Genomic DNA, 72,089 nt, shown 5'->3' on the forward strand with positions numbered 1-72,089 from the left:
CAGATTACTGCATTTCACATTCTCAGTGAACACAATGTCCTGAGCAAAAGTCAAATTGGATTCGTACCAAATTATCGAACATCAAACCATATTTATACCTTACACACCATAACTGACAAACATATAAATAAAAATAGAAAATGCCTCATGCTTTGTAGACTTCCAAAAAGCATTTGATTAAATTTGGCATGAAGGCCTTTTACTGAAATGTATTGAAAGTGGTGTGGGTGGAAAAACATATGATGTCATCAAATCGATGTACACAAATAACAACTATGCAGTCAACACATGAGAAAAACATACATATTTATTTTCCCAAGAGGGTGGAGGAAAACAGTGTGTTACAGGTTTAGATTTTTTTCCAATTATGTTTTGAGGATGGACTTTAGCACGTAGGGCACGATAGCACGTAGGGCCCACCGATTGGTGTCACCTCGTTAGTCAATATGTGATCCACCTGTACTGTTTGCCATCTCGTTAGTGGGAAGGTGTTTCACCTGTGCTGGCCCAGGTACTATTTAAGAGTGGTTGGCCCAGTGCTCCAGTTGTCTAGATAGATGCGGAGGGTCAACACCTTTAGTTGGCGTTCCCTAGTTTGATTTCTAGACAAACAATCCTTTATCTGATCTTCCCTGATTTCATTTTGCTCCACCTTTTTGGTTTGCTTCCTGTCTTTAAGTTTGGTGTGGCTTTTTATTTTGTTTGCGTCTTTTTGGGCAAATTTAGTGGGTCTCATGGTGGGTGTCTTTAGTGGGTCTCATGGTGGGTGTCTTTAGTGGGTCTCATGGTGGGTGTCTTTAGTGGGCTCTCATGGTGGGTGTCTTTTTTAGGTTCCAGTTGTTGTTGCTAGTAAACTTTCAGTGGACACCCCATGAGTGTCTTTCAGAACCCCTCCTAAAACCCCACCTGTTTCGTTTTGGTTGTTATCAGTGACTCTTTGTTAGTTCCCCCTTCTGTTTGAGTGATCTTGCTGGAGAAGGTAACAAAATGGGGACTCATCAGGGAGAATGTTTCCAATGAGTAGTCGCCATAATCACCTACTCTGAAGCTCTGCTGTGCCCAGATATTTGAGTGTTCAAAATACACTTTTTTGCGAGTCTGTCACTGACATCCACCCAAGGGGTTATAAGATTGGGGGAATCATTTTGAAAGTTGCATAAACACACAGCCAAATAAATAAAGCCATGTACTTTAAGTTGGAAGAATATGTGGAAGACCCTACATGGGAGATGTTAGATAAATGTACGAAGACGAATCTACTCGTCATTGAGAAGCATGACATCAAAGTGGCATCTGGCGATCCAAAGGCAGTAGTCAAAGAGTTGATCGGTACTGCTTTGGTGGAGGAGGAAATCCTTCCAGAGAGGGAGGTTGATGGGGGAAAAAAAGTCCTACGGGTGGTATAATGCAACTAAAGGAGTTGGAACTAATGGCAAAGTTGGATCAACAAAAATTTGAGATTAAACAACAGAAATGAATTTGAGCACAGGGAAAGAACGTGATGAGCGATTGGAGCAATATAAATGAGTTGGAGCACAGGGAAAGATGAGCATGCAACCAAACAACAAGAACGTAAATGTGCAGCCAGACTAGAACAAGAACAACATGTGCATCCCATTTGATTAAGAGATAGATCTGGAAACTCTCCAAATCCAGTCAGGCCGTCCTGCACCCTCAACAGAGTTTGATCTTGATCAAAACAGCCGACTTGTACTGCCTTAAAACGAAAGGGAGGTGGCTGTATCTTTTACTGTTTGAGCGGATTGCCACATCCCTAAAATGGCCACTAGATATTTGGTCACTGCTCCTTGAAAGTGTTTATGAGCACAAGGATCTCACTCTTGAGAAAGCTGCAGAGTTACATATGGGGTAAAAAAAAAACATAAAGTCAGAAAATACAACAGAAAATATATATACAGTGTTCAAATGTAGCAAGTTATGGAGGTAAGGCAATAAATAGGCCATAGTGCAAAATAATTACAATTAGTATTAATACTGGAATGATAGATGTGCAAGAGATGTGCAAATAGAAATACTGGGGTGCAAATGAGCAAAATAAATAACAAAATGGGGATGAGGTAGTTGGGTGGGCTGATTTCAGATGGGGCTGTGTACAGGTGCAGTGATTGGTAAGGTGCTCTGACAACTGACGCTTAAAGTTAGTGAGGGAGATAAGTCTCCAGCATCAGAGATTTTTGCAATTCGTTCCAGTCTTTGGCAGCAGAGAACTGGAAGGAATGGCGGCCAAAGGAGGTGTTGGCTTTGGGGATGACCAGTGAAAGATACCTGCTGGAGCGCAGACTACGGGTGGGTGTTGCTATGGAGACCAATGAGCTAAGATAAGGCGGGGATTTGCCTAGCAGTGATTTATAGATGGCCTGGAGCCAGTGGGTTTGGCGACGAATATGTAGTGAGGACCAGCCAACAAGAGCGTACAGGTCACAGTGGTGGGTAGTGTATGGGGCTTTGGAGACAAAACGGATGGCACTGTGATAGACTACATCCAATTTGCTGAGTAGAGTGTTGGAGGCTATTTTGAAAAATGACATCGCCGAAGTCAAGGATCGGTAGGATAGTCAGTTATATGAGGGCATGTTTGGCAGCATGAGTGAAGGAGGCTTTGTTGCGAAATAGGAAGCAGATTCTAGATTTAACTTTGGATTGGAGATGCTTAATGTGAGTCTGGAAGGAGAGTTTAGTCTAACCAGACATCTAGGTATTTGTAGTTGTCCATATAATCTAGGTCAGACCCGTCGAGTAGTGATTTTAGTCGGGTGGGCGGGTGCCAGCAGCGTTCGATTTGAAGAGCATGCATTTAGTTTTACTAGTGTTTAAGAGCAGTTGGAGGCTACTGAAGGCGTGTTGTATGGCATTGAAGCTTGTTTGGAGGTTTGTTAACAGTGTCCAATGAAGGGCCAGATGTATACAAAATGGTGTCATCTGTGTAGAGGTGGATCTGAGAGTCACCAGCAGCAAGAGCGACATCATAGATATACACGGAGAAAAGAGTCGGCCCAAGAATTGAACCCTGTGGCACCCCCATAGAGACTGCCATAGGTCCAGACAACAGGCCCTCCGATTTGACACATTGTACTCTATCTGAGAAGTAGTTGGTGAACCAGGCGAGGCAGTCGTTTGAGAAACTAAGGCTATTTAGTCTGCCAATAAGAATGCGGTGGTTGACAGTCGAAAGCCTTGGCCAGGTCGATGAAGACAGCTGCACAGTACTGTCTATCGATCGCGGTTATAATATCGTTTAGGATCTTGAGCGTGGCTGAGGTGCACCCATGACCAGCTCGGAAACCGGATTGCATAGCGGAGAAGGTATGGTGGGATTTGAAATGGTCGGTGATCTGTTTGTTAACTTGGCTTTCAAAAACGGTTGAAAAGGCAGGGCAGGATGGATATAGGTCTGTAACAGTTTGGATCTAGAGTGTCACCCCCTTTGAAGAGGGATGACCGCGGCAGCTTTCCAATCTCTCGGGGTGTCAGACATTACGAAAGAGGTTGAACAGGCTAGTAATAGGGGTTGCGACAATTTCGGCTGCTAATTTTTGAAAGAAAGGGTCCAGATTGTCCAGCCCAGATTTGTAGGAATTTTGCAGCTCTTTCAGAACATCAGCTGTCTGAATTTGTGTGATGGAGAAGCGGGGGGCGGCGGGGGGTGGGGCATAGGCATGTTGCAGCGGAGGGTGCAGAGCTGGTGGCCGGGGTTGTGGTAGCCAGGTGGAAAGCATGGCCAGCCGTAGCAAAATGCTTGTTGAAATTCTCGATTGCAGTATGCCACAGGATGTTTTTGTGCTGGTCAAGGGCAGTCAAGTCTGAGGAGAACCAGGGGCTATATCTGTTCTTAGTTGAATGGGGCATGTTTAAGATTGAGAGGAAATTACTTTTAAAGAACAACCAGGCATCCTCTACTGACGGAATGAGATCGATATCCATCCAGGATCCAGGTCAATTAGGAAGGCCTGCTCGCTAAAGTGTTTTAGGGAGCGTTTGACAGTGATGAGGGGTGGACGTTTGACCGCGGACCCGTTACGGACGCAGGCAATAAGGCAGTGATCGCTGAGATCCTGGTTGAAGACAGCGGAGGTGTATTTAGAGGGTAAGTTAGTCAGGATGATATCTAATGAGGGTGCCCATGTTTACGGATTTAGGGTTGTACCTGGTAGGTTTGTTGATAATTTGTGTGAGATTGAGGGCATCTAGTTTGGATTGTAGGATGGCCAGGGTGTTAAGCATATCCCAATTTAGGTCACCAAGCAGTATGAACTCTGAGGATAAATGGGGGGCAATCAATTCACATATGGCGTCCAGGGCACAGCTGGGGGCTGAGTGAAGTCTGTAGCAAGCGGCAACAGTGAGACCTATTTCTGGAAAGGTGGATTTTTAGAAGTAGAAGCTCAAACTGTTTGGGCACAGACCTGGATAGTATGATAGAGCTCTGCAGGCTCTCTCTACAGTAGTTTGCAACTCCACCCCCTTTGGCAGTTCTATCTAGATGGAAAATGTTGTAGTTGGGATGGACATTTCTGAATTTTTGGTGGCCTTCCTAAGCCAGGATTCAGATACTGCTAGAACATCAGGGTTGGCAGAGTGTGCTAACGCTGTGAATAACTCAAACTTGGGAAGGAGGCTTCTGACGTTAACGTGCAGAATACCAAGGCTTTTATGGTTACAGAAGTCAACAAATGATAGCTCCTGGGGAGTAGGAGTGATACTGGGGACTGCAGGGCCTGGGTTAACATTTACATCACCAGAGGAACAGAGGAGGACTAGAATAAAGATACGGCTAAAGGCCTTAAGAACTGGTCTTCTAGTGTGTTGAGTACAGAGAATAAAGGGGGCCGATTTCCGGGCATTGTAGAAAAGATTCAGGGCATTATGTACATACAAGGATATGGAAGGATATGAGTACAGTGGAGGTAAACCTAAGCGTTGGGTAACAATGAAAGAGCATCACTGGAGGCACCGATTTGAGCCGGTCTCGGCGTGTAGGGGGGGTGGAACAAAGGAACTATTTGAGGCAGTTTGAGAGGGACTTGGGGTTCTACAGTGAAATTGTATAATAAGAACTAACTGGAACAGCAATAGGCAAGGCATATTGACATGGGAGAGAGGCATAAAGCAATCACAGGTGTTATTCGAGAGAGCTAAGACAACAACTGGTAATGGCGATAAAGTTTGGGCTGAGGCTAAACAGATAAACAGGACAGGGTACTGTGTAAAGGAACAGTCCAGCAGGCATCAGCTGTGCAGCTGAGTGATCATAAGGTCCAGTGAACAGCAATATGTGAGTCCGAGAGCAGTTCGAATTGGTACTACATCACAGCGATCAGGAAGCACGGCTGTCGTTTGCGTGAGCTAGCGGGCCGGGGCTAGCAGATGGATCTTCGCGGTCGTCGCAACAGGAAGCCTGTTGAAACCACAGACGATTACGTCGGCAGACCAGTCGTGATGGATCGGTGGGGTTCCGTGTCGACTCTAGGAGGTCCCGTCAGGTTGACAGAGCGGTAGATAGCCGGAAGATGTGCCTGACTCAAGGATAGCTCAAGGCTGATTAGCCAACAACAACGTTAATTTGGTTGCAGCTAGCTACTTGCAATGGTCCAGTGGTTCTGGGTCGATAACGCGCTGTGCAGACAGTGCAGACTGGCCGATAATAGTCCAGGCTAGAGCTGGCTGGTAGGTAGTGCAGGCCACGGACAATGGTGAAAAACCACTAACTGTGGCTAATAGCAAGTAGCTAGTTAGCTGGTTAGCTGGCTACTCCCGTCCGGTAGACAGAGGTAGATAGCCAGGATATGGGCCTGCTCGAGGCTAGCTCAAGGCTAACTGATGCTTGCTTCGGGGGCAGTGGTGATTAGCCTACAGCAACATCCATTCGGTTGCGGCTAGCTAGTTGCGATCCAGTGTTAAGGTCCAGTGATTCAGTTATTCCGGCAGAAAATCAGATGTTCTGGGTGAAAACCACTAACGGTGGCTAATAGCAAGTAGCTAGTTAGCTGGCTGGCTAGTTTCAACTGGAGATTCTAGATAAAGGTGAGTAAATAATAGTATCCGTTCTACATTGAGTGAGGCGGGTTGCAGGAAAGTATATTTAGTAGAAGGATGAAAAGTGTGATAGCGAACTATATACGTAAAATACAAAAAAACAGGCTATTTACATGGACACGAGAACACGACCGCGCTGCTACACCATCTTGGAATAAGATCAATGTCAAAGAATTTAAGAAAACAATCAAAACAAACACAAAAGGGCTAGGATTTGGTACAGGAATACCACTTTAAACTCTAATGTTGAATTCCAACAACCTTGAAAAAAATGTTGTTTCTTCCTTAGTATTTGGTTTGTTGTAACCATGTGTGCACGCCCAATTTTTTGGGGGGAAGAGCAAGGTTGGGAGTACTCACCAAATAATATGCCATTTGGAGACACTTTTATCCAAAGCGACTTAGTCATGCGTGCATACATTTTTTGTGTATGGGTGGTCCCGGGGATCGAACCCACTACCTTGGCGTTACAAGTGCCGTACTCTACCAGCTGAGCTACAGAGGACTACAGTCCAACTAAAAACGTCTAAAAGTCAACCGGTTGTTGTTGGACTTCCTCTTGCAAAAAAGTTCCTTTGTTAGGAGGACTGTATTTCCAGAGAGAGGATGATTTAAAAAGAAGGATTCTGAGTCCCCAGGTTAAAAAACATTGTTCATTTAAAAGTAGCCCAAGAAGGGTAAGGGAGTTCCTGATGTTTTGCCTGGTTTAGGCTTCTTCAAAGGGTTAGGGTAGGGTTAAAAAGAGACTGGTTTATCTTGTGGTGCGCAGGCCTATTGTTGTGTGCCCCTCCAATATAATGCTATAGAAAAATCCACTGTTAAAATTATCTAGATTACCCCCTACGAACCTTACCAAAAGTAAGTAGGTTATTATTGTATCTAAAATGATAGTCTGAGTGGTTATCTAGGACCATGAAGGGACTGAGATATTAAAATATACAAGGGATCAGTGGATAGATGCTTTAATAATACATATACAAACACAATTATAGACACATATATAAGCGCTAGAAGACAAAGTGCTAAGAGATAAAGTGCTAAAATGTCAAAACAAATTCAAATACATAAAGGAAGGAATACAACTATTTCAGATAAGCATGCAAAATATTAGACAACCACTGAAACTTTATTTTTTGTTTGAATAGTGCATCCTCCTTCCACCTCCTTGAGATCCCTGTAAACAAGTGCTATCCCTTTCAATTGATCCTATCTAACTGGATAAAAACGCTCATTCAGACCGCTGGGTGTAATTTGTAAGTTGTAGATGTAAAATGTAGGATGTCGTGGGGAGCTGGGGTTTGTTTTGCTGTACTCCTGGGAGGCCGTAGATGTCAATCGATGTGCTTTGGAGGGGGCTAGGTGGATTTCAAAATTTGGTTAGGTACAGGGATAAATGCTCTACCTCTGTAGCTCAGCTGGTAGAGCACGGCGCCTGTAACGCCAAGGTAGTGGGTTCGATTCCCGGGACCACCCATACACAAAACATGTATGCACGCATGACTGTAAGTCGCTTTGGATAAAAGCGTCTGCTAAATGGCATATATATATATATATATATATACAGTTGGATGTAGGGGTGGAACGGTACATGTATTTGTATTGAACCGAAATGGTACGGGCGTCTCGGTACGGTACATGAATTTACACGGAGAATACACAGTATAAAAATAAATCAAACTTGAGCGCAAATTAAGGAATGTAATGCGGAATTACTGTTAGACAAGCGGTTCTTTAGGGACACCTAATCTGTAGCCCTGCCCTTAGCTCTGAAGCTCCCGAGCCCCGCCTACATGTCGAGTCAGTCAGTCCAGTCCAAATGAAGAGTCCACATGAAGCGAACTAGTCCCTTCCAAATACAACCAAACACGGACGTAGCTGTATCCCTTCTCGCCTCGACCACAAATGGCCTCCAGGCCCGTTTGATTCGCTGTTTGCTCCGGTATTAGCTGTTAGCTCCGCCGTTAGCTGTTAGCTTCGCCGTTAGCGTGTGAAGCTAACACCAAAACTCGTCAACTGCTCTGTGTAACCGAAGCTGCTCTTTTAACATCCCTGCTCTGTGCATTCACATAGGAGAGCAGCGCTTGTCTCCCATATCACACTACTAGCTGATTGTCATATTTTGTTTACAAGTTACAGATGGAGTCTGGAGATGATGCAGGGTACTTCTTGTTTACTGTTGACATCTTACTTTATACACTTCAAGCTGTTACAGCTAGCTCAGTGGACAGCCTGAGACATGCACAATAAAAAAATGTGCCTTCCTTCTTCTTTTTGTTTTGCTTTCCCCTCCATTGTACCGAACCGTGATGTCTGAACCGAGGTACAGGGGCGGTGTGTTCAATAGGGCGATATGGGCGACGCACTGCCAAACGGGAAAAGGAAGGGATTTTTTTTCTAATCAATTATATCACGGCAACAGTAGTTATCAGTGTTGTAATCTAGACGTCTGATCTGCCATAGTGCCACTAAATGTCCAATCAGGCTAAAGTCGTGCTTCAAATGCCCCCCTTTTGGGGCGATTTCAGTCAGGTTGAAAATCGCCCAGAAGTCTGTCATAGACTCCCATGTAAAATCTATTTTTTTCAAATATCAGAGCTTTCAATACAATCTCTATGGGTTTCTGAGGGCATGCACTTACGCGCTTTCGTCATACGTAACATAACCATGAACGTAACTAAGAAAAGAGCGGGTAGCAGCGTCAATCAATTCACTACTACTATCAAAATGGCTAGGCTTCAGTGCAACTCGATTGTGTCTTTGAAAGAAGTTCCTTTTTGTCGGCGAACAAATGAAGATAAATTGGCAACGAAACAATTAGGACCTCCCAGACCAAATTTAATAATTCAACAGGTTTCTACTAAAGGGGGGAAGTCCTACACCCGAGGATTTTCCAAAAATTGGTACGAACGAAAAACCTGGCTAGCAGGCTGCGATGTAGCTAATGCAGTCTTCTGCTACCCCCTGCTTACTATTTCACCCTGAAGGCGGCACGGCAGACAGCACCGCTTGGACAGCGACTGGTGTGTAACGGACATGCACCATCTTTCAGGAAAGATTAAGAAACATGAGCTGTCAAAGACCCACATGGATAGCTGTTTGAGATTGTCTGCTTTGGGGAGAGTGAACATTCCCACTCAACTGGATGAGGGATACAGGCTAGCTGTCCGCCGCCACAACGATGAGGTTAGTGTTGATAATCACAAGTTTACTGGAGAACTGAAACTGACAAGGCTGCTGACAAGATAGGACCCTTTTGTCCATTGTTATTGGATAGGAACAGAACTTATAACCAGCTCCTGACCTAAATAGATCTTAGCACAACATTTTACTCAACATATCATATTCCATATTCACTATAACAAATATATTTACTACGACATTAGCAAGAACCGCCACATCCTCAGCCGGCTAATCCAGTGTGTGAAGTTTTGCGAAGTGTTTGAGTTAGCTTTGCGAGGCAAAGATGAAACTGAGGGCTCCACCAACCCTGGTAAGCCAACACTTTTGAGATCAGTCAATAAATGCTTCTGGTATTGACTTATATGCTGCCCCTGTCTTCATGTTGTTGCTGGACATATCTTTTTTTAAATGTGTGTAGGTCACCTAAATCATCAGAAAAATTGCCCCCCCTGAGAATTTTTTCAGGAGCCGCCACTGCTCATGACCATCCATAGTACCAATATTGTCTATGCCATAACATGCACACTATGCCACAACATTTATATAGGAGAAACCGGTCACACAGTCCTGACACGCCTCAAACAGCACCTCTACACAATTAGGTATGAACCGAACCGTGACTTCTGTGTACTGTTCCACCCCTAGTTGGATGTCATTTAAATAACAATAAATAGACAAGTCTGAAAGACTCCTGTTCAGTCTGCTGCGTTGTGCTCTCGTTGCTGAGAAAGTGAGATTACTTTTATGTGTTCCACTGTGAGGCTAATGACGGCTACTTGATTTTCTTTGCAGTTGATTTTTTTGATGCTGTAATGGGCTCAAAATGACACTTCACACTTATAAACATCTTGCCAGAGGTTTGTAGTTGAAACACTGGTACATATACAGAAATTCTAGTGTGTTGGAAATGAAATTAAGATATGATTTTGTTAATTTACAGTACAATAGGCCTGATATCTCTTTACTGGGACTTACCACACATGTTCTGAAAAATCCAGAGACTTCCTCTAGTAGATAATCAGGAAGGGCATGGAGAACAGTGGTACGCCTTGTGTGGACATCATGTAATTCCTAAGAAGATTAAAATAGTGTTGTGACAAGTTTACTTATCAAACCCAATGACAAACAGTCCCAACTAATTATTAACTCATTACTAATTCATAATGACCGGTGTTATGCTGTAAAAGACTGCACTTATATTTGGCAGGAAAAAGTTTACATCCTGAGTACTAAATATTTTTTTATTAAATGTTATTGCATTTAACCCTAACCCTAACCCTACCGGGTGTCCAGGCTTCCCATTGCTAGCCTGGAACCAGGTCTGTTTATGCTGCACAAACTGATCTGGGACCAGGCCATCGCATCACTGCCTCTTGACTTCCAAACCAGTGCCTGCTAATGTGAACTCTTGAAAATGCACACATTTTCAGACGGGAGAGAGCAAACTTTTCATTACAGAGTGAAACTGGCGATGGATGTGGTAGTTTACCACCAATGTTTACATTTTGTATTTATATGCCAATTTTTGCCCAGCGTCTGGATTGTGCGAGGAGGGAGCAGCATCACGTCAGGTTATTTTTGTATTTTAGCTGTAAAAATGAGTTCAATTAAATATTATTTTACCCGTTTATAGTTTTTTGTCAATTATTTTGGGTGGGTGAATGAATGCGTGTCTGTGTTAGTATTCTAGAATGCTGGCAATAGAAGATGAACCAGCTGAACACAGGAGTACTGTATCTTAAGATTTATACAGAGCCAATACAGGATCTACACATCAATTTTGTCAGGGCAATCATGGATCATTTGTTGTATGGTTGGTGTTGCTGTGTCCACATAGTGCAACCTAATGGCCTGAACACCGCTATTTCGCCCAAGTAATATGCAAGCATAACTAGGTGGCAGACTGGCCATCATTTTGTGTTCAAGATGCCAAACGAACACAATTGAGCAGATGCATTGATCTAAAGGGCCAGGTACAGCTTTGCATTAACGTGAAATGTAGTGCAGTGTCCTACTTTATGCAGGCATAACTCCCTGAAGAAATGTTCACATTGACTTTGCAGAAATAGGTGTGTTCAGGCTGATGGGTATTGTTGTAGGGGAAGTCAATCTCAGCATGTAGTAAGCTGGTTGGTGTTTGGGTTGGTTCATAACGCCTCTTGCTTAAGACTTAATCATTACCTGTTTACCTCCCTAAGAAGCTTTCATTGGATTCCCATGTTTTGACCAATTCAATGAGATAACAGAGGAAGGCCTCTTAATTGTTATCTAATTTTCCTTTTAGTACACTGAGAAGCAAAGATCACATTTCCTTTAAATAAACGTTGATAATAAATTAGTGCTTTGTGGTAAATCTCATTAAAGCAATTAGGTAAGTTGTCCTTTTTAACATAATTTATTTAAGAACCACTTTTATCAATTGCCATTCCACCAGGGCCGCGTTCAGTTGGCCAACGTTGTTGAACGTGGCAGATATGCCACGAATAGAGGCAACATTATTACTTATTCTACATGTCAGAGATGCATGTTTGTTCTACATATCATATTTCTATCTGAACGTTCCAAAACGTTGTCCAGCTGAACACTCCCCAAGTGTTTTGTGGGTAAAGGCATAGGAGAAGGTAAAGTAAAACATTAATTGTACATTTGGAAAACAAGAAGTGACAAATGCAAAAAACAGGTTACAGAAATTAACTGAACACTATTTTATTGAACCTTTATTGAACTTCTGTCGTATCGAGTAAATGCTGGCAATTATTGCTGATAAACAAAGGAGTCTGCTCATACTGAACCTTTGATCATAAGTTTATTCATATCACAAGATTTCAGCATGAGTTACAGGTGTCATGCCCACCCGGAGAGCGACGCCCCAGATTGCAATGGTCGCTCTAACCTCTTCTTCGTTTCCCCCCCAGTATATATAATCTCCCCGAGATGTGGGTGACTCCCTCTACTGTCAATCCCCTGTCTACAACACACTTCCTGTCTGTTGTATGTGGCGTTACACTAAAACATTCCCTCTTGATACTAAAATAAACGTCCTCTCCGGTTCCACTTAAAAACATTAACAACGTCATAATCTTCATATACGACACTTCCAATTAAGTCCAATTAAGAACAAATTCTTATTTACAATAACGGCCTACCAAGAGGCAGAAGGCCTCCTGTGGGGATGGAGGATTAAAAATGTAGGACAAAACATATCACGACAAGAGACAACACTACATAAAGAGAGCCCTAAGATGACAACACATGGCAGCAACACAACACAACATGGTAGCAACACAACACAACATGGTAGCAACACATGGTACAAACACAAGGACTTTAAGGTAGAGGCAACACATCACGCAAAGCAGCTACAAGTGGCAATAAGTGTCCATGACAGTCAATGTAGATTTGAGTCTTTTTGCAGCTCGTTCCAGTCGCTAGCTGCATTGAACTGAGAAGAGGAGCAACCCAGGGATGTGTGTGCTTTGGGGACCTTTAACAGAATGTGACTGACAGAACGGGTGTTGTATGTGGAGGATGAGGGCTGCAGTAGGTATCTCAGAGGGGAGTGAGGCCTAAGAGGGTCTTATAAATAAGCGTTAACCAGTGGGTCTTGTGTTGGGTATACAGAGACGGACTGTTTACAGAGGCGTATAGAATGCAGTGATGTGTCCTATAAGAAGCATTGGTGGCAAATCGGATGGCCGAATGGTAAAGAACATCTAGCTGCTCGAGAGCACCCTTACCTGCCGATCTATAAATTACGTCTCCGTAATCTAGCATGGGTAGAATGGTCATCTGAATCAGGGTTAGTTTGGCAGTTGGGGTGAAAGAGGAGTGATTACGATAGAGGAAACCAAGTCTAGATTTACCCTTAGCCTGCAGCTTGGATATGTGCTGAGAGAAGGACAGTATCATCTAGCCATACTCCCAAGTACTTGTATGAGGTGACTACCTCAAGCTCTAAACTGAGGTAGTAATCACACTGGTGTGGGTGGGAGGGCATTCTTCTTACCGAACCACAACCTTTGTTTTGGAGGTGTTCAGAACAAGGTTAAGGGCAGAGAAAGCTTGCTGGCCTCTAAGAAAGCTTTGTTGACGAGCGTTCAACACAAAATCTAGGGAGGGGCCAGCTTAGTATAAGACTGTATAAAGACAACTGAAGGGCTTTAAGAAAAGCTTTTTAACATAGATCACACATTCACACAAGCACAAGGCACAGCTTGCTAAATTGCACCAGGTATTGTTTTATTTTGCCCTTTGATACAGATTAGTAAAGATAACATTGATGTACTTAGCCTACAGTAACAATGTCTAAGAAAGATATGTTTTGGTACACCAGAAGTACAATCATTTCCAATGAAACGCCTGCGTTTGCCTTGCATCATTGCAGAGGCAGTGCGTTCGGTGTGGTGCATACATTGGATTTATCGAACGTATGCAACATTGTATGCGTAGACGACTTTACAGAAATGGTAGGTGATGCTGTAGGTGTGATCAAAGTATTAGGCAACAACTCTGGTTCCACACGCATGTGCAACAACAATCATGTGTTCAATATCAAATAATATGTAACCCAAAATATGCACTATTCAGAAGTTACACATAACAGTATATTTCAGACCTAGTTTGCAGTAGCTACAAGCTTTCTACATTTTTCCTCACAATTTTCCCTTTATGAAAAAATATATTTGTCCTGCCATAAAGATGACAACTGGATACGGGCTGTTAAGCCTCATACAATGGTACAAACATTGAGATCAACTGAAGAAAAGGTGCTACATGAAGTTGTGATTATGTGATGTAAATGCTATGAAATGCAGCCAGGCAAGTTATTGAACAGTCCTCTATTGAAAGCATACTGTAAAAACTTGATACAGTTAATGGAATTCCCTTTCAATATCACACAAAGAGCAGCCAACTTGAGTATTAAGAGGAGGGAGTCAATACGAAACGCACTATTGACCAAAAGCCCTTTCTCTATATACAGTGGGGTATCGACATTGACACCCTTGATAAAGATGAGCAAAAATGACTGTATAAAATAATTCAAATACCGAGCTATATTAAATGCTAATACAATTGCTCAGAGAAATAGATTTTGTTTAACGAGTAAAACTTTTTCCCCCCTCAAAGGTAGGGGTAAAAATGGACACCCCTGTTTTCAAAACCTCACCTTGTGAGGATAATGGCACTGAGGCTTTTTCTAAAATGTTTTATGAGATTGGAGAACACATTGGAAGGGATCTTAGACCATTCCTCCATAAAGAATCTTTCCAGATCCTTGATATCCTTCGTCTGTGTGTCACGATCTACCAATGAGGAGGACCAAGGCGCAGCGTTGAATGCGTACATATTTATTAATAGAATGATTACACGATCAAAACAACGGACGATAAACGTGACGTCTATGGTTTCAACACAAACCAACACGAACAAGAAACCACAAACACAAAGTGAAAAGACAGACAGTTAAATATGGCTCCCAATCAGAGACAACCAGCTGACACTCGTTGCCTCTGATTGGGAGTCACTCAGGCCAACAAAGAAATACAAACAGAATTTCACACCCTGGCTCAACATAACAGTGTCCCCAGAGCCAGGGCGTGACAGTACCCCCCCCCCTAAAGGCGCGGACTCCGACCGCGCCAACTAAATACCACAGGGGAGGGACCGGGTGGGCACTCCGCCTTGGCGGCGGCTCCGGGCCTGATCCCCACTCCCTCTCCAACCCCCCAAAGTACCCCTGGTCCGGTCTGGCCCCGCTGGCCGGAGCTGGACTGCACACTGATGGAGCGGATTGCTCCAGCTCCGGCGTAACGCATCTGACCGGTGCCGGACCAGGCACCAGTGGAACAGGCACGGGCCGTGCCAGACCGACGACGTACACCACTGGCTTGGTGTGGGGAACAGGCACGGGCCGTGCTGGCTGACGCACACCACTGGCTTGGTGTGGGGAGCAGGAGCGGGCCGGACAGGGGCCTGACGAAACGCACCACAGACTTGGTGCGGGAGCAGGAATGGGCCGGACTGGGCTGGCGACGCGCATCACAGACTTGGTGCGGAGAGCAGGAACGGGGCCGGACAGGGTGGACGCAAACGCACCACAGACTTGGTGCGGGGAGCAGGAATGGGCTGGGCCGAGCTGGCGATGCGCACCGTAGACTTGGTGCGAGTGGCAGGAACAGGCCGGACCGTACTGGGAACACACACCACTGGCCCTACGTGGGGATCAGGAACAGGCCGGACCGGACTGGCAACACACGCCAGTACCTCTCGCCGTGCCTCTACATCTTCCACCCCCTCTTCGACCAGTGGCCCCCGTAACCTGGCGGCCTCCTCTGCTGGGCCGCTCTGCCGCGGTCTCCTGCTGGCCCGTCGTCCACGGCGTTAGCCCCCCCCTAAAAATGTTCGGGGCGTCTCTCCTACCCGTGGACCAGGGCCCGTATCTCTAAAGAATTTTTGTGCAAAAAGTGGCTCCTAGCGGCCAAATTCTAAGAAAATTCTCAGAGGCATGACGTTTTCTTAGAATTTCCCCTAAAAGTGACACGAAAATCCCAGTTAATATAAAAGCTATTCCTCAAGAGTCCTAGCGCTTAAAAGGGCTCCTAAGGCGAGATCTGCTAAGAGCAGGGAAGAGGACTTTTAGGGGCTTGAGGAGTTACCCTAGGCAGCTGGTGCACAAAATGGCCAACAGAGGAGGCAGGAGAGATGTCCTGCAAACACTGGATGACAGGGAATTATTGAGACGCTACAGATTGGCTCCAGGAATCATGTTTGTGGTGGATCTCCTTAGAGATGCAATTACTTCACCAACTCGACGCCACAACGCTATTACACCGGAGAAGAAAGTAATCACAACCCTGAGGTATTTGGCAACAGGGAAAATGCAACAATGCAGCAGTGATGACTTGGGTCTGTCCCAATCCTCCGTCAGCAGAGTCATCACCCAAACACTGACAGCTTTGTCACAACCTAATATTGTGACACAATTTGCATTTCATTCCCGCTGGATGCCCGCACTTTACACACACATAAAAGGGCATTTATGGACATTGCAGGATTCCCTGGCGTTGTGGGTGTAATTGATGGAACACATGTGAGAATAATTGCGCCATCAGAGGACGAGGCTGTCTTTGTTAACAGGAAGAATTTCCACAGCATCAATGTGCAAATAGTGTTCAATGCGGCCTGGAAGATTTTGGACATTGTGGCTAAATGGCCAGGCTCCACACATGATGCGAGAATGCTCTCCGAGAGTGGCATCAGACAGCTTTTTGAGAGACGCTATGTGCCAGCTAATTGCCACTTGTTAGGGGACAGTGGCTACCCATGCAAACCATGGCTCCTTACACCTTACCTCCAGCCACGCCAAGGGCCCCAACTAAACTATAACAGGTAAGCCAAACAATACAAAAATCATGGAAATGAAATGCAAGCAATATGTTAGAGCATCCAAGTAGTGCAATATTTCCATCAAATAATTAAAGGTCTGTATTCTATTGTAGGGCCCACAAGACAACAAGAGCGGTGGTGGAGCGTGGCATAGGCCAGCTTAAGAGGCGCTTTCATGTTCTCCACGGAGAGGTGCGGCTGAGGCCTGAAAAAAGCAAAGTCATCATAGCCTGTGCAATATTACACAATATTTGCAAGGTTAGACAGATTGCAGAACCTCTGGAGGATGGCGATGAGGATGAGGATGGAGACAACGATGAGGATGGTGGTGAAGAAGATATTCACATTCCACAGGGGAACCTAGCCCAGAGTGGACTGCCTTACAGGGCAAACTTCACAAATTTACATTTCAGGCAAGCTGTAGCCCCATGTCATTTGAGAACTTGTGATGGTATTAAGAACTACCACAGTTTTACTGCACATCACCTGCAACTGTTAAATGCAAGACACAGAACACAATCTCTAAATGGCTTATTTTTTAGGTGTTCAATTTTAAGGCGGTAGTACTCCTCCTGAAGGGAAAGGACTTTTTTTGTTGTTCAAACACATCAATTGTGAGTTGCAATCTTCTCTCCTGCAGGGATGCTGACGGAGCAGGTGCTGCGGATGGGAATGGTGTTTGATCCGCCGGGCTATCCTGAGTAGCAGCTGCAGATGGTTCAGGCGGCAAACTTGATGGGCCCGGTTCTTGTGATGGCTCCATGCTACAGAAATACATAGGCCTAGTTTAATTATTGTTTTGATTAAATTAATTTAATACAATGAGCATGGATAACACATGAAATGGCTTCTGCAATGAATAAACACTGTTGATATGAATAACCCTGTGTCCTACCTTTGCTGCATTTCAAGGGCCTGCATCATTGACGTGTCAATGCCTGTTGGCAGCCCGGTGACACTGACCTCAGAGTGTCCCAGGACTTGAAAGACAGTGTCGGCCACCTGGGACAGCCGCTTTGCAGGTGGTCCACCCCCTAGAAAGAAACAGTCAATGAACACAGTACTTAGGCATGTAAATTTACTTTGCCAGCAGGAGCAAATTGCCAGATTATGTGGTAGGCCATAGTATTTTGCTCACCTGTGAGTGAGGATTCCCGCTTGTGTGCTGCAATCTCATCTTTTGCCTTGGACTGCAGCACATACCACCTTTTCTCACAATCGTCGCCTGTCCGCACCACCAGTGGAAAAGAGGCATTGATTGTTTGGGATATTGTGTCCCAGGCGCGCCTCTTGCCTTGGCTAGTGACAGTTGGGCCAAATTTTCCTCGTAACATACCTTTATGTTCGTTCACCAACTGGGCCAGCAACAAACCTTGCTCCTCAGTCCAGTTCGGCTTGCGATTCCTTTTTTCTCCATTTTCTGTGTTTGTAGGATATTTGTTAACAAGCCTTCATAAATAGACCAGCCAGCAATCACAGACATTGTTAAAAGCTGAGCTGTGTTACCCTCGTTAAGTTCACACTGAGTTGTAACGTTGCAATTTCTACTTCATTAAGGACAGCCCCTTGAGATAGGCCATCTTGTTTTCAATGGGGTCCATATGGAAGTGAAAGTACAAAATATGCCAGCTAGGATATTAATATGAGCAAATGAGACACAAATCATTATTTTAACAGGGTGTAATGAGCTTAAGTTTTCACATATTTTAGATTCTGTTAGGCTATAACCCCTACAGCTTACTATTCATTTTCCAGATATTTTCTTGAATGTGAAATATTATTTACAATTATAGTCTGCATAAGATTAGAGTGTATAATTATGTTTATTGATTTGAGGGTACATCCTTTGCTCATTATCACCAAAAGTTCATTTTCATCAAACTTGTAGGATCAACCAATCACGGCTTTTGAAATGATGACTCATACCTAGCAACGGGGTCAACCACACCTCCTCACTAAGATAGGATTTTTCATCCATTCCTGGCTCAGAGTTCACTGAAAATGTTCTGGAATCACTTCTAAGCTAAAACTCCTGGCAAGGAATTTTTTGGTTAAGTTAGGAGCTCTCTGAGAGGATTCTCAGAATCTTTAAGGATACGGGCCCAGGTCTCCATGTCCCTCGCCAGCCTTTCGCCCTTCTGCCACAAGGTCAAGCCCTTCTCTTCCTCACTCGGCTTGACCCAGTCGAGGAGGCGAAGGAGATCTGTTAGGGATCTCCCTGGCGATGGCTCCTGGACACGCTGCTTGGTCACATCTTGGTGGTTTCTTCTGTCACGATCGTCTACCAATGAGGAGGACCAAGGCGCAGCATTGAATGCGTACATATTTATTAATAGAATGATTACACGATCAAAACAACGGATGATAAACGTGACGTCTATGGTTTCAACACAAACCAGAAACCACAAACACAAAGTGAAAAGACAGACAGTTAAATATGGCTCCCAATCAGAGACAACCAGCTGACACTCGTTGCCTCTGATTGGGAGTCACTCAGGCCAACAAAGAAATACAAACATAGAATTTCACACCCTGGCTCAACATAACAGTGTCCCCAGAGCCAGGGCGTGACATTGTGCTTATGAACTGCCCTTTTCAATTCAAACCACAGGTTTTCAATGGGTTTCAAGTCTGGAGACAGATTGCCATTGCAAAAAGTAGATTTTGTGGTCAATTACCAATTTCTTTGTGGATTTTGATGTGTGCTTGGGGTTATTGTCTCACTGGAAGATCCACTTGAGGCGAAGTTTCCTCCTCATGGCAGAGACAACCAGGTTCTTGGCTAAAATGTCCTGGTACTGGGTCAAGTTCATGATGCCTCGTTGACCTTAGTCAACCCCCAGTCTCCGGATTGGAAACCCATTCAAAACCTGTGGTTTGAATTGAAAAGGGCAGTTCATAAGCGCAGACAAAGGATATCAATGTTCTCCAATCTCATAAAACATTTTAGAAAAAGGCTCAGTGCAGTTATCCTCGCAAGGTATTGAAAACAGGGATGTCAATAATTTTACCCCTACCTTTCTTAGAAGAAAAATATTACTTGTTAGACAAATTCTTTCTCTGAGCAAATGTATTAGTATAAAATAATATTTGCCCTTTTTTTTTTTGCATACAATATAGCTCAGTATTTAAATGTATTTTATACAGTCATTTTTATCAAGGGTGTCAATATTTCCAGACCCTTCGCCCACTGTATGTTATATTAAGGCAGTCAAATAAAGTATATAAATTAGTCTTACATAGTTATCAAATAGGGAATATTTAACTATACACTATTAGTTTAAGCTCACGTCAAATGCAATTTCCTCAACTGCTGCAATCATGAGACACATTCTACCACATGATTTAACAGATAAACACTAAAAGCAACAGGTCTTTCTCTTAACTCTAGACAAGTTTTTCTCCTGAATAAAAATATCATAGCCACAACCTTCATAGAAGGTAAAACCTTGGTAAAAACATACAGAATCATGGTGGATACTGCTTTGTTTAGCCACCCTACTGTTAATAGTACTCTGTCTCTCAAGGCATGCATTGGAAATTGGCAGTTTGAGTAAAGAATGATCTGTAAGTAACCCAATTCTTACTAGACACATAGCATGTGCCACAAAACAGTCATACAGAATAAACTTGACATTTAAGAGTACACTGAACTGTAAAATGGTCCATAGCCATTTTCCAAAGTGGGGCACTTTCCAGAGGTCATTGGAATACCTCTCCAAAGCCCCTTGTCTTAAACACTCAAATGGTGTTCACCCGTTTGGTCAAGTGACACTATCATTATCACCAACCTCACACACTTCCTCCTCACACCCACCTTGGCTGACCCCCAGACCAAACACAGAACCTTGACCCTGCAACATGCTCTGAGAGGTTACCCCACCGTCGCTCCTGCCAGCGGCCCCGCTACGTCTCTCGCAGTGGGCGCGGTGCCGCATGAAGCTGTCACGCCACATGAACTTCTTGCCGCAGCAGTCATAGGGCTTGTGCCCCGTGTGGGTCTTCATGTGCTCTGTCAGTTGGTGCTTCATCTTGAACTTCTTGGCGCAGACCGGGCAGTTGAAGGGCCGCAGGTCCAGGTGCATGTTGATGTGGCGGTCGCGCATGCTCTTGTGGGTGAAGGTCTTTCCACAGTGGCACATGAACACCTTCCCTGAACTCCCGCCACCACCCCCGTCCAGTCCATCTATGCCACCGCCCAAACCCCCCTGTGCTGACAAATGGACCGCTCCATGCTCCAGGTTTGTCCCTTTAAATGGTGCCCCAGCCATACCACCTCCTATTCCTATGGGTTGAGAGGAGTCTAAAGAGGATTGGCTGTACATGAGGATCTGGTTGCCTTGCATGCCTATGGGAAAAGAGCTGAGCTCTAGCAGCAGACTGGACATGGCCTAGTAGGGCAGAGATGGCTCTGCCACCACTCTGACCAGCGCTGTCATGAAGGTGCTGTGGGGGAGTCTGGTCCATCAAACCACTGTCAAACTTGAGGTAGTCTTCAGAAGACTGGCAGTAATCCATCTATGAGAGAAAGTGATTCAGTTAGGTAACAATAAAAAAAAAATACAGAAACTGACAGTTGTTGTCCTGATAAGTTAGAATGGTAAGTAGCCACATACATTCTTTTACATTTTACATTTTAGTCGTTTAGCAGACGCTCTTATCCAGAGCGACTTACACTTAGTGAGTGCATACATTTTCATACTGGCCCCCCCCGTGGGAAACGAACCCACAACCCTGGCGTTGCAAGCGCCATGCTCTACCAACTGAGCTACACAGAGACACAGACGAACATTTCGCATCAAGGGTTTGACTAACCTGTGTCTCCATCTCATGGTCCGCTCTGCTACTCAGCTCTCCAGACAGAGTCCTGATGTTAGATATGTTGAATGTCCTCTCCCTCTCCAACTCCAAATATCTCTCCTCTTCCTCATCTGGCCCTTCCTCCCCTGACACCACGATCAGGTCATCGTCCTGGGGTCTCTGTCTTCACCACCACCAATTGCTTCCGGGGCATGATGCTGGGCTGGCTGTAGGTGGGTCGCTTCTGGAGAGGGGAGGCGTCCCCGACTTGGTAGGACGACACCCCGAAGCTGTCGCTGACGCCAACCTCTTGGTCCGAGACAGAGGTTGTCAGTTTCCTCCTGCTGCTCCCTCGCTTCCTATGGTACAGGAGGGTTAGGGTTAGGGTTTAGGGTTGGGGTTGGGTTAGGGTTAGGGTTAGGGTTAGGGGTTAGGGGTTAGGGTTAGGTTTAAGAGAAAATTGCCCTTCAAGAGGACCAAATACACGGGCACATGTTCTCTAATTCTATTTCTCCTATTGATACATCATAGTCCTACAGGAAATTGGGAGATATACCCCAAAGAAAGATGTTATGGTTTATCCCTGAAAAAGAACAGATAAGAGTAACCTTTTCCTCCAAGAGGATAAACACCCAGACACTACCCAAACAATACATACCCTCTAATTCCCAGGCTCCTCAGAATACATCTTTATGAAGCCAGGGTTATAATTTAAAGTACCGATTTAAGATTGTCAGTGTCAAGGTTAAAATTAGGCTCTCATACTTTTGTTTCAGACCTGTGGAATTCCTGATATCCACTTTTTAAGTCCCAAGGGGTTAGGGTTAAGGTTAGATTTGAGGCTTAAGTTCAAATTAAGGTTGGTATCGGGGTCAGGTTCAGGGATTGAGGTGGGGTTAAGATTAGGATTGTGATTGGGGTTAGGATTAGAACTGAGGTTATTATCCGGGTTGAGATTAGGTTTAGGATTAGGGTTAAGGTTAAAGCTAGGTTGGGATTGCTCCAGTTTCAGGTAAGGTTAAGGTTAGGGTTCGAGCAAGGATTAGAGTTACAATCAAGGTTAGGGCTATAGTTAGGGTAAACCAAGAGGTTGGACTTAGGGTTCAAGTTAAGTTTGAAGCTTGCGTTAGGGTTAAGGTTATGATCAAAGTTAAGGTTAGGATTAGGGTTAGGGTTAAGGTTAGAGTTAGGGTTGAAATTGCTCCAGTTAAAGGTGAGGTTAAGGTCAGGGTTGGGTTGGGTTTAGAATTAAGGATACAATCAAGGTTAGGGTTATAGTTAGGGTAAACCAAAGGATTAGGCTTGTGGTTAAGTTTGAGACTGGGGTTAGGGTTATGATCAGAGTTAAGGTTAGGTTTAGGATTGGGTTTAAAGTTAGAGCTAGAATTGAAATTGCTCCGGTTAAGGTTAGGATTAAGGTTATAATCAAGGTTAAGGTTAAGTTTTGGATTAGGGTTGGGGTTATAGTTAAAGTAAACTGGGGTTGGGATGGTTCAGGTTAGTGTTCAGGTCAGAGTTAGAAAAGTTTAGGTCTCTAATACTTTTCATTAAGGCCTTTAGGATTACAAGTACCCAATTTTTTTATCCAACACCGCTCCTGGATCTGTCTGTGTTTTAGCGACCACCCCTGGTTAGATTCCAACCCTGCTATTCTTAACTGAGCTACTGGATGAGATCTAAAGTGGATGTATAGTGTGCTTTTAACCGACTCCTTACTTATATGATAGAGATGTTGTTTGAGTCTGGCTTCCAAGGAGTTCCTAGTTTCTCCAATATACAGTTTTCCACATTGTAGACATTCAATTCCATATACAATGTTGGTGGTCTTCAATTGAAATACCTCCCATACTGGAGCCCCTAGACCCGACCATTTATTCTGAATGTATTTAACTTGTCTAAAATGTGATCCACTCCGCCCGGCTTCTCCCTGAAACCAGAGTGTACCAGCACATCTTTCAAATTTTTATTTCGCCGATATGCTGATATTACTCTGAACTGTTGGAGAATCTCCACCTCCTCCCTCGTCTGCTCAAATGATCCTTCACTATGGAGTTAAACCTCATAGAAGACTGTGAATATGTGGTGACAAATGGAATAATGCATCCATCATTACTAGTCCTCCCACATATAGGTTCCGTTACAGACATATTGTTCACCTCTGCTCTTATAGTGCGGAGGAAACGTTTTGAGTATCCTCTGGGTCTGAGAGCCTTAAAAAGAATTCCTATAGCCTCCTTGACATGTTTTTCCTGTGTACAAATCCTATTAAATCTAATAAGCTGCGACTTTATCAACCCCCTGTAGGTGTGTTTTGGATGAAAACTGGATTTATGTAAGAGGGAATGGGTGTCCGTAGGTTTAAAATAAACCTTTGTTGCTAATCGCTTCAGGTTATCATTCCCCTCTACAAAAAATACCTCGGTGTCCAAAAATTCTATTCGTTCCGGCTGAACATTGTGTTTAATCGTAATTGACGGATGATGTGTATTCAGAATCTTCACAAATTCCATAAAATCTGAAAGTGAATGTGTCCATAACCCAAATATATCATCTAGATACCGTAAATACAAAATTGGAAGCTTTATACATTTGGGGAAGGCTGATTGTTCCCATTCTGCCATATAAATATTGGCATAGGACGGGGCAAACTTCTTCCCCATAGCTGTACCATGGATTTGAAGAAACCAATTAGAATTAAATTCAAAGTCATTTCTTGTTAAACTGAGTTCCAATAGTTGTAGTAAAGCCCCATCTGGTCTATCTAGGTCTGGATATTTATGGAAGATGTTTTTGATCGCTCTAAGACCCAACTTGGTGTCAATGTTGGTATACAATGAGTCAATATCAATTGAAAAAAACACCGTTTCTTGAGGCACACTAATTTCTTTCAATTTTGTCACAAATTCATACGTGTCTTTAATGAAGCTTTGATGTTTCCGTGACAGAGGATTTATAAAATAATCTAAATACTCTGCTATTCTATACGATTCCGAGCCACAGTCCGATACAATCGGCCTACCACATGGAACCTCAGAAGGAATGGTCCAAGTCTCAGGAGGTTTGTGGATTTTAGGCAACAAATAAAATTGTCTGGGACGTGGGGTATCTGGTCCAAATAGGTAAAACATTTGTTTGTCTGTAATGTAATTATTCTCATAAAGTTCTCCTAAAATCTGCCTAATTTGTCTCTGGGTCTCCTGCTGCAATGAATGAGTCAGTGGTCTATAATGTTTAGAATTACTCAATTGCCTTTTTCGCCTCGATCAGATACTGTGTTTTATCCAAAATAACAATCTTTGATCCTTTATCCGCTGGTTTTATAACTATGTTGGAATTCTTACTTAAGGATTTTAAGGATTTACGTTCTTGTTTTGTAAGATTATCTTTCCCTGCCATATAAAACCTAAATGTACTAAAAGAGGTAGAGTCTCTTTGAATTAAAGTCTGCATCGTATTGGACACTCCCTCTAACTTAGGCTCCCAATGTGATGGACCAATAAATGGTATTCTTTGGTTATCAGTATTATAATTAAAATGATCAAGTAATTTTAATTTTCTATGATAGGTATGCAGATCCCTCCTGAGCTCCATGCGATCTATCTTAGTGGGTGTCGGGATAAACATAAGACCCTTCTCCAGAAGTTGCTGTTCTGCCGCTGTAAGTCTAAAAGTAGTCGATAAGTTAAGTACATTAGAGTGCTGGGGAGTAATACCAATACACTCTTCCCCTCTTAATAGTTTAACTGGTCTAGCCAGTAATTTAAAATGTTTACAGCTGTATCTGGTCTCCAATGTATTGGGTCGTCCTGCACTGTGTGAAATCTAAGTTTATTCAGATCCAATAGTTCCCTACAATTCTTCTGAATATACTTGTTCAATTGATTCAGTACCTCCTGCTTTTCCCATGGAAGCTCATCTGAAAAATGTATGATAGGAACATAAACCTGTGCATGAGGAAAAACTTCACCTGCTTTATTCAGTAGCTGTTGCAACTGCTTGACTGCAGTGGTATACTGCTGGTTCAAGCCGTTAACAAGACCCACTGATAGAACAACCTTCTGTGTGTTTTGCTGTTTCTCCAACTTGCCTATCACTCCTGCAATATGTCTGAAGGTTGCTCCCGGAAAACTATCTATCTGTGTATTAGTGTCAGTGAAACTAGAAATGCGCGCAAGGTTGGAATCCCCAATAAAGACCACGGGCTTTTTAATCTCAATACTCCAATCATTTATTTTCCTTTCAGTTCTAGAATGACATGTGGGATAAAAGAGTTTCTCCTTTTTTATAGGTTCCAGTATTGGTTCTGTCCCAGGGCCCGTGTCTTTTCCATTTGCCATTGCTACCTTACCCTGATGGTCCTCTTGCTGTGAACCTGTCGTAGAATTGGATAAAACCATGTCATCCATCAAAACAGCCACATTGTTCAATGGTAGTTTTTGACCATTGCCGTTATTCACCGTAATCTCCAACGCCTCTACTGTTAAAAGTAAATTCGAGGGCTCTCTACCTGGAAGGGTCAAGGCTGGGACTTTAGGCTCGGCCAAATTGTTTCTTGGTCGCTGAGTTTGGGGATTCGGTATCCCCGTGCTCTTCCTGGTTATTGGGGTAAGTCTGAAGCTAGTCCCGCCACTCTTTGCAGGACCTAATTCCCGAGGGGTGAGACAGGACAAGAGGGGAGATAGTTGGTTAGTAGGTGAGCTCGTCGAAGGAACCACTCTACAAAGGGAAGTAGACCCAACATGAACTTCTACCTGCACCTCCCTTCTCTGCATACCCCCAGCAAGCCCTGTGGTATTGCTGTTGATAGTCTGACTATGGTTTATCGATTTATCTACAGGATTACTGAAGGCCTGTTTATTAACCATATTGTCCCTTACCGAAGTATCACTCTGGCCCCCTGGGATATTCCTGCATATTCCAAAGTCCCTGTGGGCCTGGGCTCCCATTGAGACCCTACCAGTTGGTGACTTGCTGGTCACCGCAGCCGCATAACTGGAATGGGCCTGATGAGAAGTTATCAGTTTAGTAGAGGCCGGCGGGTCAATTGGTTTTTGCAACATGTTTTTTAAGGTACTTACTGACGAAGATGTAAATTTGTGTTTATATCTTGCCTTTGCCCACATCACCGCTTTATCTAGAGCTTCTTGATTATAAGTTGAGCTATTCTGAATGCATAAGGCAATTACCCCATCATAATGCTCCCTCAGAATATCCATATTATTCTCCATCCACCTACTGGTATTAAGTTTTACCTTTGCCAGGGTCTGTTGGTTAGGCGAGGAGGGTTTAATAAAGGCCGCCAATTTGTTCACCTGTCTTACCATCCCTGCTGGAAAAGAATGATTAACTGCAGAATGATCTAATATTTCTGAGTGATGAATTGCTTGTAGAGCCTTGAAATATCCCTTTGTGCAAGTTATATCCTGCAAAGAAGAAACATTCCTAATCTCTCCAGTAGACTCACCCTCATCATTTAAACTAACTAGAGCCTGGAAACGGTTATGTAGTGGCACTGCCATGGTAAAGGTTCAAAACCAGGAACCCTTGCTGGAAATCCCAACTGAAAGAAGGGATCATATAAAGGTTAAAATCCCCCCCACAATATATAATTGGAACCAATCAACCCCAAAAAAATTATATATATACACACATACAAAAGACAAAAAGAAAAAAATATATACACCAAAGACAAAAAGAAAAAATTAGAAAGAATTAGCCCTATTTTAGATAAAAAACTCAAATGAAACAAAACCCAATATAAAGAAAGGATAAGAGGTCAGCACTCACAACTCATTTACTCCAACAACAAATAATTGTCCGTTGCCAACTGGTGGTTACCCCAGATCCGTAGGAAATTACCACTTTAGGTTAGGTGTCACTCCATAAAAACACACAAAGGTGAGAAAAAAAAACCCCACTCAGGTGGGAGAAAAACACTCCATTCAAAAGTGATCACTCCTTTATGGTTCAATTCTGATAGTGGTTCCACTTCAAGTCACTCCAAATGTTCAAATCTTCATGTGTACACACAGTGATTTTGGGAGTACTCACCAACCCAGAGAAATGGATATCTCACACGGAAAAGAGCTCTTCCATACCATCCCCACCAAGTCTCCAAAGGTCCATGTGCTTATCTTTGTTTGTAGGAAAAATGGTGTCCTTTTAGAATAGTGAGATACAGTAATCCTCTTCTGATTCACATTATCAAAACCTTTTTTGTTTCAAGGTAAAAAGATAAAAGGAGTATTGTTTAAAATTAGGAAGAAAAAGTTCCTGACGTTTCGCACAATTCGTGCTTCTTCAGAGGAAAATAGACAGAAAATGAGAAGAGGCCAGCCCATATAGTATGAGAACGGGTGAGGGGAGGGGCTAAGCTACTAAGCCTGACCTTCCATTGGTGGACTATTATGTCCATCCTATATCCTCCAACACACCAGGGGCCTGTTGCACAAAACTAGGATAAGGGATTAAGCCAGGATATCTTGGTGATCCTGGCTCAATTGATCCGTAATCCGGTTGCACTAAAGATGGATAGGGGGCAGGAGGATATGTTATGGTATAAATTACCATGGAGATTTATTCTGTGGAGCTAGCCTGCTCCAGACCAGGCTAAATTCCAGGATCTATTTAATCTCATCCCTAATGTCAGTCAGCAGTCACCACAAATGGAAACCAATAGTTATTTCACTGCTCACTATACATTGTTATCACATATAACTAGACCCACTGTCATTATTTAAACGTTTGTGATCATTAATTTCAATGATTTTGGATAAAAAATGATTTTTAGATGATGTTGCTATCATTAGATAATTTACAGTTTCCCATAGACTATAAGGCTATATATAAAATGATAGAATATTAGGGCCACAGAGGGGAAAAAACACAAGTCATAATATTGTAACCAGTTGTTTTAAAGGAGGACAGTTGTTAAAATGACAGATGTGGGGCATTTCGTGAAATTGTACTTCAGTATGGTTTCATAAACAAAGACATGCTGATGTGCCAGAATATTAAGTATCACATTGTCATAAGTATCAAAACTGTAAAAACAATATGTAGCTTTTCTGCAGAAAGAACCAGCCTCATAAATTTATGACTTTATCCTTTTTTCTTCAGTGTGGCCCTAGTACTCTGTCATATAAACAAATAACATTCCATATGAATATAAAAACACAATGTGTAACATTATGTTCCTTTTATTGAATAAGGACAAAACAAAGCAGGTAAACCATCAGCTCCTTTCGAAACTGAAGTCACAGTGACTCTACAAGATGGAAAGCACAGAATCCAAGCATATTATACAAAATGATACATACACATTCAAAGGTCTGTATATAACACACCCTGCATGTCTGCACACTAAAATAAATGCAGGACAAATCCATACACATCAACTGAACAGACAAATGAATGGATGCAGTAGCCTCCCTGCAGCCTTGTATTACACACAGTATACCGCACAAACATCATAAGAGGCCAAATTCGTAAAAAACGAACCCCAAAAAAACCCAAATTCCTCTGCCACCGCAGGACATATTTAACCAAAATTGAAAGCACACATACTAACTAAAATAATTCAACACATATTGGTCCCTCAGCAGCCGACCACTGTCGTCATCAGGGAAGATTGCCGGATTGTCCCAGTCCATGGCTGGTGGCACTCTGGGGGCCCTCTCCTTCCTCAGGCAGGCCACATTGTGGAGGACAGCACAAGCCACAGTAATATCACATGCCCTAACAGGGCTGACCCTTAATTTGTGAAGGCAGTGAAAGCGTGCCTTCAGGAGGCCAAAGGTCATTTCAACTCTGGCCCTGGTCCTGGCATGGGCATGGTTGTAGGCCTGCTGTGCTTCCTGGGGGTCTGTGAAAGGTGTCAGGAGAAAAGGCTGGCAGCCATACCCCCTGTCTCCCAGCAACACACCAGAGAATTCACCTGTCAACACAAAAATCTCATCATTACTACCTCATAAACACAGTGATATTCTTGACACAGCCATGATGGTTATAAATAGGGGTTGTGTGGCTTACCTTGTGATAGGCACTGATAGATTTCAGAGGCCCGAAAGATTCTGGAGTCATGGACTGAGCCAGGCCATTTTGCCACAACATTGCTGATCACACAGTCAGCATTGCAGACCATCTGAAATCATAAGATGAGGAATATTACACCAATCAATGCACATCACTGGCAATGCAGAGTGTTCGCAATGGACAATATCAAAAAGTTATGTTCACCTGAACATTAATGCTGTGAAAGGATTTCCTATTCACAAAGTCGGCCTCATGGGCACCTGAGGGGGCTTTTATCCTTATGCGTGTGCAGTCCACTGCACCAATGACATTGGGGAAACCTGTCACACAAAGTAATGAGTATCCTACTATGTGTTAACAGTTGTCCTGTAATTTGTAGATCCTCTTACCTGCAATCCTATAGAACTCCTCTTTGATGTCACAGAGTCTTCTGTGGCCAGGGAAGGAGATGAAGACATCTGCTAATGCTTTGATAGCCAGACACACACTCCTTATTGTGCGGCAAATTGTGGCCTTGTTCAGCTGTTCTGCATCCCCCACTGAGTACAGGAAGGCTCCACTAGCAAAAAAGCGCAAGGCCACACAAACCATTTGCTCCACACTCAGTGCATGGCTCCGTGCAGTGCGGTGCTTAATCCTGGGACCCAGTAGTCTGCATAGATACCTGATGCCATCTGCAGAAAACCTGTATCTTTCAATAGATGGTCATCAGGGAAGGCCAGTGGGTCCAACCGGTCCCTGAAGACCCTTTCTCGCCTGAAGGCTCTCCTCAGCACAAGTGCTTCTTCATCCACCACATCTCGCACGAATGGGCATGCCATTGTCAGAGCAGAAAGGAACACACAATTTTGGGCCTTCATATAGGCTAGTGGCCACACCTGGTGCTGGGGGGTGGGCAAAAGAGGGCGATGCCTTATAACGATGACTTGGTTGTACTGATTGCTGGGAAAATAAAAAAACCTTAGAAAGATGCCACCGTCCTGTGTGCTCACAATAAGAGCTCATATGTCATGGCTCACTTGACTTTACGAGAATATACCTAATTTTTATTTTGAGCTGTGTCATCTTCTTGGAGCTGGGGGAGGAAAGAAAAATAATGATTAATACATTTGTGTTACAGTTAGCATACAGTGTACATTGAAGGCATATCTCACCTCCCTCTCAAGTTTTTTTTATTTCAAGGTCCAGTTTCCTAATTGTCCTCTTTTTTATTTCGGACTCCAGTGCAAGATTTTCCATCTTTTTCTTCTTGTACTGAATGTCTATGTCTGCCAGTTCTATTTGGCGCCGGAGGTGGTTGCCATACAACTTTCTGATAGCTTGTGAGCTCTGTGAACACAATACAATTAGCGCAGCTGGAATTTGGCAGGATGTGGTGTCCCTTTTATTAATACGCACTATGTTGCCAGGCTGGTTTTCCCACTGTATAGCATCTGGGTCCTGTAAAAGAAATTAGATTTTTTGATTTTGATGAGGACTCCTCACCATTGTAGAGTAAATAGTACTTTCACAGTCTTAACATGATACCTCATGCCTTCTGGAATCCAGAGAGATGGTCTCCTCCTCATCATCGTCTCCATCATGTGCTGTTGCTGCTGCACTGGGGCCTTCACCCTATCACATTTAATCGGATTCATATTGAAGCTAGTAGACAAGACATGCCAGGCCTACAGTATGCCTTTGATGGAGTACTCACTGGATCAGCATCGTCTGGTGCTTGTGCTGGTGGCTCTAACAGGAACACAGTGCTGCCAGACACTGCAAGGCAATAGGTAAACCAAAGTCAGACAGTCCAAATTGATTCAATATGAATGTGGTTGTATCCCATGTAGAGATGGAAGGACATACCTTGAATGAAGCGGGTGGCATCTTGGGAGGAACCTATGCTCGTCTCTTTTCCCCCCAGGGATCCCCTCTAAGACGGGCCTGCCTTTATTTAGCTCCAAGGCCATGTCCTCTGCTGGGGTAAGGTCAGCCTTTGGTGACCCACCACCCGTGCCTTGTCTGTGGGTATTCTTTTCACTGCTAAAACAGTACAGACAATGTGTGAGCAGGCACCTTCTGGGTACAATATATGCTTGTGCTTTGTTAAATATTAGTCAGGGACCATACCATTCTGCAGAATGTTCTTGTATTTGATTTTGACCTGCTGCCATGTCCGTTTTGGCCCGTTCATGTTTAATCTACACACACACACACACACACACACATTTAATGGAGTCACACTGCAAAAAATTACTTGGTATTTTTGTCTTGTTTTCAGTAAAAATATCAAAAAATTTATCATAGCTTTATACAGTGTGATGGAGTTACTTTACATAATTTCACTCATATCTGCAGTGCATTTCAATTAAAAATTTAACCGTTTCATAATTACAGTACAACTGCATTTTTGGAGATGTGAATTAAATATTTGAATTGTAATTGTGATGTTTCAGCGGAGCGGTGAGTGTGTAATTGTGCACTACTTACGCATTCAGGCGGTCTGCAATACTTTGCCACGCTTTTTCTCTTGCTTTATCACTGTGGCGGTGTTGCCTTTCTTCTTAATTATATCTTTTACCTCCTCGTATGCCTCCATGAGGATTTGTGCTTCCGACGGGGAAAAGTACGCGGCTCCAGTTGCCATGGTAAATCAGTTAATCTGTGATCTGTGGCGGGGTCTATTTGAGTGAGCCGTGAGCGCGCACCTATCCAGGATTGGTTTCACCTGGCTTAATGAATCCGTGTCTGCTCATCCTGGCTTGGTCTTTGTGCAACCAATTAAGCCTGGACGCACATGTTTTGGCTTCATTGAGCTCAGCTGAGTCATTTATCCCGGATGTCTTAATTCTACTTTTGTGCAACAGGCCCCTGTCCTTAATTCTACAAATTTCCCATTGTTTTTTCACCTTCCTTGTATAAACCAATCTACATGAAGGGAAAATGTGGTTTTGTTATGACATCGTTCCCCACTACAAGAAGACCTCTAAAGAAATTCCAAATAAATGAATCAAAAGAAAACAGGGCCAAAACACACAAGACAAAAAAAGAAAAAAAGAAAAATATAAAGAGACAACTTTAATAAAACAAAAATAATTTACATATTAACAAGGTTCCAATTATAATATAAAAGTGCTCCTGATATATGAGATTCAAGTTTCTCTGGGTAAAAGTATCTAATTAGGAGGAGGAGAACAGGGCTCTGGCGGGTTAGGTTTAAGAGAAAATTGCCCCTTCAAGAGGACCAAATACACGGGCACATGTTCTCTAATTCTATTTCTCCTATTGATACATCATAGTCCTACAGGAAATTGGGAGATATACCCCAAAGAAAGATGTTATGGTTTATCCCTGAAAAAGAACAGATAAGAGTAACCTTTTCCTCCAAGAGGATAAACACCCAGACACTACCCAAACAATACATACCCTCTAATTCCCAGGCTCCTCAGAATACATCTTTATGAAGCCAGGTTATAATTTAAAGTACCGATTAAGATTGTCAGTGTCAAGGTTAAAATTAGGCTCTCATACTTTTGTTTCAGACCTGTGGAATTCCTGATATCCACTTTTAAGTCCCAAGGGGTTAGGGGTTAAGGTTAGATTTGAGGCTTAAGTTCAAATTAAGGTTGGTATCGGGGGTCAGGTTCAGGGATTGAGGTGGGGGTTAAGATTAGGATTGTGATTGGGGTTAGGATTAGAACTGAGGTTATTATCCGGGTTGAGATTAGGTTTAGGATTAGGGTTAAGGTTAAAGCTAGGGTTGGGATTGCTCCAGTTTCAGGTAAGGTTAAGGTTAGGGTTCGAGCAAGGATTAGAGTTACAATCAAGGTTAGGGCTATAGTTAGGGTAAACCAAGAGGTTGGACTTAGGGTTCAAGTTAAGTTTGAAGCTTGCGTTAGGGTTAAGGTTATGATCAAGGTTAAGGTTAGGTTTAGGATGGGGGTTAAGGTTAGAGCTAGGGTTGGGATTGCTCCAGTAAAAGGTGAGGTTAAGGTTAGGGTTCAGGTTAAGATCAGAGTTCGGGTTAGGATTGCTCCAATTAAAAGTGAGGTTAAGGTTAGGATTCAGGTTAGGATTAAGATTACAATCCAGGTTAAGGTTAGGTTTAAGATTAGGATTATAGTTAGGGTAAACCAAGGGGTTAGGTTTGGGGTTAGGTTTGAGGCTGGAGTTAGGGTTAAAGTTATGATCAAAGTTAAGGTTAGGATTAGGGTTAGGGTTAAGGTTAGAGTTAGGTTGAAATTGCTCCAGTTAAAGGTGAGGTTAAGGTCAGGGTTGGGTTGGGTTTAGAATTAAGGATACAATCAAGGTTAGGGTTATAGTTAGGGTAAACCAAAGGATTAGGCTTGTGGTTAAGTTTGAGACTGGGGTTAGGGTTATGATCAGAGTTAAGGTTAGGTTTAGGATTGGGTTTAAAGTTAGAGCTAGAATTGAAATTGCTCCGGTTAAGGTTAGGATTAAGGTTATAATCAAGGTTAAGGTTAAGTTTTGGATTAGGGTTGGGGTTATAGTTAAAGTAAACTGGGGTTGGGATGGTTCAGGTTAGTGTTCAGGTCAGAGTTAGAAAAGTTTAGGTCTCTAATACTTTTCATTAAGGCCTTTAGGATTACAAGTACCCAATTTTTTATCCAACACCGCTCCTTGATCTGTCTGTGTTTTAGCGACCACCCCTGGTTAGATTCCAACCCTGCTATTCTTAACTGAGCTACTGGATGGGATCTAAAGTGGATGTATAGTGTGCTTTTAACCGACTCTTACTTATATGATAGAGATGTTGTTTGAGTCTGGCTTCCAAGGAGTTCCTAGTTTCTCCAATATACAGTTTTCCACATTGTAGACATTCAATTCCATATACAATGTTGGTGGTCTTCAATTGAAATACCTCCCATACTGGAGCCCCCTAGACCCGACCATTTATTCTGAATGTATTTAACTTGTCTAAAATGTGATCCACTCCCCCCGGCTTCTCCCTGAAACCAGAGTGTACCAGCACATCTTTCAAATTTTTATTTCGCCGATATGCTGATATTACTCTGAACTGTTGGAGAATCTCCACCTCCTCCCTCGTCTGCTCAAAATGATCCTTCACTATGGAGTTAAACCTCATAGAAGACTGTGAATATGTGGTGACAAATGGAATAATGCATCCATCATTACTAGTCCTCCCACATATAGGTTCCGTTACAGACATATTGTTCACCTCTGCTCTTATAGTGCGGAGGAAACGTTTTGAGTATCCTCTGGGTCTGAGAGCCTTAAAAAGAATTCCTATAGCCTCCTTGACATGTTTTTCCTGTGTACAAATCCTATTAAATCTAATAAGCTGCGACTTTATCAACCCCCTGTAGGTGTGTTTTGGATGAAAACTGGATTTATGTAAGAGGGAATGGGTGTCCGTAGGTTTAAAATAAACCTTTGTTGCTAATCGCTTCAGGTTATCATTCCCCTCTACAAAAAATACCTCGGTGTCCAAAAATTCTATTCGCTCCGGCTGAACATTGTGTTTAATCGTAATTGACGGATGATGTGTATTCAGAATCTTCACAAATTCCATAAAATCTGAAAGTGAATGTGTCCATAACCCAAATATATCATCTAGATACCGTAAATACAAAATTGGAAGCTTTATACATTTGGGGAAGGCTGATTGTTCCCATTCTGCCATATAAATATTGGCATAGGACGGGGCAAACTTCTTCCCATAGCTGTACCATGGATTTGAAGAAACCAATTAGAATTAAATTCAAAGTCATTTCTTGTTAAACTGAGTTCCAATAGTTGTAGTAAAGCCCCATCTGGTCTATCTAGGTCTGGATATTTATGGAAGATGTTTTTGATCGCTCTAAGACCCAACTTGGTGTCAATGTTGGTATACAATGAGTCAATATCAATTGAAAAAAACACAGTTTCTTGAGGCACACTAATTTCTTTCAATTTTGTCACAAATTCATACGTGTCTTTAATGAAACTTTGATGTTTCCGTGACAGAGGATTTATAAAATAATCTAAATACTCTGCTATTCTATACGATTCCGAGCCACAGTCCGATACAATCGGCCTACCACATGGAACCTCAGAAGGAATGGTCCAAGTCTCAGGAGGTTTGTGGATTTTAGGCAACAAATAAAATTGTCTGGGACGTGGGGTATCTGGTCCAAATAGGTAAAACATTTGTTTGTCTGTAATGTAATTATTCTCATAAAGTTCTCCTAAAATCTGCCTAATTTGTCTCTGGGTCTCCTGCTGCAATAAATGAGTCAGTGGTCTATAATGTTTAGAATTACTCAATTGCCTTTTCGCCTCGATCAGATACTGTGTTTTATCCAAAATAACAATCTTTGATCCTTTATCCGCTGGTTTTATAACTATGTTGGAATTCTTACTTAAGGATTTTAAGGATTTACGTTCTTGTTTTGTAAGATTATCTTTCCCTGCCATATAAAACCTAAATGTACTAAAAGAGGTAGAGTCTCTTTGAATTAAAGTCTGCATCGTATTGGACACTCCCTCTAACTTAGGCTCCCAATGTGATGGACCAATAAATGGTATTCTTTGGTTATCAGTATTATAATTAAAATGATCAAGTAATTTTAATTTTCTATGATAGGTATGCAGATCCCTCCTGAGCTCCATGCGATCTATCTTAGTGGGTGTCGGGATAAACATAAGACCCTTCTCCAGAAGTTGCTGTTCTGCCGCTGTAAGTCTAAAAGTAGTCGATAAGTTAAGTACATTAGAGTGCTGGGGAGTAATACCAATACACTCTTCCCCTCTTAATAGTTTAACTGGTCTAGCCAGTGATTAAAAATGTTTACAGCTGTATCTGGTCTCCAATGTATTGGGTCGTCCTGCACTGTGTGAAATCTAAGTTTATTCAGATCCAATAGTTCCCTACAATTCTTTCTGAATATACTTGTTCAATTGATTCAGTACCTCCTGCTTTTCCCATGGAAGCTCATCTGAAAAAATGTATGATAGGAACATAAACCTGTGCATGAGGAAAAACTTCACCTGCTTTATTCAGTAGCTGTTGCAACTGCTTGACTGCAGTGGTATACTGCTGGTTCAAGCCGTTAACAAGACCCACTGATAGAACAACCTTCTGTGTGTTTTGCTGTTTCTCCAACTTGCCTATCACTCCTGCAATATGTCTGAAGGTTGCTCCCGGAAAACTATCTATCTGTGTATTAGTGTCAGTGAAACTAGAAATGCGCGCAAGGTTGGAATCCCCAATAAAGACCACGGGCTTTTTAATCTCAATACTCCAATCATTTATTTTCCTTTCAGTTCTAGAATGACATGTGGGATAAAAGAGTTTCTCCTTTTTTCCAGGTTCCAGTATTGGTTCTGTCCCAGGGCCCGTGTCTTTTCCATTTGCCATTGCTACCTTACCCTGATGGTCCTCTTGCTGTGAACCTGTCTGGAAGGGTTAGGGTTTAGGGTTAGGGTTAGGGTTAGGGTTAGGGTTAGAGTTAGAGTTAGAGTTAGAGTTAGAGTTAGAGTTAGGGTTAGGGTTAGGGTTAGGGGTTAGGTTAGGGTTAGGTTTTGAATTAGGGTAGGGTTAAAAAGAGACTGGTTTGTCTTGTGGTCGGCAGGCCTATTGTTGTGTGCCCTCCAATATAATGCTATAAACCATTCAACTGTTAAAATTATCTAGATTACCCCCTCCAAACTTACCAAAAGTAAGTAGGTTTATTATTTCTAAATGATAGTCTGAGTGGTTATCTAGGACCATGAAGGGACTGAGATATTAAAATATACAAGGGATCAGGGGATAGATGCTTTAATAATACATATACAAACACAATTATATCCACATATATAAGCGCTAGAAGACAAAGTGCTAAGAGATAAAGTGCTAAAATGTCAAAACAAAATCAAATACCTAAAAAAGGAAGGAATAAAACTATTTAAGATAAGCATGCAAATATTAAATATTAGACAAACCCACTTAAACTTTATTTTTGTTTGAATAGTGCATCCTTCTTTCACCTCCTTGAGATCCCTGTAAACAAGTGCTATCCCTTTCGATTGATCCCATCTAACTGGTTAAAAACGCTCATTCAGACCGGTGGGTGTAATTGTTTGAAGATCTCTTATCCACCCACGTTCCACTGCTGCCGCCCACTGGTCCACCCAGAACATGACTGTAGTCGGATATATTGAGGTAAGTGATGGGGTGATCCTGGAAATGAGTGACTAGTTCTGTGTGTAGATGGGCCCGTTTGATGTTGTATAGATGTTGTTTAAGTCTAGTTTCTATTGTATACTGAGTTTCCCCGATGTAGTGTTTTTTGCATAATGTACAGGTAATTATATAAATGACATTTGGAGTGTTGAGTGAGATAGAGTCTAGAACTGGAGTGGAGGTCTTGCTGTGTGGATTTGAAATGAATTTTCTTGGTTTGAAGTGGGCCGTGTGAGGTTTGGGTGGTTGTGGGGGGCTTAGTGCTGTATTTTGCTTTGATTAGGACGTCTTTGAGACTCTTATTCCTTCTGAATGCTGAGATAATTCTATATGGCTGGAAGGGTGTGTATGCCTGTTGAGTAATGAGAAAATTATGTTTGAATGCCTGATGTAGCGGTCTGATCCTATGGGAGAATGTAGTGACTAAGGGGATAAGGATTGTCTGCTGATTGGAAGAGGAATCAGAGGAGGAGAGAAGGTTGTGATTCTGAGAGGGGGGGGTTTTGGTGGGGTTAGGGTTAGGAGTAGGGTTAGGGGTGGGAACAGGATACGAACCCGGGTTAGGGTAAGGGTTAAGGTTAGGGTCAGGGTTAGGAGTAGGGTTGGGGGTAGGGTTAGGGTTAGGAGTAGGGTTAGGGTTAGGGTTAGGAGTAGGGTTGGGGGTAGGGTTAGGGTTAGGAGTAGGGTTGGGGGTAGGGTTAGGAGTTGGAACAGGATACGAACCCGGGTTAGGGTAAGGGTTAAGGTTAGGGTCAGGGGTGGGAGCAGGATACGAACCCAGGTTAGGGTAAGGGTTAAGGTTAGGGTTAGGAGTAGGGTTAGGTGTAGGGTTGGGGGTAGGGTTAGGGTTAGGGTTAGGGTTGGGGTTAGGGTTAGGAGTAGGGTTGGGGGTAGGGTTAGGGTTAGGAGTAGGGTTAGGGTTAGGGTTAGGAGTAGGGTTGGGGGTAGGGTTAGGGTTAGGAGTAGGGTTGGGGGTAGGGTTAGGAGTTGGAACAGGATACGAACCCGGGTTAGGGTAAGGGTTAAGGTTAGGGTCAGTGGCGGGAGCAGGATACGAACCCAGGTTAGGGTAAGGGTTAAGGTTAGGGTTAGGGTTAGGAGTAGGGTTAGGGTTAGGGTTAGGGTTGGGGTTAGGGTAAGGAGTTGGAACAGGATACGAACCCAGGTTAGGGTAAGGGTTAAGGTTAGGGTCAGGGGCGGGAGCAGGATATGAACCCGGGTTAGGGTAAGGGTTAAGGTTAGGGTCAGGGTTAAGGTCAGGGGAAGGGGGGGATTTGGAAGTGCCTCCAGAACCTGTGTAATGAAAGTTGTGGTCCGAAAGAGTGATTGACAGACTTGTGTTTTGTGGGTGTGTTAGCTGAATGGGAGAGAGGGCCGCCAAGGTACTGGTTTTTATGGTTCTGAGGTATCGTTTTGAGTAGCCTCTTTGTCTAAGTGCATGAAATAGTGTTTGAATTGCTGTGTCCAGATCCTGTTTACAGGAGGATATCCTATGGAACCGTATAATTTGGGATTTGACGATGCCTTTAAATGTATGTTTGGGATGATAACTCTGTTTATGGAGTAGAGCATGTGTATCTGTTGGTTTGAAATAGACTTTAGTGAGTAATGTTTTTTGGGATTGATTTATCTGATTAAAGAATACTGTGGTATCCAAGAAATGTACTTCACATGGATCTATTGTGTATTTAACCTTAATGGACGGGTGATGACTGTTGAGAATGCTGATGAATTCAGTGAATAGTTGGATGTCATGAGGCCAGGCTCCTATGATGTCGTCTAGAAATCTGTAATAAAAATGTAGGGTTGATGTGGGCACTTGGCCAATGCCTCTCTCTCCCATTCAGCCATGTAGATGTTTGCATATGCAGGGGCAAATTTCTTCCCCATAGCCGTTCCCTCCACCTGCAAGTAGTGCCTATCATTGAATATAAAATCGTTGTGTGTGAGACTAATTTCTAATAATTGTAGTAATTCATTGTCTGGTCTATTCCTATCTGGGTGTGCATGGAGTAGATTTCTAACCGTCTGTATTCCTGTTGCTGTATTTATGTTGGTGTATAAGCTATCAATGTCTATAGTGAATATGTATGTTTGGGAGGGAACAACTATGGGTTTAATCTTCTCAAGGAAGTGGTAAGTGTCTCTGAGGTAGCTGGGGTGTCTAGTGGAGAGAGGGTTGATATGATGGTCAATATATTGAGCTATGTTGTATGATTCACTATTGCAGTCTGATACGATGGGCCTGCCAGGAGGAACTTCATGGGGAATTGTCCAGGTGTCTGGTTCCTTGTGAATTTTACAAAGTAGGTAAAACAGTCTGGGTCGTGGGGTGTCTGGTCCAAATAGAAAGTCTCGTTGTTTCTTATTGATGTACCGTTTATCATAAAGTGTTTGTATGATTCGGCGTAGCTTAGTCTGAGTCTGTGGTTGTAGGCTGTCTTCTATAGGTACATAGTACTTGGTGTTGGATAACTGTCTGTTTGCCTCATATGTGTATTGGTGTTTTTCTAGGATCACTGTTTTTGATCCCTTATCTGCTGGTTTCAATATTAGTGAGGGTTGTTTATAAGTTCTTTTATGGCTTGTCTCTCTATACTAGTGAGGTTGTCCTGTCTATCTGCCTGGGTGTGGAGTTGTGAAGGGTGTCTTTGTCCGCTCTGATTAGATTCTGGACCCCTCCCGTCTACCTGGGACAGTTTAGGTTCCCAGGTCGAAGGAAGGGTGAATGGTACGTAGTTGTCATTTGTCCGATAGTCAAAATAGTCGAGAAGTTTGAGTCGTCTATGGTATTTGTGAGTGTCCCTATGAAGTTCCTCCCAGTCGAATTTGATTGGACGGGGAATGAATGACAACCCTCTCTCCAGGAGTTGGGCCTGCGGTGCTGTAAGTTGAAAAGACTTTGACAAGTTCATGATGTTGGATAAGGAGGGGGGAACTGCCACCTCTACTGGAGGATCCTAAGGAAGGAACTGGAGGAGGTAGGGAGGGGGGGGGGAAGGGGGTTGGGGAGAAATCAAAATTGTGCAGCTTGGTTGTTCCAAGTTGTGGTTAGACCCTATTATAAATTTAACTGATCACACCAATTTTCAAAAATGAGAGCTGCTGTGGTTGTTGTCCAGTGTATCCGGTCTGCTGTTGTGTGAAATGTGTCATGGGGTATCTCCAAGAGAAATGGGCAATGTGTAGCGATGTAACCATTAATAACTTTAAGGTTTCGTTTCTGGTCTGGTGAAAGGAGGTGTGAGTGGTTAATAATGGGGATGTAGATGATTGCGTTAGGGGAAAGTAACTCTGGCTTCCTTATGCATTGCTGAAATCTGCTTAATTGAGGTTTTATATGGGTCATTATCCATATTGTTTATGCCCACCGAGAGAACCACCATACTGGTGTCCACGTGAACCTCTGTTTTCTCCAGGACCTTTATGAAATGATAAAAAGTTGCCCCGGGGTAGCTGTCCACTTGTATGTCTGGGTTGTGGAATGGAGGGATTCTGTTTACATTGGAGTCTCCCAACACCAGTATGGGTTTGTTTCCTGAAAATTCCAATCCACCACCTTGTATTTTGGTCTGGCTTTGTGATATAATGGTTTCTGTAGGGTTGCTGGGAATGGGGGTTGATGCTGGGATTGTGGCTGAGGCTGGGGCTGTGATTGAGACTGGGGTGGGTGTATTGAGGCGCCAGTTATACAGGGGTCTTGGACTGGCAGTGGCATGCTGTCTTTTTGGGAGGGCTCAGATTGGATGTTTTTGGGGTGTTGCCCATTCTTTGACGAATCAATCGTCATTTGCCCCTGGAGCTGCCCAGTCCTAGTCTTACCCCCTGATCTGGCGCCTCCTGTTGGTGAGAAAGATAGAGGTGAAATCCTGTCCAAGACCTTGACAGAAACATTGCTATATTTATATAGCTTGGTAGTAGGAGTGCTAGCCAATGGATTGGGGAGTATTGCTGTGACCCCAAGGGGTCCTTGCTGGCTGCAAGCCCTATGGTGGAACTCAACTGGGGTCTGGATTAAATTAAGGGACCTCATGGTTGTGAGTTCAGGATTGGAGTCTATGGTGGGGGATGGGGGACCCATAATGCTAGGTATGCTGTGCTCCTGAGTGGTAAGTAGGTTGTTTAATCTCTGTGGGCTGTGAGGGGAAGTGGAGGTGGGGGTTCTCATAATCTCCTCTCCTTTTGATTTGGGAGAGGTAGGTGGAGTGGGTGCCGTGTTGTTCTTAGAATGTGATGGGGGGTTGGTTGGAGCGATGTTGCTAACATCTATCAGTGTCTGCGAAGGAGCAATGGGGGATGAGGGTGTTGAGGTACGGATCCCTCTCTCGGTAGAAGATTGTTTCTGAGGAAGAGGATGCTGAGGAATGGGGTTCTTAGTTGAAGAGCACTGTGCTAGGGCAGGGCGTGGCCCCAATGAGAGTGACCGTTTGTAAGAGGCCTGGGGCTTGGCTAGAAGAGGGAGCTTGGGTAGAGGAGGGAAATCCTCCATTGAGGATGAGTAGGCAGCTGGCGCTAGGGTGGTGGGCACAGAACTCATCTGTGGTAGGACCTCGGCTTGAGCTGAGGCTTTATGCCAGGGGTTCTGTCGTGGCGCCAGTTGACCGGTAGCCAATGTGGTTATTGGCTGGGGAGAGGCTGAGGATGAGGGGAAGAGGGGCTCTGTGGTGGGGTGAGACAGGGTAGCCCTAGGGGGTTGTCTAAAGTGAGTTTCTAGGGGAATGTTCAAAAATGTTTCAACTGTAGTGATGGTGGTGTATGTCAGTTTATGTGTGTATCTCTTCTGTGCCCAGCCCACAGCTATGTACAGTGCAAGAGGGTTGAATGTGTTGGGTGGTTGTGTGAGTGATTGGATAATTGACTGGTAGTGTATTTGTAATATGTTCATGTTATTGTTCATCCATTGCTGTGTGTTCTGTAGTACTTGGGCTGCAGTGTGATCTGTGGGTGAAGATGGCTTGATAAAATTGGTGAGTCTGTTCACCTGTCTCATCATGCCGCTTAGGGAACCTTTTGTCTGAAATGGCTTTATCAATGACTTCCTTATGATGGATGGCCTGTATCAACTTGAAGTACAGTTTGGAGGCTTGCCTGGTAGCTTCATCGGGGTTGGTTTAGGCGTGGCTGTCTGCTGGGAGGGGGGTGTGGGACTCTATTGTTAAGGGGTTGTGAGACTTCATTGGTGAGGGGTTGTTGTGTCTCTATTGCTACGTTGCTGCGTTACTATACTCATAAGGGGCTGCATGGCTGCCTATACTTGTTGGGGTGGGTGTCTCTCACTAGTAGGGGCAGGACAGCGTGCAACAACCGGGTGGGTGTATGTTTTAATGCAAGATGTGGATTTCCGAGCAGCACGAGACGCTGTACTGCTCAGTGTGGTTCTCACCGCCTTGTTGTTGTTGATGCTGGGGTTAGAGATGGAGGTTGAGTCTGGGGGTTGAAGATGGAGGTAGAGGCTGTAGTTGTTGTAGCCAGTTCCTTGATGTATTTTTGTCACTCCTGGGGTAGATGTTATCCAACTCGCCTTGTTGTTGTTGAGGCTGGGGTTAGAGATGGAGGTTGAGTCTGGGGGTTGAATATGGAGGTAGAGGCTGTAGATGTTGTAGCCAGTTCCTTGATGTCTTTTTGTCACTCCTGGGGTAGATGTTATCCAACTCTGTGGGCTCAGATGCGCAGATTGAAAAGTTCTAGTTTGCAGTTTGGACTGCAAATTCTCCAGTTGGATTGTTTTTCCCGTTACTCTAAAACCCTCCACATCTTTAATTAAAACGTAACTTTTATTATATTTATAGTTAAAAAAACAAATCAAACAGTATTATCAAAACCCTTTCTCCAATTTGATGCCCGCTGTGTTGTCCCGTTAAAAATCCCTAACGTTTCGCAGTATTCCTGCTTCTTCAGAGGGTATTTTTTTCTAGTGGGAAACACCCCAGTGCTTAAAAAGGGGGGTCAGTTGGAAAGGGGAAGACCTTCCCACTGCTCCAAGTGCTTGAATATCTATTCCTTGATTTTCATTGGTTGAATCTGTTGTCACTCACTCTACTCTGTTCTGAGTATCCTTCCTATAGGCTAATACCTGACTGTGTCTATTCTATTGGCCACTTTTGAATTTGAATCTAAATCTTAAAGACTGCTCATTGGTAGAAAATATGGAGGGAAAATCTGTGGGAGTTTCTAATGGAGAGAGAAGAGAGAGAGAGAGAGAGAGAGAGAGAGAGAGAGAGAGAGAAAAGGGGTGGGGAATATTTAAGGCCTTCTAAGTTGATTTAGATATAATATATAAGTATATATCTCCCTGTTATTTTCTGCTATGAAAATCACTGCCGTAAAGAGTGGGGAATAGTGAAACCATTGCCATTTCTGTTGATCATCAGGATCCTTTGTGGCTCAACTATCAGATCACAGCTCCCCCAACACCATGGTTGTGGGTTCGATCCCCGCTGGGTACCAGAATGCAAGTGCAAGTCCCACCTGACAACTGTGTACACCCAGTGACTGTGATGCTAATTGTTAACCCTAAAGTTTTCCCTATCTTTCCCTATTCTGGCCCTATTCTCTACTGTTCCTATCTTTCCCTATTATGACCCTGTTCTGTCCTTATTCTGACCCTACTCACTATAAATTCTACCACTTCTTTCAGATCATGTGTCTGTCACTCTATGTATTTTATTTGGTTAGCTGTTTGGCATCTGTGAGGTTCCCTGTGGCACAATGAGACAAAATCAAAGAAATAAACCAAATTAAATGACAGAGGAAATGGGCATTGTGATTGGGGTTCCATATTGTTCTGGTGTTGGACTCCTTTGGTGTGGTTCTGTTGTGGAAAGAGTTGTTAATCACAGTGGAAACATAATTGTTTTCTCGGTGGGCACAAACCTGGGTCCCCAGTAGGCAGCGAACATCCAATGTGAAAAGCATTTACAACGGTGGAGGGTCACCACAACAATGGCACGGGCTAGGGTTAGGTTTTGAATTAGGGTAGGGTTAAAAAGAGACTGGTTTGTCTTGTGGTGCGCAGGCCTATTGTTGTGTGCCCCTCCAATATAATGCTATAAACCGTTCAACTGTTAAAATTATCTAGATTACCCCCTCCAAACTTACCAAAAGTAAGTAGGTTATTATTATTTCTAAATGATAGTCTGAGTGGTTATCTAGGACCATGAAGGGACTGAGATATTAAAATATACAAGGGATCAGGGGATAGATGCTTTAATAATACATATACAAACACAATTATATCCACATAGTATAAGCGCTAGAAGACAAAGTGCTAAGAGATAAAGTGCTAAAATGTCAAAACAAAATCAAATACCTAAAAAAGAAGGAATAAAACTATTTAAGATAAGCATGCAAATATTAAATATTAGACAAACCCACTTAAACTTTATTTTTTGTTTGAATAGTGCATCCTTTCTTTTCACCTCCTTGAGATCCCTGTAAACAAGTGCTATCCCTTTCGATTGATCCCATCTAACTGGTTAAAAACGCTCATTCAGACCGTGGGTGTAATTGTTTGAAGATCTCTTTATCCACCCACGTTCCACTGCTTTAGCCCACTGGTCCACCCAGAACATGACTGTAAGCCGGATATATTGAGGTAAGTGATGGGGTGATCCTGGAAATGAGTGACTAGTTCTGTGTGTAGATGGGCCCGTTGATGTTGTATAGATGTTGTTTAAGTCTAGTTTCTATTGTATACTGAGTTTCCCCGATGTAGTGTTTTTTTGCATAATGTACAGGTAATTATATAAATGACATTTGGAGTGTTGAGTGAGATAGAGTCTAGAACTGGAGTGGAGGTCTTGCTGTGTGGATTTGAAATGAATTTTCTTGGTTTGAAGTGGGCGGTGAGGTTTGGGTGGTTGTGGGGGCTTAGTGCTGTATTTTGCTTTGATTAGGACGTCTTTGAGACTCTTATTCCTTCTGAATGCTGAGATAATTCTATATGGCTGGAAGGATGTATGCCTGTTGAGTAATGAGAAAATTATGTTTGAATGCCTGATGTAGGATCTGATCCTATGGGAGAATGTAGTAAGACTAAGGGGATAAGGATTGTCTGCTGATTGGAAGAGGAATCAGAGGAGGAGAGAAGGTTGTGGATTCTGAGAGGGGGGGGTTTTGGTGGGGTTAGGGTTAGGAGTAGGGGTTAGGGGTGGGAACAGGATACGAACCCGGGTTAGGGTAAGGGGTTAAGGTTAGGGTCAGGGTTGGAGTAGGGTTGGGGGGTAGGGTTAGGGTTAGGAGTAGGGTTAGGTTAGGGTTAGGAGTAGGGTTGGGGGTAGGGTTAGGGTTAGGAGTAGGGGTTGGGGGTAGGGGTTAGGAGTTGGAACAGGATACGAACCCGGGTTAGGGTAAGGGTTAAGGTTAGGGTCAGGGGTGGAGCAGGATACGAACCCCAGGTTAGGGAGTAAGGGTTAAGGTTAGGGAGGGTTAGGGTAGGGTTAGGGTTAGGGGAGGGTTGGGGCAGGGGTAGGGTAGGTAGGGTTAGGGTTAGGGTTGGGGGTAGGTAGGGTTGGGAGTAGGGTTGGGAGAAAATAGGGTTAGGGTTAGGAGTAGGGTTAGGGTTAGGGTTAGGAGTATGGTTGGGGTAGGGTTAGGGTTAGAGAAGGGTTGGGGGTAGGGTTAGGAGTTGGAACAGGATACGAACCCGGGTTAGGGGAAGGGTTAAGGTTAGGGTCAGTGGCGGGAGCAGGATACGAACCCAGGTTAGGGTAAGGGTTAAGGTTAGGGTTAGGTTAGGAGTAGGGTTAGGGTTAGGGTTAGGGTTGGGGTTAGGGGTAAGGAGTTGGAACAGGATACGAACCCAGGTTAGGGGTAAGGGTTAAGGTTAGGGTCAGGGGCGGGAGCAGGATATGAACCCGGTTAGGTAAGGGTTAAGGTTAGGGTCAGGGTTAAGGTCAGGGGAAGGGGGGATTTGGAAGTGCCTCCAGAACCTGTGTAATGAAAGTTGTGGTCCGAAAGAGTGATTGACAGACTTGTGTTTTGTGGGTGTGTTAGCTGAATGGGAGAGAGGGCCGCCAAGGTACTGGTTTTTATGGTTCTGAGGTATCGTTTTGCGTAGCCTCTTTGTCTAAGTGCATGAAATAGTGTTTGAATTGCTGTGTCCAGATCCTGTTTACAGGAGGATATCCTATGGAACCGTATAATTTGGGATTTGACGATGCCTTTAAATGTATGTTTGGGATGATAACTCTGTTTATGGAGTAGAGCATTGTATCTGTTGGTTTGAAATAGACTTTTAGTGAGTAATGTTTTTTGGGATTGATTTATCTGATTAAAGAATACTGTGGTATCCAAGAAATGTACTTCACATGGATCTATTGTGTATTTAACCTTAATGGACGGGTGATGACTGTTGAGAATGCTGATGAATTCAGTGAATAGTTGGATGTCATGAGGCCAGGCTCCTATGATGTCGTCTAGAAATCTGTAATAAAAATGTAGGTTGATGTGGGCACTTGGCCAATGCCTCTCTCCCATTCAGCCATGTAGATGTTTGCATATGCAGGGGCAAATTTCTTCCCCATAGCCGTTCCCTCCACCTGCAAGTAGTGCCTATCATTGAATATAAAATCGTTGTGTGTGAGACTAATTTCTAATAATTGTAGTAATTCATTGTCTGGTCTATTCCTATCTGGGTGTGCATGGAGTAGATTTCTAACCGTCTGTATTCCTGTTGCTGTATTTATGTTGGTGTATAAGCTATCAATGTCTATAGTGAATATGTATGTTTGGGAGGGAACAACTATGGGTTTAATCTTCTCAAGGAAGTGGTAAGTGTCTCTGAGGTAGCTGGGGTGTCTAGTGGAGAGAGGGTTGATATGATGGTCAATATATTGAGCTATGTTGTATGATTCACTATTGCAGTCTGATACGATGGGCCTTCCAGGAGGAACTTCATGGGGGAATTGTCCAGGTGTCTGGTTCCTTGTGAATTTTACAAAGTAGGTAAAACAGTCTGGGTCTGTGGGGTGTCTGGTCCAAATAGAAAGTCTCGTTGTTTCTTATTGATGTACCGTTTATCATAAAGTGTTGTATGATTCAGCGTAGCTTAGTCTGAGTCTGTGGTTGTAGGCTGTCTTCTATAGGTACATAGTACTTGGTGTTGGATAACTGTCTGTTTGCCTCATATGTGTATTGGTGTTTTTCTAGGATCACTGTTTTTGATCCCTTATCTGCTGGTTTCAATATTATGTGAGGGTTGTTTATAAGTTCTTTTATGGCTTGTTCTCTATACTAGTGAGGTTGTCCTGTCTATCTGCCTGGGTGTGGTAGTTGTGAAGGGTGTCTTTGTCCGTTCTGATTAGATTCTGGACCCTCCCGCCTACCTGGGACAGTTTAGGTTCCCAGGTCGAAGGAAGGGTGAATGGTACGTAGTTGTCATTTGTCCAGATAGTCAAAATAGTCGAGAAGTTTGAGTCGTCTATGGTATTTGTGAGTGTCCCATGAAGTTCCTCCCAGTCGAATTTGATTGGACGGGGAATGAATGACAACCCTCTCTCCAGGAGTTGGGCCTGCGGTGCTGTAAGTTGAAAAGACTTTGACAAGTTCATGATGTTGGATAAGGAGGGGGGAACTGCCACCTCTACTGGAGGATCTAAGGAAGGAACTGGAGGAGGTAGGGAGGGGGGGAGGGAAGGGGGTTGGGGAGAAATCAAAATTGTGCAGCTTGGTTGTTCCAAGTTGTGGTTAGACCCTATTATAAATTTAACTGATCACACCAATTTTCAAAAATGAGAGCTGCTGTGGTTGTTGTCCAGTGTATCCGGTCTGCTGTTGTGTGAAATGTGTCATGGGGTATCTCCAAGAGAAATGGGCAATGTGTAGCGATGTAACCATTAATAACTTTAAGGTTTCGTTTCTGGTCTGGTGAAAGGAGGTGTGAGTGGTTAATAATGGGGATGTAGATGATTGCGTTAGGGGAAAGTAACTCTGGCTTCCTTATGCATTGCTGAAATCTGCTTAATTGAGGTTTTATATGGGTCATTATCCATATTGTTTATGCCCACCGAGAGAACCACCATACTGGTGTCCACGTGAACCTCTGTTTTCTCCAGGACCTTTATGAAATGATAAAAAGTTGCCCCGGGGTAGCTGTCCACTTGTATGTCTGGGTTGTGGAATGGAGGGATTCTGTTTACATTGGAGTCTCCCAACACCAGTATGGGTTTGTTTCCCTGAAAATTCCAATCCACCACCTTGTATTTTGGTCTGGCTTTGTGATATAATGGTTTCTGTAGGGTTGCTGGGAATGGGGGTTGATGCTGGGATTGTGGCTGAGGCTGGGGCTGTGATTGAGACTGGGGTGGGTGTATTGAGGCGCCAGTTATACAGGGGTCTTGGACTGGCAGTGGCATGCTGTCTTTTTGGGAGGGCTCAGATTGGATGTTTTTGGGGTGTTGCCCATTCTTTGATGAATCAATCGTCATTTGCCCCTGGAGCTGCCCAGTCCTAGTCTTACCCCCTGATCTGGCGCCTCCTGTTGGTGAGAAAGATAGAGGTGAAATCCTGTCCAAGACTTTGACAGAAACATTGCTATATTTATATAGCTTGGTAGTAGGAGTGCTAGCCAAGGGATTGGGGAGTATTGCTGTGACCCCAAGGGGTCCTGGCTGGCTGCAAGCCCTATGGTGGAACTCAACTGGGGTCTGGATTAAATTAAGGGACCTCATGGTTGTGAGTTCAGGATTGGAGTCTATGGTGGGGGATGGGGGACCCATAATGCTAGGTATGCTGTGCTCCTGAGTGGTCAATAGGTTGTTTAATCTCTGTGGGCTGTGAGGGGAAGTGGAGGTGGGGGTTCTCATAATCTCCTCTCCTTTTGATTTGGGAGAGGTAGGTGGAGTGGGTGCCGTGTTGTTCTTAGAATGTGATGGGGGGTTGGTTGGAGCGATGTTGCTAACATCTATCAGTGTCTGCGAAGGAGCAATGGGGGATGAGGGTGTTGAGGTACGGATCCCTCTCTCGGTAGAAGATTGTGTCTGAGGAGGAGGATGCTGAGGAGTGGGGTTCTTAGTTGAAGAGCACTGTGCTAGGGCAGGGCGTGGCCCCAATGAGAGTGACCGTTTGTAAGAGGCCTGGGGCTTGGCTAGAAGAGGGAGCTTGGGTAGAGGAGGGAAATCCTCCATTGAGGATGAGTAGGCAGCTGGCGCTAGGGTGGTGGGCACAGAACTCATCTGTGGTAGGACCTCGGCTTGAGCTGAGGCTTTATGCCAGGGGTTCTGTCGTGGCGCCAGTTGACCGGTAGCCAATGTGGTTATTGGCTGGGGGAGAGGCTGAGGATGAGGGGAAGAGGGGCTCTGTGGTGGGGTGAGACAGGGTAGCCCTAGGGGGTTGTCTAAAGTGAGTTTCTAGGGGAATGTTCAAAAATGTTTCAACTGTAGTGATGGTGGTGTATGTCAGTTTATGTGTGTATCTCTTCTGTGCCCAGCCCACAGCTATGTACAGTGCAAGAGGGTTGAATGTGTTGGGTGGTTGTGTGAGTGATTGGATAATTGACTGGTAGTGTATTTGTAATATGTTCATGTTATTGTTCATCCATTGCTGTGTGTTCTGTAGTACTTGGGCTGCAGTGTGATCTGTGGTGAAGATGGCTTGATAAAATTGGTGAGTCTGTTCACCTGTCTCATCATGCCGCTAGGGAACCTTTTGTCTGAAATGGCTTTATCAATGACTTCCTTATGATGGATGGCCTGTATCAACTTGAAATACAGTTTGGAGGCTTGCCTGGTAGCTTCATCGACACCACAACACTACATAAAGAGAGACCACAACACTACATAAAGAGAGACACCACAACTGTAACGATCCCGGCAGTCTGAGTCGGGTCCTGTCTGGTGACTAGTTTTTCTGTTCGGGATCTCCAGTTTCCCGAGGGTTCGGGAACGCTCCGGGGAGCTCTCTGATTTCCGCACCTGCATCCCATCAGCAATCTGCACACCTGGTCCTGATCATCACCCTTCTTAGGCTCTGGCCTAACATCCAGTCCCTGCCGGATCGTTAGCCATGAACAGTAGGTTTACCAGAGTATCCGTCTTAGAGCCTAGCGTTAGTTTTGTTGTTTTTTCACCTTGTTGGTTGGTTGCTTACTTACCCCCGTTTTGTTCCATCTGCAGTCACCCGTCCGGAACCTTTATCCAACCTCTGCCTGGTGGTCGGCGGCTGCCGACCAGGATGGGATCAACCACTGCACCCCCAACAACTAATCAACGCCGCCCGCTCTGTTCCCTGGATTATTCAGCATCACTCTTGAATTTGTAATAAACACTCACCGTCGTTTCAACTTACCTTGTCCTGGTCTGCTTCTGGGTTCTGGCTTAGCAACTCGTGACAGAACGATCCGGCCAGTAATGAACCCAGCGGACCTGGACTCTGTTCGCCATGCCATTACCCATCAGGAGAAGATGTTGGGCCATCATAGCACGGTACTACAGGAGATCGCGTTGTCAGTTCGGAACCTTTCTACCGGGTCTGACGGAGGTCCAGAACCAACGCAAGTTTCCGGTGGAGGATCCACTACGGTTTCACCCATCTCGCCTGCCGCTTCTGGAGCTGTGTCCTTCCGTGAGCCCAAGGTTCCGACGCCGGATAGATATGAGGGGGAGCTGGGAAGATGCCGTTCCTTCCTTATGCAGTGTGGATTAGTGTTCGATCTACAGCCCTACTCTTATGCCACAGACAAGGCTAGGATAGCCTTTGTGATGGCGTTGCTGCGTGGTCGAGCGCTGGAGTGGGCTTCAGCCGTTTGGGAACGACAAGACCCCTGCATGGCTTCATACCAGGGGTTCACGGCCGAGATGAGGAAGCTCTTCGACCATTCCGTCCGAGGGAGGGACGCAGCTAGGCGCCTGTTTTCGCTTCACCAAGGAACTCGCAGCGTGGCCGACTCGTGATCGAGTTCAAGACGTTGGCTGTGGAGAGTGGGTGGAACGAGGGAGTCTCTGCAAGCGGCCTTTACCAGGGTCTGTCGGAGCAGCTCAAGGATGAGTTGATCTCCTATCCGGAGCCTAGTGACCTGGACAGCTTGGTAGCCTTGTCTATTCGGGTGGATAATCGAGTCCGGGAGAGCGAAGGAGGGAGAAGCAATGGGGTCCGTCCAATCGATCAGCTTCTCAGTTCCCAGTCGGGTCGGGTGGTGGACCAGAACACGTCGATCATTCTCCACCACAAAGGATTAGTGGAGAGGTCCTCTCTCCCGATTCTGAACCCATGCAAGTGGGGCGGCACGGGGTTAACCAAGGAGGAGCGTCAACATAGACGTAAGACCAACTGCTGCCTCTACTGTGGTAGCTCGGGACATTACATCTCCACTTGTTCCCGGCGGTCGTCAAACTGCCCGGCTCGCTAAAGTTGGGAGGACTTTTAGCGAGCCAGTTTCAACCTCTCAGTACCTCTGTCAGACCCCGTTTCCCGGCTACCCTTGTGAACAGGAATCAGAGCTTAGCGATTAACGCTTTATCGATTCAGGTGCCGATGGAAGCTTTCTTGATGCCGAGTTGGTGGAACAGCTGGGGCTTTCCAAGGAGCAATTGCCGGAAGCCATTGAAGCGACCACTCTGAACGGCAGTAGTCTGGCACGTATCACGATGAGGACGGAACCGGTTAAGATGCGGTTGTCGGGGGAATCATTCTGAGATGATTTCATTCTTCATTCTGCCGTCTTCCCATGTTCCTCTGGTCCTTGGATACCCCTGGCTGAAGGAACACAATCCCACGTTCGATTGGGTGACGGGCAAGGTAACGAGTTGGAGCCTTGATTGTCATGCTAACTGTCTCAAGACTGCCTGCCCCCATTCGGTTCCCAGTCAGGTGATTGAGGCTAAACCCCCAGATTTGTCCCTGGTTCCCGAGACATATCACGATTTGGGGGAAGTTTTCAGTAAGCAGAAGGCTCTGTCACTCCCTCCCCACCGACCATATGATTGTGCCATCAACCTGTTCCCTGGAGCTGTCTACCCCAAGGGAAGGTTATACAGTATCTCCCGACCGAACGTGAGGCTTTGGAGACCTACATCAAGGAGTCCCTAGCTGCTGGTCTCGTTCGTCCCTCGTCATCACCCCTGGGGGCAGGATTCTTCTTTGTAGGTAAGAAGGATGGCTCTCTTCGACCGTATTGATTATCGGGGGTTGAATGACATCACGGTCAAGAACAAGTATCCCCCTGCCCTTGATGAGTTCTGCCTTCGACTCCTTACAGGGGTGCTACGGTGTTCACCAAGCTAGACCTACGCAATGCGTATCACATGGTCCCGGATCAGAGAGGGGGGACGAGTGGTTGACGGGTTTCAATACACCGATGGGTCACTTCGAGTATCAGGTGATGCCGTTTGGACTGACCAATGCTCCAGCGGTATTCCAGAGTATGGTGAACGACGTCCTGGAGAGATATGATCGGTCTCTTTGTGTTTGTTTACCTGGATGACATTCTGATCTTTCTCGAAGGAACCTTCCGACCACGTCCAGCATGTCCGGGCAGGTTCTGCAGCGATTGTTGGAGAATCGCCTGTTCGTGAAGGCCGAGAAGTGCGAAGTTTCACGCCCCACACGACATCCTTTTTCGGGTACATCATCTCCAGGGGAGAGATTAGGATGGACCAGGAGAAGGTTAGAGCGGGTTCTGGAATGGGCCCAGCCCGGCACGAGATTGCAGCTCCAGAGATTTTTGGGGTTTGCGAATTTCTACCGCAGATTCATCCGGGATTACAGCCGTGTGGCCGCTCCGTTAACTGCCTTGACTTCCAGTATCAGGACCTTCAAGTGGAATCCGGAGGCGGATCGAGCGTTTCTGGATTTGAAGAGGCGATTCACCAACGCACCGATTCTCTCTCAACCGACACGGCCCGTCAGTTCGTCGTTGAAGTGGACCGTCTGATGTGGGAGTTGGCGCCATCCTGCTCGCAGCGATGCTCCACGGACAGTAAACTCCATCCCTGCGCCTACTACTCGTCGCCTTTCGCCTGCGGAGAGGAATTACGATGTGGGTAACCGGGAGCTTCTCGCGGTGAAACTTGCCTTGGAGGAGTGGCGCCACTGGTTGGAGGGGGCGGTGCAACCGTTTATTGTCTGGACTGACCACAAGAATCTTGCTTACGTGCAATCGGCTAAACGTCTCAACTCCCCGTCAGGCCAGGTGGGCGTTGTTTTTCGGACGATTCAAGTTTTCCCTGACGCTCCGACCTGGATCTAAGAACGGCAAGGCGGACGCCTTGTCCCGGATGTTCTCCAAGACGGAGGAGAGTGGGTCCAAGACCGAGACAAATTCTCCCCCGAACTGCGTCGTGGGAGCAGTGATGTGGAAGATTGAGGAGGAGGTGCTGGCGGCCCTTCGGACTCAGCCCGGTCCGGTAACGGTCCACCCGGTGGTTGTTTGTGCCTGAGTCGGGTTCGTCCTGCTGTCTCAAATGGTCCCACGCCAGCAAGATGGCTTGTCACCCTGGCGTGGCTCGGACAATGGCGTTTCTTCGCAGACGCTTTTTGGTGGCCTGCCATGGCCGAGGATACTCGGGGTTTTGTTGCTGCCTGTCCAGTGTGTGCGCAGAATAAGAGTACCAATCGGCCCAGCTCTGGACTACTTCACCCCCTTCCTATTCCCCGCGACCATGGTCGCATCTGGCCCTGGACTTCGTCACTGGGTTGCCCGCTTCTGAGGGGAACACGGTCGTTCTGACTATCGTGGACAGATTCAGCAAGTTCGCCCACTTTGTGCCAATTGCCAAGCTTCCCTCTGCCTCGGAGACGTCCGAGATCCTGGTTAGGGAGGTTTTCAGGGTCCACGGTTTGCCCAGTGATATCGTTTCCGACCGTGGCCCTCAGTTTACCTCTGCTGTCTGGAAGTCCTTCTGTTTGGCCATTGGAGCTACAGTCAGTCTCACATCTGGTTTTCACCCCCAATCCAATGGTCAGGCGGAGAGAGCCAACCAGAAGATGGAATCCACGCTACGCTGTCTGGTCTCTTCCAACCCCACCTCCTGGGTCTCTCAGTTGCCTTGGGTTGAGTATGCCCACAATACTCTCCCTACATCTGCCACTGGGATGTCTCCTTCCAGTGCCTGTATGGCTACCAACCTCCCCTGTTCCCTTCTCAGGAGAGGGAGCTCTCAGTGCCTTCTGTTCAGGCCCATATTCGTCGCTGCCACCGGACCTGGCATCGGGCCAGAAAGGCACTCCTTAGAGTTTCGGACCGGTATCAGCTCCAGGCGAATCGTCGCGGATCCCCGCTCCCACCTATACCATCGGAGATAGGGTTTAGATGGCCACACGGGATCTTCCGTTACGGACTGAGTCTAGGAAGTTGTTACCGAAGTTCATTGGTCCGTTTGTGGTGGAGAAGGTGATCAATCCAGTGGCAGTTCGACACAAACTACAGAGGACGCTCAGAGTCCATCCCACCTTTCATGTCTCCTGCCTCAAGCCTGTCTTCCTCAGTCCTCTGTTGCCTCCTCCGCCTCCTCCTCCTCCTCCTCGGATGATCGGAGGTGGTCCTGCCCTACACGGTGCGTCGCATCATGGATTCCAGACGGCGGGGCCGGGGTTTCCAGTATCTCGTGGACTGGGAGGGGTATGGTCCTGAAGAGAGGAGTTGGATTCGCGGCGACAGGTCCTAGATGCGGACCTCATCAGTGACTTCTACCGCCTCCATCCTGGCGCTCCGGGAGTCCGCCCGGTGGCGTCTGTCGGAGGGGGGGGTACTGTAACGATCCCGGCAGTCTGAGTCGGGTCCTGTCTGGTGACTAGTTTTTCTGTTCGGGATCTCCAGTTTCCCGAGGGTTCGGGAACGCTCCGGGGAGCTCTTGATTTCCGCACCTGCATCCCATCAGCAATCTGCACACCTGGTCCCGATCATCACCCTTCTTAGGCTCTGGCCTAACATCCAGTCCCTGCCGGATCGTTAGCCATGAACAGTAGGTTTACCAGAGTATCCGTCTTAGAGCCTGAGCGTTAGTTTTGTTGTTTTTCACCTTGTTGGTTGGTTGCTTACTTACCCCGTTTTGTTCCATCTGCAGTCACCCGTCCGGAACCTTTATCCAACCTCTGCCTGGTGGTCGGGCGGCTGCCGAACCAGGATGGGATCAACCACTGCACCCCCAACAACTAATCAACGCCGCCCGCTCTGTTCCCTGGATTATTCAGCATCACTCTTGAATTTGTAATAAACACTCACCGTCGTTTCAACTTACCTTGTCCTGGTCTGCTTCTGGGTTCTGGCTTAGCAACTCGTGACAACAACACTACATAAAGAGAGACACCACAACACTACATAAAGAGAGACACCACAACACTACATAAAGAGAGACACCACAACACTACATAAAGAGAGACACCACAACACTACATAAAGAGAGACACCACAACACTACAACACAACACTAATAAGAGAGACACCACAACACTGCACATAAAGAGAGACACCACAACACTACATAAAGAGAGACACCACAACACTACATAAAGAGAGACACCACAACACTACATAAAGAGAGACACCACAACACTACATAAAGAGAGACACCACAACACTACATAAAGAGAGACACCACAACACTACATAAAGAGAGACACCACAACACTACATAAAGAGAGACACCACAACACTACATAAAGAGAGACGCCACAACACTACATAAAGAGAGACACCACAACACTACATAAAGAGAGACGCCACAACACTACATAAAGAGAGACGCCACAACACTACATAAAGAGAGACCTAAGACAACACAACAAGAGAGACACCACAACACTACATAAAGAGAGACACCACAACACTACATAAAGAGAGACACCACAACACTACATAAAGAGAGACACCACAACACTACATAAAGAGAGACACCACAACACTACATAAAGAGAGACACCACAACACTACATAAAGAGAGGGGCTGGGGCTGGGGCTGGGGCGGGGTGGGGCTAGGGCTGGGGTGGGGCTGGGCGGGTGGGGCGGGGGGGCTGGGGCTGGGGCTAGGGCTAGGGCTGGGGCTGGGGCTGGGGCTGGGGCTGGGGCTGGGGCTGGGGCTGGGGCTGGGGCTGGGGCTGGGGCTGGGGCTGGGGTGGGCTAGGCTAAGGGTTAGGCTCGGCCTGCAGGCTATAAAGGGTGGCAACATCAGCCAACACTCTCTCTCTTCCCTGACTGGCAGGTTGGCTTCCTCCACCTCTTCCCTGACTGGCAGGTTGGCTTCCTCCACCTCTTCCCCTGACTGGCAGGCTGGCTTCCTCCACCTCTTCCCTGACTGGCAGGTTGGCTTCCTCCACCTCTTCCCTGACTGGCAGGTTGGCTTCCTCCACCTTTTGGTTGTTGGTCTGTTTTCACCATACAACACCCTCTCCACTCATCCACACACTGCAGACACTACTGATCCTACAGACGTCCACAGCTTATGTTACATTTTTGCATTTATTATTATTTAGGTTAGTTTAATTCCTTTTTACATTTAAGTCATGCGTGGTCTCCCTTTGTCGCTACGAACTATGAGCCAGGTCGTAACAAGAATGTGACTGGCAGAACGGGTGTTGTATGTGAGGGTAGCAGTATGTATCTCAGATAGGGGGTGAGGCCTAAGAGGGTTTTATAAATAAGCATCAACCAGTGGGTCTTGTGACGGGTATACAGAGATGACCAGTTTACAGAGGAGTATAGAGTGCAGTGATGTGTCCTATAAGGAGCATTGGTGGTAAATCTGATGGCCGAATGGTAAAGAACATCTAGCAGCTCGAGAGCACCCTTACCTGCCGATCTATAAATTACGTCTCCGTAATCTAGCATGGGTAGAATGGTCATCTGAATAAGGGTTAGTTTGGCAGCTGGGGTGAAAGAGGAGCGATTACGATAGAGGAAACCAAGTCTAGATTTAACCTTAGCCTGCAGCTTGGATATGTGCTGAGAGAAGGACAGTGTACCATCTAGCCATACTCCCAAGGACTTGTATGAGGAGACTACCTCAAGCTCTAAACCCTCAGAGGTAGTAATCACACCGGTGGGGGAGAAGGGCATTCTCCTTACCAAACCACATGACCTTTGATTTGGAGGTGTTCAGAACAAGGTTAAGGGCAGAGAAAGATTTTTGGACACTAATAAAGCTTTGTTGTAGAGCGTTCAACACAAAATCCGGGAGGGGCCAGCTGAGTATGACTGTATAATCTCAAAGAGTGCAGTGACTGAGCTATGTTGATGTAAATTGAGAAGAGCGTGGGGCCTAGGGTGGAGCCTTGGGGTACTCCCTTGGTGACAGGCAGTGACTGAGCTATGTTGATGTAAATAGAGAAGAGCGTGGGGCCTAGGGTGGAGCCTTGGGGTACTCCCTTGGTGACAGGCAGTGACTGAGCTATGTTGATGTAAATAGAGAAGAGCGTGGGGCCTAGGGTGGAGCCTTGGGGTACTCCCCTTGGTGACAGGCAGTGACTGAGCTATGTTGATGTAAATAGAGAAGAGCGTGGGGCCTAGGATGGAGCCTTGGGGTACTCCCTTGGTGACAGGCAGTGGCTGAGACAGCAGATGTTCTGACTTTATACACTGCACTCTTTGAGAGAGGTAGTAAGCAAACCAGGCCAAAGACCCCAATACTCCTTAGCCGGCCCACAAGAATGGGAATGGTCTACCGTATCAAAAGCTTTGGCCAAGTCAATAAAAAAAGCTGCACAACATTGCTTAGAATCAAGGGGCAATGATGACATCATTTATTACCTTTAAGGTTGCAGTGACACATCCATAACCTGAGCGGAAACCAGATTGCATACCAGAGAGAATACTATAGACATCAAGAAAGCCAGTTAGCTGAATATTGACAAGTTTTTCCAACACTTTTGATAAACAGGGCAAAATAGAAATTGGCCTATAACAGTTAGGATCAGCTTGATCTCCTCCTTTAAATAAAGGGATGCACCGTGGCTGCCTTCCAAGCAATGGGAACCTCCCCAGAGAGGAGAGACAGGTTAAAAAGGTCAGAGACAGGCTTGGTGATGATGAGGGGCTGCAACCTTAAAGAAGAAAGGATCCAAACCATCTGACCCAGATGTTTTTGGGGTCAAGTTTAAGGGAGCTCCTTTAGCACCTCAGACTCAGTGACCGCCTGCAAGCTAGTCGCATTAGAAGGGGTGGGAGATGAGAAAATGTTGGACGGGCAAGGAGGCATGAATGAGTCCAATAGGAATCCTGACCTAATGAAGTTGTGATTAAAGAGCTCAGCCATGTGCTCCTTGTCAGTAACAACCACATCATCAACATTAAGGGACATGGGCAGCTGTGAGGAAGAGGGTTTATTCTCCAGGTCTTTAACCGTTTTCCAGAACTTCTTGGGGTTCGACCCACAGAGAGAACCAGCTTTAGCCTTCCAGATAGCCTGAGTGGACTTAATGATCATTTTGCCTCATTTGTACCGAGCCTTTCACCAAATGGTGCTTCTGCGTACCATTTGTATTGGTGTACTGAGCCTTTCACCAAATGGTGCTTCTGCGTACCATTTGTATTGGTGTACTGAGCCTTTCACCAAATGGTTTTCTTGAGGTGGAGTAACTCTGCCAGATCACGGTCGAACCAGGGGCAGAACCTGTTTTTAATTCTCATTTTCTTTATGGGGGCGTGTTTGTTATCTGTTTTAATAAACCTAATTATTTCTTTTTTTACTTATGTATTGTTTATAGTTTTTTATGGTTTTTATATCAGCCCTTGGGCTTGACTCAACATTAGTTAACAAACGTATTTTAAACAACATAGCCAAATAGCCTACAAGCCTACTGAATAGGCCAATGAATGAATTAAATAAATAAACTAGTAAATTAAATAAATAAGACAAAAATATATATATCCCATTCCGTATGCGCAGTTGTGCCTCCCAAATAACAATTATTAGTTATAGACAAATAGACTAACTATGCATGCTTCTCCCGTTGCTCCTCCAGCACACTGTAGCTATGTCTGTCTGTCTGTCTGTCTGTCTGTCTGTCTGTCTGTCTGTCTGTCTGTCTGTCTGTCTGTCTGTCTGTCTGTCTGTTTCTTCTGTAGCCCCATTACACTGGCAATACGCCGACTTCATCTTGCCTCACTGACTTGACAAATAGTGAATTCAACCAAATCAGTTAGACAAGCAAACAAATAATTGGCTCTGTAATTTTATCTGAATAAATTATAACACACATTTTATGTGGGGTAAAATGACAAGTAGCCAACTTTTCCTGAGATGCTATAGCAGTCAGTCTCATATAGCAGAGTCTCTACTATAGCAGTCAGTCTCTACTATAGTAGTCAGTCTCTACTATAGCAGTCAGAAAGAGTCAGTCTCTACTATAGCAGTCAGTCTCTACTATAGCAGTCAGTCTCTACTATAGCAGTCAGTCTCTACTATAGCAGTCAGTCTCTACTATAGCAGTCAGTCTCTACTATAGCAGTCAGTCTCTACTATAGCAGTCAGTCTCTACTATAGTAGTCAGTCTCTACTATAGCAGTCAGTCTCTACTATAGCAGTCAGTCTCTACTATAGCAGTCAGTCTCTACTATAGCAGTCAGTCTCTACTATAGCAGTCAGTCTCTACTATAGCAGTCAGTCTCTACTATAGCAGTCAGTACTCAGTCAGTAGGGTTAGTGGCTGTGTGTGCTTCTGCGTACTATTTCATCAAAAAACAAATGAAAGCAGGCTGATTTTGTCTGACAATCATTTAAGAGAATAAAATGTTAATGTCTGAAATTTTAGTTGTTTATGAACTAAACTCTTCCAATTTAATTTCGGGTCTGTCGGGTCTGTCTGGCCAGAGATCCGAGTCCACCAAACGGGACCCGGCCCAGATCTGAGGGTCAACTACAGAATGTAAACCCGACCCGGCTCCTACCCTGACCCGTGAAGAGCTCTAGTACCTGCATGTCGTAGGTCTTGACTCCAGAGTGATACAGCAGCACCGTAGCCCTGGTGTGGGCCGAGCCCATCCTAAACCTGTCCACCACTGATAGGATGAACTGTTTGACGGACAGGAAGTCCTCCTCGCTGAGCGCTGCCGAGCCTTCCAACAGGAAGGCCAGGTCCATGGCCCGGTCACATGACTCCTCCGGCATCACCGTGGAGACGGGCAGGGTGGTGGGTGTGGTCAGACCAGCAGGAGGAGTGGTCGAAGTGACGGTGTCCAGAAGAGCACAAACCTCACAGCTCAGAGTGTTGTTCTCACAGTGGCTGGAACAAACACACATAATTAGATTGATAGTCCAGACATTATTCCAGACATATCAAGTGTCTGTGGTGTGTGTTACCATATCTGACAGTGCTGGGGGTCGTCATGGTTCAGGATGACCTTCTTGCCATGGGAGATCCTCTCTCCGTTATGGTAACATATGTGGCATTGGGCAGGTTCAACACACTGCATGGAAACCTCATCCAATAGCTGACCTACATGGCAGAGGGGGAGGGGTTACTGCTGCCTGCACTGTGTGTGTGTGTGTGTGTGTGTGTGTGTGTGTGTGTGTGTGTGTGTGTGTGTGTGTGTGTGTGTGTGTGTGTGTGTGTGTGTGTGTGTGTGTGTGTGTGTGTGTGTGTGTGTGTGTGTGTGTGTGTGTGTATGTGTGTGTGTATGTGTGTGTGTGTGTGTGTGTGTGTGTGTGTGTGTGTGTGTGTGTTTATGTATGAGGGGTGATATGGGGACTAAATGAACTAACCTAGCTACTGATACATTTCACCTAGTCACCTAATATGGAACTGAGCGCATTAAGAAACTGTCTTGAATTAAAATGGACTGTCAATGGAGACACGATTAGTTCTTAGGCGTTCACATTCACGGGTTCACACATGCTTTTACACATTCACACGCCTTGTTGAATGAGTGAACGTGTCAACGCATGTGTGAACACGTATGAATAAATGAAAATATATTTCAGCTAGAATTGCCTCGGCCTTGTGTTTTTCTGTCCCAGTTATCAGGGTTGAACAAATCAAATTTCAATGGTCACAAAGTATTTAGCAGATGTTATTGCAGGTGTAGCTCCAACTGTGCAGTACTATCTAACAATTCACAACAATACATACAAAGGAATTAAGAAATATATAAATATTAGGACGAGAAATGTAGGAGTGGCATTGACAATGCCTATTCCCGATCAGGAGACTGAAAAGATTTGGCATTGGTCCTCAGATCCTCAAAAAGTTCTACAGCTGCACCATCGAGAGCATCCTAACTGGTTGCATCACCGCCTGGTATGGCAATTGCTCTACATCTGACCCCAAGGCGCTACAGAGGGTAGTGCGTACGGCCCAGTACCTCACTGGAGCCAAGTTTCCTGTTATCCAGGACCAATATACCAGGCGGTGTCAGAGGAAGGCCCTAAAATGTTCCAAAGACTCTAGCCACCCTAGTCATAGACTATTTACATTGACCCCCCATCGGCGTACCCCCAGTATATAGCCTAGTTATTGTTATTTTATTGTGTTACTTTTTTAACTTCAGTTTATTTAGTAAAGATTTTCTTAACTCTTATTTTTCTTACAACTGCATTGTTGGTTAAGGGCTTGTAAGTAAGCATTTCACGGTAAGGTCTACACCTGTTGTATTCGGTTTTGACCAGAATACAGTAGATACATATGAAATGAGTAAAACAGTATGTAAACATTATTAAAGTGACCAGTGATTCCATGTCTATGTACATAGGGCAGCAGCCTCTAAGGTGCAGGGGTTGAGTAACCTGGTCATAGTAGAGGTCATGTTTTATGTCCCAGTTATCAGGGTTGGTCATAGTAGAGGTCATGTCCCAGTTATCAGGGTTGGTCATAGTAGAGGTCATGTCCCAGTTATCAGGGTTGATCATAGTAGAGGTCATGTTTCATGTCCCAGTTATCAGGGTTGATCATAGTAGAGGTCATGTCCCAGTTATCAGGGTTGATCATAGTAGAGGTCATGTCCCAGTTATCAGGGTTGATCATAGTAGAGGTCATGACCCGGTTATCAGGGTTGATCACAGTAGAGGTCATATCCCAGTTATCAGGGTTGATCATAGTAGAGGTCATGACCCAGTTATCAGGGTTGATCATAGTAGAGGTCATGTTTCATGTCCCAGTTATCAGGGTTGGTCATAGTAGAGGTCATATCCCAGTTATCGGGTTGATCATAGTAGAGGTCATGTTTCATGTCCCAGTTATCAGGGTTGATCATCAGTAGAGGTTCATGTCCCAGTTATCAGGGTTGATCATGGTAGAGGCCAGTGTCTAGCATTGTGGGTTGGTCATATGTAGAGGTCATGTTTCATGTCCTAAAGATATAGCGACTATAGTAGAGGTCATGTCACACCCGTTATCAGTGATCATAGGGTCCCAAAAAATTGTATGGTCATAGCAGAGGCCGCGTCCTGAAGCTATCAGGGTTGAACTGGTATGCAGGAGGTCATGTCCCAGTTATCAGGGCTGATCATAGTAGAGGTCATGTCCCAGTTATCAGGCTAGATCAGTAGTAGAGAGAATAATGTTTATGTCCAGTTATCAGGCTGGGATCACAGTAGAGGCCATATTCCTGTGCTACTGCTGACTCAACAGAGGTATGTCCAGCTATCAGGGTTGATCATAGTAGAGGTCATGTCCCAGTTATCCAGGGTTGATCATAGTAGAGGTCATGTTTCATGTCCCAGTTATCAGGGTTGATCATAGTAGAGGTCATGTCCCAGTTATCAGGGTTGATCATAGTAGAGGTCATGTTTCATGTCCCAGTTATCAGGGTTGATCATAGTAGAGGTCATGTCCCAGTTATCAGGGTTGATCATGGTAGAGGTCATGTCCCAGTTATCAGGGTTGGTCATAGTAGAGGTCATGTCCCAGTTATCAGGGTTGATCATAGTAGAGGTCATGTCCCAGTTATCAGGGTTGATCATAGTAGAGGTCATGTCCCAGTTATCAGGGTTGGTCATAGTAGAGGTTCATGTCCCAGTTATCAGGGTTGGTCATAGTAGAGGTCATGTCCCGTTATCAGGGTTGATCATAGTAGAGGTCATGTCCCAGTTATCAGGGTTGATCATAGTAGAGGTCATGTCCCAGTTATCAGGGTTGGTCATAGTAGAGGTCATGTCCCAGTTATCAGGGTTGGTCATAGTAGAGGTCATGTCCCAGTTATCAGGGTTGGTCATAGTAGAGGTCAGTCATGTCCCAGTTATCAGGGTTGGTCATAGTAGAGGTCATGTCCCAGTTATCAGGGTTGATCATAGTAGAGGTCATGTCCCAGTTATCAGGGTTGGTCATAGTAGAGGTTCATGTCCCAGTTATCAGGGTTGGTCATAGTAGAGGTCATGTCCCAGTTATCAGGGTTGGTCATAGTAGAGGTCATGTCCCAGTTATCAGGGTTGGTCATAGTAGAGGTCATGTCCCAGTTATCAGGGTTGGTCATAGTAGAGGTGTCATGTCCCAGTTATCAGGGTTGGTCATAGTAGAGGTCATGTCCCAGTTATCAGGGTTGGTCATAGTAGAGGGTTCATGTCCCAGTTATCAGGGTTGGTCATAGTAGAGGTCATGTCCCAGTTATCAGGGTTGGTCATAGTAGAGGTCATGTCCCAGTTATCAGGGTTGGTCATAGTAGAGGTCGTTTCATGTCCCAGTTATCAGGGGTTGATCATAGTAGAGGTCATGTCCCAGTTATCAGGGTTGGTGTCATAGTAGAGGTCATGTCCCAGTTATCAGGGTTGATCATAGTAGAGTGTTTCATGTCCCAGTTTTCAGGGTTGATCATAGTAGAGGTCATGTCCCAGTTATCAGGGTTGATCATAGTAGAGGTCATGTCCCAGTTATCAGGGTTGATCATAGTCGAGATCATGTTTCATGTCCCAGTTTTCAGGGTTGGTCATAGTAGAGGTCATGTCCCAGTTATCAGGGTTGGTCATAGTAGAGGTCATGTCCCAGTTATCAGGGTTGATCATAGTAGAGGTCATGTCCCAGTTATCAGGGTTGGTCATAGTAGAGGTCATGTCCCAGTTATCAGGGTTGGTCATAGTAGAGGTCATGTCCCAGTTATCAGGGTTGGTCATAGTAGAGGTCATGTCCCAGTTATCAGGGTTGGTCATAGTAGAGGTTTCATGTCCCAGTTATCAGAGTTGGTCATAGTAGAGGTCATGTCCCAGTTATCAGGGTTGGTCATAGTAGAGGTCATGTCCCAGTTATCAGGGTTGATCATAGTAGAGGTCATGTCCCAGTTATCAGGGTTGATCATAGTAGAGGTCATGTCCCAGTTATCAGGGTTGATCATAGTAGAGGTCATGTCCCAGTTATCAGGGTTGATCATAGTAGAGGTCATGTCCCAGTTATCAGGGTTGGTCACAGTAGAGGTCATGTCCCAGTTATCAGGGTTGATCATAGTAGAGGTCATGTTTCATGTCCCAGTTATCAGGGTTGGTCATAGTAGAGGTCATATCCCAGTTATCAGGGTTGGTCATAGTAGAGGTCATGTTTCATGTCCCAGTTATCAGGGTTGGTCATAGTAGAGGTCATATCCCAGTTATCAGGGTTGGTCATAGTAGAGTGTTTCATGTCCCAGTTATCAGGGTTGGTCATAGTAGAGTTCATATCCCAGTTATCAGGGTTGGTCATAGTAGAGAGTCATGTCCCAGTTATCAGGGTTGGTCATAGTAGAGGTCATGTCCCAGTTATCAGGGTTGGTCATAGTAGAGGTCATGTTTCATGTCCCAGTTATCAGGGTTGGTCATAGTAGAGGTCATGTCCCAGTTATCAGGGTTGGTCATAGTAGAGGATCATGTCCCAGTTATCAGGGTTGGTCACAGTAGAGGTCATGTCCCAGTTATCAGGGTTGGTCATAGTAGAGGTCATGTTTCATGTCCCAGTTATCAGGGTTGATCATAGTAGAGGTCATGTCCCAGTTATCAGGGTTGGTCATAGTAGAGGTCATGTCCCAGTTATCAGGGTTGGTCATAGTAGAGGTCTTATGTCCCAGTTATCAGGGTTGGTCATAGTAGAGGTCATGTCCCAGTTATCAGGGTTGGTCATAGTAGAGGTCATGTCCCAGTTATCAGGGTTGGTCATAGTAGAGGTCATTTCATGTCCCAGTTATCAGGGTTGGTCATAGTAGAGGTCATGTCCCAGTTATCAGGGTTGGTCATAGTAGAGGTCATGTCCCAGTTATCAGGGTTGGTCATAGTAGAGGTCATGTCCCAGTTATCAGGGTTGGTCATAGTAGAGGTCATGTCCCAGTTATCAGGGTTGATCATAGTAGAGGTCATGTCCCAGTTATCAGGGTTGGTCATAGTAGAGGTCATGTCCCAGTTATCAGGGTTGGTCATAGTAGAGGTCATGTCCCAGTTATCAGGGTTGGTCATAGTAGAGGTCATGTCCCAGTTATCAGGGTTGGTCATAGTAGAGGTCATGTCCCAGTTATCAGGGTTGGTCATAGTAGAGGGTTCATGTCCCAGTTATCAGGGTTGGTCATAGTAGAGGTCATGTCCCAGTTATCAGGGTTGATCATAGTAGAGGTCATGTCCCAGTTATCAGGGTTGGTCATAGTAGAGGTCATGTCCCAGTTATCAGGGTTGATCATAGTAGAGGTCATGTCCCAGTTATCAGGGTTGGTCATAGTAGAGGTAGTCATGTCCCAGTTATCAGGGTTGATCATAGTAGAGGTATGTTCATGTCCCAGTTATCAGGGTTGATCATAGTAGAGGTCATGTCCCAGTTATCAGGGTTGATCACAGTAGAGGTCATGTCCCAGTTATCAGGGTTGGTCATAGTAGAGGTCATGTCCCAGTTATCAGGGTTGGTCATAGTAGAGGTCATGTCCCAATTATCAGGGTTGGTCATAGTAGAGGTCATGTTTCATGTCCCAGTTATCAGGGTTGGTCATAGTAGAGGTCATGTCCCAGTTATCAGGGTTGGTCATAGTAGAGGTCATGTCCCAGTTATCAGGGTTGGTCATAGTAGAGGTCATGTCCCAGTTATCAGGGTTGGTCATAGTAGAGGTCATGTCCCAGTTATCAGGGTTGGTCATAGTAGAGGTCATGTTTCATGTCCCAGTTATCAGGGTTGGTCATAGTAGAGGTCATGTCCCAGTTATAGTAGAGGTCAAGTTATAGTAGAGGTCAAGTTAAATCTAGAATCGGTTTCCTATTTCGCAACAAAGCCTCCTTCACTCATGCTGCCAAACATGCCCTCGTAAAACTGACTATCCTACCGATCCTTGACTTCGGCGATGTCATTTACAAAATAGCCTCCAACACTCTACTCAGCAAATTGGATGTTGTCTATCACAGTGCCATCCGTTTTGTCTCCAAAGCCCCATATAATACCCACCACTGTGACCTGTACGCTCTTGTTGGCTGGTCCTCACTACATATTCGTCGCCAAACCCACTGGCTCCAGGCCATCTATAAATCACTGCTAGGCAAATCCCCGCCTTATCTTAGCTCATTGGTCACCATAGCAACACCCACCCGTAGTCTGCGCTCCAGCGGGTATATCTCACTGGTCATCCCCAAAGCCAACACCTCCTTTGGCCGCAATTCCTTCCAGTTCTCTGCTGCCAATGACTGGAACAAATTGCAAAAATCTCTGAAGCTGGAGACACTTATCTCCCTCACTAACTTTAAGCATCATTTGTCAGAGCACCTTACCGATCACTGCACCTGTACACAGCCCATCTGAAATTAGCCCGCCCAACTACCTCATCCCTATATTGTTATTTATTTTGCTCATCTGTACCCCAGTATCTCTATTTGCACATCATCTCTTGCACATCATTCCAGTGTTAATACTAAATTGTAATTATTTTGCACTATAGCCTATTTTATTGCCTTACCTCCATAACTTGCTAAATTTGCACACTGTATATTAATTGTATTTCTGTTGTATTTTTTTGATTTTTGTTTTGTTTTACCCCATATGTAACTCTGTGTTGTTGTTTTTATCGCACTGCTTTGCTTTATCTTGGCCAGGTCGCAGTTGTAAATGAGAACTTGTTCTCAACTGGTTTACCTGGTTAAATAAAGGTGAAATAAAAATAAATAAAAATCAGGGTTGATCATAGTAGAGGTCATGTCCCAGTTATCAGGGTTGATCACAGAGTATCAGGATCATAGTAGAGGTCATGTCCCAGTTATCAGGGTTGGTCATAGTAGAGGTCATGTCCCAGTTATCAGGGTTGATCATAGTAGAGGTTCATGTCCCAGTTATCAGGGTTGATCATAGTAGAGGTCATGTCCCAGTTATCAGGGTTGGTCATAGTAGAGGTCATGTCCCAGTTATCAGGGTTGGTCATAGTAGAGGTCATATCCCAGTTATCAGGGTTGGTCATAGTAGAGGTCATGTTTCATGTCCCAGTTATCAGGGTTGATCATAGTAGAGGTCATGTCCCAGTTATCAGGGTTGATCATTGTAGAGGTCATGTCCCATTTATCAGGGTTGATCACAGTAGAGGTCATGTCCCAGTTATCAGGGTTGATCATAGTAGAGGTAATGTCCCAGTTATCAGAGTTGATCATAGTCGAAATCATGTTTCATGTCCCAGTTTTCAGGGTTGATCATAGTAGAGGTCATGTCCGCAGTTATCAGGGTTGATCATAGTAGAGGTCATGTCCCAATTATCAGGGTTGGTCATAGTAGAGGTCATATCCCAGTTATCCAGGGTTGATCAGTAAGAGGTCATGTCCCAATTATCAGGGTTGGTCATAGTAGAGGTCATGTCCCAGATTATCAGAGTTGGTCATAGTAGAGGTCATGTCCCAGTCTATCAGGGTTGGTCATAGTAGAGGTCATGTCCCAGTTATCAGGGTTGATCATAGTAGAGGTCATGTCCCAATTATCAGGGTTGGTCATAGTAGAGGTCATGTCCCAGTTATCAGGGTTGATCATAGTAGAGGTCATGTCCCAATTATCAGGGTTGGTCATAGTAGAGGTCATATCCCAGTTATCAGAGTTGGTCATAGTAGAGGTCATGTCCCAGTTATCAGGGTTGGTCATAGTAGAGGTCATGTCCGAGTTATCAGGGTTGATCATAGTAGAGGTCATGTCCCAGTTATCAGGGTTGATCATAGTAGAGGTCATGTCCCAGTCATCAGGGTTGATCATAGTAGAGGTCATGTCCCAGTTATCAGGGTTGATCATAGTAGAGGTCATGTTTCATGTCCCAGTTATCAGGGTTGATCATAGTAGAAGTCATGTCCCAGTTATCAGGGTTGATCATAGTAGAGCTCATGTCCCAGTTATCAGGGTTGATCATAGTAGAGCTCATGTTTCATGTCCCAGTTATCAGGGTTGATCATAGTAGAAGTCATGTCCCAGTTATCAGTGTTGATCATAGTAGAGGTCATGTCCCAGTTATCAGGGTTGATCATAGTAGAGCTCATGTTTCATGTCCCAGTTATCAGGGTTGATCATAGTAGAAGTCATGTCCCAGTTATCAGTGTTGATCATAGTAGAGGTCATGTCCCAGATATCAGGGTCAGAGGTCATTGTTCATGTAAAGGTCATAGTTCATGCTGCCGACGGAAGGGGCGGTCCTAATTTTTAGTCCCGCTGATTTTAAAAATGACTTTTCTACTTTTCCTCATTATGTTCTTGGTATAAAAATCACCTTGATATTTATTGTCATTATATTCTAGGTATAAAATCACATTGATATTTATTGTCATTATATTCTAGGTATAAAATCACCTTGATATTTATTGTCATTATATTTTAGGTATAAAATGACCTTGATATTTATTGTCATTATATTTTAGGTATAAAATCACCTTGATATTTATTGTCATTATATTTTAGGTATAAAATCACCTTGATATTTATTGTCATTATATTCTTGGTATAAAATCACCTTGATATTTATTGTCATTATATTCTAGGTATAAAATCATCTTGATATTTATTGTCATTATATTCTAGGTATAAAATCACCTTGATATTTATTGTCATTATATTCTAGGTATAAAATCACCTTGATATTTATTGTCATTATATTATAGGTGTAAAATCACCTTGATATTTATTGTCATTATATTCTAGGTATAAAATCACCTTGATATTTATTGTCATTATATTTTAGGTATAAAATCACCTTGATATTTATTGTCATTATATTCTAGGTATAAAATCACCTTGATATTTATTGTCATCATATTCTAGGTATAAAATCACATTGATATTTATTGTCATTAGATTTTAGGTATAAAATCACCTTGATATTTATTGTCATTATATTCTAGGTATAAAATCACCTTGATATTTATTGTCATTATATTTTAGGTATAAAATCACCTTGATATTTATTGGTATTATATTTTAGGTATAAAATCACCTTGATATTTATTGTCATTATATTCTAGGTATAAAATCACCTTTATATTTATTGTCATTATATTTTAGGTATAAAATCACCTTGATATTTATTGTCATTATATTCTAGGTATAAAATCACCTTTATATTTATTGGTATTATATTCTAGGTATAAAATCACCTTTATATTTTTTTTCATTATATTCTAGGTATAAAATCACCTTGATATTTATTGTCATTATATTCTAGGTATAAAATCACCTTTATATTTATTGGTATTATATTCTAGGTATAAAATCACCTTTATATATTTTTTCATTATATTCTAGGTATAAAATCACCTTGATATTTATTGTCATTATATTTTAGGTATAAAATCACCTTGATATTTATTGTCATTATATTCTAGGTATAAAATCACCTTGATATTTATTGTCATTATATTTTAGGTATAAAATCACCTTGATATTTATTGTCATTATATTTTAGGTATAAAATCACCTTTATATTTATTGTCATTATATTTTAGGTATGAAATCACCTTGATATTTATTGTCATTATATTCTAGGTATAAAATCACCTTTATATTTATTGTCATTATATTTTAGGTATAAAAATCACCTTGATATTTATTGTCATTATATTTTAGGTATAAAATCACCTTGATATTTATTGTCATTATATTCTAGGTATAAAATCACCTTGATATTTATTGTCATTATATTTTAGGTATAAAATCACCTTGATATTTATTGGTATTATATTTTAGGTATAAAATCACCTTGATATTTATTGTCATTATATTCTAGGTATAAAATCACCTTGATATTTATTGTCATTATATTCTAGGTATAAAATCACCTTGATATTTATTGTCATTATATTTTAGGTATAAAATCACCTTGATATTTATTGGTATTATATTCTAGGTATAAAATCACCTTGATATTTATTGTCATTATATTCTAGGTATAAAATCACATTTGTCACATTATTCACATGTAAATATTGCTGGCTGAACTTCATTGTTCATTCATTCCTCTCCTCTCCCCAGTTTGGGCCATAGGTGTGTGGTGTGCCAATGGCGGGTGCAAGGCCAGCTGATTAATAATAATAAGTATTTAATTATATATACAGTGGGGGAAAAAAGTATTTAGTCAGCCACCAATTGTGCAAGTTCTCCCACTTAAAAAAGATGAGAGGCCTGTAATTTTCATCATAGGTACACGTCAACTATGACAGACAAAATAAGAAAAAAAAATCCAGAAAATCACATTGTAGGATTTTTTATGAATTTATTTGCAAATTATGGTGGAAAATAAGTATTTGGTCAATAACAAAAGTTTCTCAATACTTTGTGTTATATACCCTTTGTTGGCAATGACACAGGTCAAACGTTTTCTGTAAGTCTTCACAAGGTTTTCACACACTGTTGCTGGTATTTTGGCCCATTCCTCCATGCAGATCTCCTCTAGAGCAGTGATGTTTTGGGGCTGTCGCTGGGCAACACAGACTTTCAACTCCCTCCAAAGATTTTCTATGTGGTTGAGATCTGGAGACTGGCTAGGCCATTCCAGGACCTTGAAATGCTTCTTACGAAGCCACTCCTTCGTTGCCCGGGCGGTGTGTTTGGGATCATTGTCATGCTGAAAGACCCAGCCACGTTTCATCTTCAATGCCCTTGCTGATGGAAGGAGGTTTTCACTCAAAATTTCACGATACATGGCCCCATTCATTCTTTCCTTTACACGGATCAGTCGTTCTGGTCCCTTTGCAGAAAAACAGCCCCAAAGCATGATGTTTCCACCCCCATGCTTCACAGTAGGTATGGTGTTCTTTGGATGCAACTCAGCATTCTTTGTCCTCCAAACACGACGAGTTGAGTTTTTACCAAAAAGTTATATTTTGGTTTCATCTGACCATATGACAATCTCCCAATCCTCTTCTGGATCATCCAATTGTACTCTAGCAAACTTTAGACGGGCCTGGACATGTACTGGCTTAAGCAGGGGGACACGTCTGGCACTGCAGGATTTGAGTCCCTGGCGGCGTAGTGTGTTACTGATGGTAGGCTTTGTTACTTGGTCCCAGCTCTCTGCAGGTCATTCACTAGGTCCCCCCGTGTGGTTCTGGGATTTTTGTGATCATTTTGACCCCACGGGTGAGATCTTGCATGCAGCCCCAGATCGAGGGAGATTATCAGTGGTCTTGTATGTCTTCCATTTCCTAATAATTGCTCCCACAGTTGA

At 44.2% G+C, this 72,089-nt stretch overlaps 1 long non-coding RNA gene and 1 pseudogene across 1 annotated transcript; both read right to left on the minus strand.

Moving 5' to 3' along the window:
- Nucleotides 1-19,715: 19,715 nt before the first annotated feature.
- On the minus strand, nt 19,716-23,372 carry LOC123484886 (annotated as a pseudogene).
- Nucleotides 23,373-25,706: 2,334 nt separating this feature from the next.
- On the minus strand, nt 25,707-27,318 carry LOC123484890. The gene is made up of 6 exons (XR_006658767.1): nt 27,208-27,318; nt 26,885-26,980; nt 26,673-26,746; nt 26,298-26,423; nt 25,928-26,062; nt 25,707-25,792 (listed from the first exon to the last, which is right to left on the minus strand). It is a non-coding gene; the product is annotated as an uncharacterized LOC123484890 (long non-coding RNA).
- Between the last annotated feature and the right edge of the window lie 44,771 nt (nt 27,319-72,089).

Source organism: Coregonus clupeaformis, unplaced genomic scaffold (genome assembly GCF_020615455.1).
Source record: "Coregonus clupeaformis isolate EN_2021a unplaced genomic scaffold, ASM2061545v1 scaf0483, whole genome shotgun sequence".
NCBI lineage: Eukaryota > Metazoa > Chordata > Actinopteri > Salmoniformes > Salmonidae > Coregonus > Coregonus clupeaformis.